Here is a 72089-nt window from a genome sequence, read left to right as displayed (position 1 = left end):
TTCAAGTTCCACTAAGTTGTCTTCATCTTCAGCATCTCTGTTGGATCTAGATTCATAGTTATGGCCGATATCTCTACTTCTTCTCACAGATGGGTTAGAGATAGAAGCTCTAAATGCAGATTCTGATTTTTGTACACTACCATCATATCCATTTAGTTCAAAAGTAGTAAGTTTGTCAATAACAGAGTCAAGAGTTACCTTTGTCTTGTCAATGGATTTTAGCTCATGAATAGCTACAACTCAAATAGTATAGACCGGTAGCAGGGTTCTCAATACCTTACTGATTACTGTGGCATCTTCCACTTTCCCTCCTGCACTCTTTATCTCACCAACTATCTCTTTAATCCTTTGACCATACTGTTGGATATTCTCACCTTCAGACATCCTCATGTCATCAAACTTTCCTCTTAAACTCTCCTCTTTGGAAATCTTAACATGTTCATCACTGCTATAAATCTCTTCTAATTTCTTCCATACTTCATATGCAATTTCAAGACCATGAACATCTACATATTCAACATCATACAGGGAATTGATAATAGCTTCTAATGCATGGTACTGATTTTCTTGTTGTTCTTTCTTCTGATCATCAGTCAGGGGTCTAGTAGGTGTAGTATATTTATTTTCTATATGATCCCAATACTAACTACCAAGACTCTTAATGTAAATCTTCATTCTGTCACTCCATATTCTATAGTTATCTTTGTTGAACTTCAGACCTTCTTTCTTCATCATGATCTACAAGATCTTTTCCTCAAGCTGTTAGGCTTTTAGATCAAGAGGACCTGAGTCTCTCTGATACCAATTGATGTTATGATGAAAGAATAAGTATTCGGTAGAATACTGAGATGGGGGGGGGTGAATTAGTATATTGAAAAACTGATACAAAGTTCCCAAGCTCAAACTTAGTGAAACAAAGTAAACATATCTCAGTCAAGATCAATATTCATAAGAATGCTTGACATCAACCCGTTTAATTGTTATGACAACTTTAATAGTAAACAACTTCAATCTTGTGAACATCAACAATTCTTAATCATAACTTAACATATTAATCTCTCAATGCTTCTACACAACATGCCTTATCATAAATCAACCACATCAGCAAACAAGATCACAACCACAAAAGCATTCACCACTTGACACAAATGTTTATATGTGGAAAACCCAAATAGGTAAAAACCACGATGAGATGAGACTCACAAGGATAGCTATCTGAACTCTTTTGAAGTTCGCCCTGTTAGAAGCCAAGCCTATTAAAGCTTTACAATAAGTCCTGTTAAGAACTAATTCCGGCTAGGAATCAACCGGTTAAGGGATTTACAAATATGCATTGATGAAAAGCACAATACCCTGTTAGGAGTAACCTCGCTGGAGGATTTAAGAATCCAAGCTAATGGACCACCTTGTTAGAGGATTTAATGAGTAACCAAGCTTGTTAGAGCTTACCCAGTTAAGGGATTTTACTTCTATTGTAATTGTTAGAAAACAACAGGTTTTCTTGATCTGTTTGAGTAGCACTACATTTTCTTGATCAAATCCTTCTATGCTTCAATCTGCCTTCACTCAAAGTGCAGATCCATTCACTGGTTGGGCAACTGCACACTCAATGGGTTTTCAACCAATCTTTCCAATAACCTTCACAACAACTTCATCGACCTTAAATAGAAGTCAATTAGGTCGGTAACATAACAAAAAACCTAATTCTCATCATCGAGATTACAAACAAGTCGATACAATCTTGATTGTTAGAAATCTAGACAATCTCTTCACATTTTTCAAGAAAATTCCAACCACTCCATGAACACCGCTTCGTAGGACTTTGTAACTTATCACACACTGTATATTAGATGCAATCCACTTTGCTCCTTCCCTAGACAAGAACAAAGATGCCAAAACAATTTAAACATATCCTCATTCAATGATCACACATGTCTCCATCATTACCTCTTATCAAATAATAAACCATCAAACTTGATCGGTTAGGGTTTAACAGCTGATAGGGTTTACCGGTCACATTACATATAAAGGTTTAAGCCTTTACACCTTTACACTGGTTTAGCTCACAAACTTTACATACATGTTTACTACATCTTAACTGTTAGAAATCATGACAATCTCTTCACATTCTTCGAGAAAATTCCAACCGCTCCATGATCACTGCTTCATAGGACTTTGTAACTCATCACACAACATGTATTAGATTCATTCCACTATGTTCTAGGCTGTTGGCCTTCCTGCATGTCCAAGCCCCTTATTGTAATATTTATTCATCTGATCAGTGGATAGATATTGTGGGTCTCCAATCCTACCATAGTTTTTCCTCTTTGAGATTTTCCACGTATAAATCTATGGTGTTATGGTGTTCATCTTTGTGGTTGCATTATTGCTTATTGTTATATGATTTTATGTTTACCGATTGTTGAGTTGTTGTATTAATAAGGTTAAATTTCTCCATTTTGGTAGAACACTTATTCACCCCCCCTCTTAGTATTCTTGGATTCCAACAAAATTGTGCTCAATTGCACCAAAATAGATCACCACAATTGTAATACACCAAAAACCAATCTCCAATTCAATCTTATATATCTGGTCATATAAAAAATAATCTCCTCCAAGTCGACTTCAATCTCTAACAAGACATAGCACTGGATCAAAACAATTTTCCAAAATGCTTCATTAATGTCGGCCTCATCATTTTAACCTTGAACTTAGTCACCGCAATCACCAAAAATCTTTCTGGACCAAAACAACACTAGAATAACTCTAATTTATCGGTTGACTGGCTACCGGTTAACTCCTACTTTTGGATAAGAGGAATTATGACCACCAGATCAAGTCTCCAAGAAGAGTTGCCATCAATGACAACCCTAACCCATAAATCAAGCATCAAAAATCACCATATGAGTGTCAATTGCCAACAATCTCCCCCTTGGGCATTGATGGCAACACTTGTGAAAAATGACCAAGTGTTGAAACCTGTGAAACTTGTACACTAGATTAGGAATGAAAGAATTTTAAGGCTCCCCCTTAGATTAAAAACCCAAAAACTTGTAGAAATATGTACACTCCATACACAATAAAAAATATATACATTTTTCACCTTATCTCTTCCCCTTTGACAAGAATGCCAAAGATAGGGTGTGAAGCAAAATTCCCCGTACACGTATACACATTAGATGACTAGATCTATACATAATTGAGTACATCTACATATGTAGACTTAAGAAATCCAAAATAGGTATTCCAACCTGCCCGCAATTTTTCCAAAATAGAAACAAAACCGTTCTAAAAATAAGCATGGAATTCTATTGCATGCAACTTAGTTGGTGTCTCCTGAGTCATATTCTAAAGACATTCCATCTTATGGCATACCAAGGTGTCTAATTGGGGACCAACTAGGTTCCAGAATTCACTTGCCCTTCTCTGCATCTTGTCCTTTTCCCTCTCCAGATCACCAATTTGTCCCATAAGAGTCAAAATTTGACCTTCAACATTTTCGGTCAAGTTTACTGTGGGATCATTTGCCTGAGAAATTTGGGCTAACCGACCTCTATAATTATCTATCTTCTTGTCTATTTTAGTAGTGAAATTTGTCAAAATTAGACAAGACTTATAAATCTTACCACCTTCTTGTAAGGCCTCATCAATTAATTTCAGTTCTTTGTCTAGCTGGACCTTATCACTATCAATCATTTACAAAAATGTTTGTATTCTTGCATCTCTGAATTTCTCCAAAGCCCACCTAGCTGATGCCTTGGTCAAAGAACCAAATTGAGTAGATATACAATCTACCAAGTGTTGTAGCTTACCAGATGCGGAAATCTTCGATCAGAGTTTTGGGTATCAACTGAAATTCGATTCCTGCCATCTGTAATCCATCGACTACAGATCTCATCAAGGGGTTATGCAAGATTTACATGAATTTGCCTCCCCCTAAGGCCAAAAGCCCTAGTTACCAGATGAGGGTTTTGCACTGGATACAGGTACGGATCCACCATTTGCTTTAGATTCATCTTTTCTCACCCACATCTTCTCATGCTTGTCTCTGATCTCTTCCACTTTAGCTTTTCCCTTTGCGTTTGATTTTTTCTTATCCACCAAAGCACTGTTCTTATTTATGCAGTACTTTGCAATGTGACTGGTTTCGTTGCATGCTTGACAAACAACATTATTATGCATAGGTTTGAAGTTCATCTGATTTGGTCTTGTCTTGCACTAATTAGAGATATATCCAAACATTCCATAGGCATACCATATTTTGTTCTGAAAGTTATTCATTACTGCTCTACACACATTTGACTTAGGACCAAAATTATTGCATATGAAACACTGACCAGTAAAGGTAGGAGCATTATTCATGTCATTCATCCCATTATTTATCCCACTTCTGCATTGATTTGCCATATGACCAAATTTATTGCACGTAAAGCATCTACCATTGAATTTATGAGTATTAGGTTGTCTTACCAGTGGATTCTTGCTCTTCTTCAGATAAGGTTTTGCATTGCCTTGTCCAAATCCGGAGGATTCACCCTTTTCAAATCCAAATCCTCACATGTCCTTTCCATGTCTCTGACTTTCTAGAATCTCATCAAGTCTTTCTAAAATAGCTTTAAATTTGTCTTTGTATTCATTGGCAGTAGCAAGTTCATCCTTTAAAGTAGCAATTTGTCTTTCAAGTTCTTGACTGTTATTCCTTGACTGTGTCAACTCAAGCTTCAACTGATCATTCTCATAGGTAATCCTGAACATTCATCAACTCTTTCCTTCAATGATTATGCCATATTTTCTTCATTATTCTTCCGGTCCTCAATCTCCTTAGTCAGCCTCATCACAATGGATTGCATCTCATTCTTCAAAGCAACATTCTCTCTCTCAAGCTTGTTAACTATATCAGCTTTATCCTGGAATTCCATGATTTGATCTTCTTTCTCCTTTAGCTTGTCCATCAATTCCTTCCTCTTTTCTCTAGAGATGTTAGCTTGATCCTTCAAGTCATTAATGAAAAAATCAACAACATTCAGGTTCTTCTTCAAGGTACAGATCTCATTTCTAGCTGCATCAAGATCCTCAAGTGCCACATTGAGTTGTCTCTGAAAACCGAAATCCATTGAATCAATCTCCCAGACCTTCCTCAAGTGGTTAAGTTTCCTTAGAGGAACTAGGATCTGATACCAATTGTTAGAGTCAAGGAACATTGAGTTACATAAATGGGGAATGCACTTGCATTCAGGCTCACTGCCTTGAGCTCACTACTCAATTACAATGACCGAGAAGGCTACAACCTTTAGGGAAGTCTCATTGACTTAAAATTCAATTACAATGAGGAAATACAGTTAAAGAACTCTGAAATAACATCTGACAATGCAAGAATGAGTTCCAGTTAAGCACAAGATCTCTGACTATACTCGCTCTACAATATGCTTTGTTTCTGTCTCAATCAGCTACCAAATCATCTGGGAATCAAATGCACACGTGAAAATGCGCTCAATCACACCAAAACAGATCACCACAACTATAATACACTGAAAACCAAACGCCAATTCAATCTTATATCCGGTCATATAAAAAATAATCTCCTCCAAGTTGGCTATCAAAAGTGTAACGTGTAGCTTCAAGTTGGCTTTAATCTCTAACGAGACATAGCACTGGATCAAAACAATTTTCCAAAATGCTTCATTAATGTCGGCCTCATCATTTTCACCTCGAACTTAGTCACCAGAATCACTGCAATCATCATAAATCTTTCCAGACCAAAACTGCACTGGAATAACCCCGATTTACTGGTTGACTGGCTACCGGTTAACTCTTGCTTCTCGACAAGAGGAATTACAGCCACCGGATCAAGTCTCCAAGAAGAGTTTCCATCAATGACAACCCTAAACCATAAATAAAGCATCGGAAATCATTGGATGAGTGTCAATTTTGAACACATTTAACTTATCCTCTAACCTCCTCCTGTCCATAGCTCTCATTGTACATGTAGTTTGAAAGGTTATCTTCCAACTATTAACATTATACTCACATATTTCAATGGAAAACCTAACTTTCAGCATCCATTTATTAATCTATCGTAGCATGAAAATGGCATTTCTACAATCTTCATCTTGTAATAGATTGATATTGAGTATGAAGTTATAGTTATTATGTATCTTACTAACTGAGTTGTTCATAAGGATATCAACTTGAATGGGAAGATAATTTGAGAGGGTGCAAGGGAACACTTTTACATAGGTACCATCAGCATATTTATTAAAATTGAAATCATCCTTGTTTGCATAGATATACCTAGTTTGCAGTATATTCTACTCTTGTCTTGTTGAGAGTTGCACCAAGTAAGCCATATAGATTTATGTTCCTCCTTACCATCAAGAGCATCAAACAAGTTCAATTTAGATTTTAGCTTGGGCCAATAATACTTCTCATTACCTTTACAGTTCAATTTGATTCTGCCAACTTTATCCTCTTGGTTCTCAACTATGTTAAACTCCCCCCTTTTATCCCCATTTATCCATTTATCCCTATTTTTAATCCAATCCATTATTTCTCTTTCATTGAGACCTTGTATCTTCCTAGTTTGGATCCCTCTTAAAGATTTTTTTTGCATAACCAGTTGTTCATTTAGCTCTAAGTTAGAAGGTGATGCTCTGCAAAAAGGATTAGAAAATCTGTTTGATGGCAACACACACAAGAGCACAAGAAACAAACGTTAGTGTTAGCAACAAAAGATTATCCTAAACAGGCATATCAAGAGAGATATTAAGCATGAAATAGAAAGCATATAAACATAGAATAAAATAGCTAATCAAGATGCTCATAGTTGCTCCTCCCTTGTTCCTCTCCTCTCCAAGTCCCAAATGAGTGTAGCTCTCAGCTTTTAGCACTAGCCATGGATGCCATATGGAGATTCAAGATAGTTGAATATGATAAGCAAATGCTATGCAAGTGTAGATAGTGATGCTATGAGAAAGCTCTATGCTAATACCAGTATAACAACAATACTCTAATGCTTCTCTCTTTTGCTTGAGGAGAAGGGTTCTATTTATAGAAGAAATGGGGAAATGAAGGGTTAAGATTGAATGGTTTAATCAAGGGCCAAGTTTGAAAGTTGGGGATCCATGTGCACAATTGGCACCAATAAAATGGTGACAAGTGTCAACATAGGATTGGGTTGAGAGAAGAGGTTGGAGGCATTAAAGGCCTGAGAAGACCTCATGGTTATCTAGAGGCTAAGGGTCAAGTCCAAATTAAGATTACCCACTGGATTAAGAGTTAATCCAAGGATAAACCTTTGTGCAAATGTTTAAGAGATAATCATGGTCAAAGCATTAATGGCCTGATGAGACCTTTGGGCTGGGTAGAGGTTGAGTCAAAACAAATGTTTTAACCATGTGGGAGGGTTTGAGGTAACCATTAATGGTTATTGGAGACTTTGGGGATTAAGTGGTTGAAGGTTGAAAGCCTTCAATGGTTATCAAAGACTTTGAGCCATTTAGTGGTTGAAGGTTGAAAGCCTTTAATGGTTATCAAAGACTTTGAGGGTTTGAGAAGTGACTTCCCTTTTGCTTAGGAATGTGACAAAGTTTAGAGAAGGGGTTAGGTTATTTAGAAGTGATTAGAAAATTCTAGAAGGGGTTTAGGCATGCAAGTGGATTTTGTAGGAAAATGCAAGTGGGAGAAATTTTGGTATTTTCAATTAAAATAAAATCATTTATTTCAATTAAATGGTGTAATTTGCATTTGGATAAATATTCAAATAAATATTAATTTATTTAAATGAGAAAAATGAAGATAAAGCATTAAAATGCTTGAAGACTTTGAGGGAAACCATTAAAGGCTTGAAGACTTTAAGGAAAACCATTAAAGTCTTAAGAAGACTATAGAAGGAAGCCATCAAGTTTGAAGACTTTAAAGCCATCAAGTTTGAATACTTTAAGGGAAACCATTAAAGGTTTCAAGTGGGTGAGGATAAATAGGATTTTAAATAAATAATTTATTTAAAATAGTTGTGCAACTTGCTTTTGTAGGAAAATACAAGTGGGTGGAGGATAAAGGTGATTTTAAATAAATTATTTATTTAAAATAATTATGCAACTTGCATTTGTAGGAAAATACAAGTGGGTAGAGGATAAAGGTGATTTAAATAAATGTTAATTTATTTAAATGTGAGAGGTGGGATTTTGGGGGATTTAAATAAATATTAATTTATTTAAATGTGAGAGAAGATTTAATTAAACAAATATGATTTATTTATTTAATTAATGGTCTGAATTTGGTTAAGTGAATTAAATCAAATAAATTGAATAATTTATTTAATTAATAGGAGAAGAGGGTTAAGATGAATTAATTAAATATTAATTTAATTAATTATTAATTGATGGTTAAATAATCAAATAAATACTAAGTATTCATTTAATTAAGTGGACAGATTTATGTGACTACATTTGCCCCTCTTTGAGACGGTGCAGTTTATCGCATCGTTTCAAAGAAAGAAAAATAGGTGTGAAGAAATGCCCCATAAAATGTAAATTTAATGGGTGGTATGCCCCCTCGAGAGATGGGCCGAATTTTTTGTTGAAAAATCGGGCGATCGCTCGAAAAAGAATGAAAAGTGGAGGGGAGGTAGAATAGAAGAAATTAGAACTAATGATGAAAGAATGGGAGAAAATGGAGTGAATATGAAGAAACAACAAGCCAGCGAGTACGCTGAGGTCATGCAAGAGATACATAGCAAATGTAGTGTGGGGTTTGGATTGATGCTATACAATTGATCAAAATTGGTTGGACAATCTGGTGCAATCGGTTTAATTGCCCCGGTCAAGTCAAAGCGTGACAGTTGATGTCAGTTGGTCGCTTGGACATGATAAAGTCTGAGTAAGTGAATCAAAGTGACCTGATGTGACTTAGACAATTGATGTAATTGCCCGATGAAGTCAAGGTATATGAAGCAAAATACTCGTTGAGACGTAGACAATTGATGTAATTGTCCAATGTGATTGTGTTTGATTGGTTGATCAATTGATAGTGTGTGCGTGTGATGGATGGTTGTGGGGAATTATGGCAACCCCATTGAGACTGGGTCATTATGATAAATGCCTGATGTAGTCTAGGATTACCATAATCGATTACCTATTGAGACTCGAAGATACTTGATCAGAGTATTTGTTGATAGTCTAGGTGTGTGTGAGTTGATGTACCTATGCAGATAGAGTAACTTTCTTGACTTATTGGATGACTTAGGATAGGAAACACAATCCCTCCTATTTAGAGATGGATGGTGATGAACGTGGCTTGATTAGGTTGATTGGGACACGATGTAGGGTATGTGATGCTGATTATCGAGATGGGGAGGCTGGGGGCGGGGTTCAATGTTAGATAGAAGATATGGAGGACTAGGACCGAGTCCTATGGAAGAAGAGGAGTAAAATAGAGTATGCATTATTATGACTATGTATGCATGATATGCAGCTATTATGAATGTATGGATGGGTGGAATGCAACAAAATGTAATATATATAGATGAGATGAGATGATGATCCATAGTGCTTTATTTTTCATCATTGAGCTTTAAAATGTTGTAAGAAAATACAAGCAACTTGACATAAAGATTCAAGATGACAAGAGTATTTCTTACATGGATTTTGATATAGCAAGTTAATACAAGCAACTTGATATAATGGATCAAGTTGACCTGAGTATTGCTTGCGGAACAGACAAGGATTATCTCCTTTCATGCATGACTTGGATCGTCCTCCTTGATCTTAGGCTGATCATATCCTGAGACAAGTGCATACCGTAATAAGAGATAAAACCTTTATCCAGTTTGGATGAGGTAGGAGGAACCAAAGAAAAAGCATTGTACCTGCAAACAAACAGTATATACATAAAGAATAAAGAATAAGGATCCTTGGTAATGGTTCATGCTCATATGGTCGAGGTATACGTTGTAGTCAGCAAGCCGTAGTGATCTATGATTGTATTTTTGCCTATGATCACATAGCTTAGTGAACTTCCCATGTAGACACCATTAGTACATGCCCCAGAACTTCATCGGAAATAATGCGAAAACGATACAAAATAATGCTAAAAGATCCCGATACAAATAAACGAATGATTGTACTCACAAATCAACCAAGTATTTGATAGCTTAACATAATTTTCTTGTCAAAGAAAACGTCACTTTTGTCTTTGTTTTGGTAAGGAAGGATGCATCCTTGTTGAAGACAGTTTGATTGTTGATGTTGATTGTGTGGTTGATTGGTAAATGGTCATTGTGTGAGTAGTTTGTCAATGTTTATTTTGGTATCTGCATGGATGGGTATGTACAAGGTGTTGCCATGTTTTTGTGTGATTTTTCAATGGTTTTGTCGATGTTTTTGGATTTTGAATTGTTTTGAATGTTTTTGGTATTTTTGCGAGATATTTTTGAATGTTTTTGAATTTTTGATGATTGTTTGAATGAAGAACTTAATGAATCATCAGACAATGTAGAATCCACTTCCATCAATAGGTTAAAGGCATTGCCCCCAGTTTTAGACATGACTATGAAAAAGCGGGATGCAAGATGTATGGAGTACTATCATAATTGCAGAGGAATAACAAGCCATGGTTGATGGATGGATGGATGTATGTATGAAGTAGATGTGATCGCAACAAGTCTGAAAGACAATGGAGCCATAGCCTTTACAAGTGGCACTTGTTTGCCAGGTTTTCACCACCGTACTTACCCAAGGTGCCACCGGAGTGGTTGTTCACCATTTGGATGCATGATTTTTCTTTACTTTTTTTGAATGTTTTTGTATTTTCTTCAAGACATTTTTCTGAATGTTTTTGGTATTTTCTGGTATGTAGGGGAGCCTGATGCTCTGTACACCTTAGGTATAAAACCGTTTGAGGTGCATGCTGTTGATTGGATCTGCGAGCGGTTCTCCTTCTGAAGTAGCCAACTGATATGCCCTGGATCCGAATACAGCAGTGACAACATATGGGCCCAGCCAGTTTGATTCAAACTTGCCCTGATGTTCTTTGTTTGGTTGGTTGCGAGGATTCTCTCGAAGAACAAGATCACCTACCTCAAATGTACGAGGTCTAACTCGGTGATTGTAGCTTCTGCTCATGCGCTACTGATAGGCTTTGAGATGGTTGTATGCAGCTTGTCGCTTCTCATCAAGTAACTCTAAGTCCTGAAGACGTGAGACTCTGTAAGCTTCATCATCAATGAGATTGTGCAAGGAAACCTGTAGTGACGGTATCTCGACCTCAATAGGCAAGATAGCTTCTGCACCATAGACCAATGAATAAGGAGTTGCACCTGTAGGGGTTCGAATGCTAGTTCGATATGCCCATAGTGCTGGATTTAGTTGAACATGCCAATCACGGTCGGCATCATTGACTGTCTTTTTGAGGATTCTTAATATGTTTTTATTGGATGCTTCGGCCTAACCATTGCCTTGTGGGTAATAGGGGGTGGAAAAGCGGTGTTGGATATGAAATTTCTCACAAAGTTCACGGACATCCTGATTTTTGAAAGGGAGACCGTTATCTGTGATGATGGACATGGGAACACCATACCGGCAGATGATGTAGTTGAGGATGAATGAGGCGATCTGCTTGCTGGTGACTTGGGTAAGTGGAATAGCTTCGATCCACTTTGTGAAATATTCGGTGGCGGTAATAATGAATTTATGGCCATTGGATGAAGATGGATGGATTTTACCCACAAGGTCAAGGCCCCATTGATAGAAAGGCCATGGTGTTGTGATTGGTTGCAATTCTTGGGCTGGTGCATGTATCAGGTCGCCATGAACTTAATATTTATTGCATTTTCTGACAAAGTAGTAGGAATCCTTTTCCATAGATGGCCAATAATATCCAGCTCGCATGAGTTTCTTGGCTAGTGACGGACCACTTGAATGAGTCCCGCAAATTCCTTCATCTACCTCTTCCAAAGCCTTTGTTATCTCACCTTGTTCCAGACATCGAAGGAGAGTACCATCAAGACCGCGTCAGTATAGGGTTTCGGCAATAATGGTATATCGAGCAGTTTGGCGAATGAAGGTTTTTCGTTGGTTATTCGATTGGTTGGGAGGAAGGGTATGATCGTGAAGATAGGTGTAGAACTCACCATACCATGGGGATTCAGAATCGACAAGGTGACATATCATCTCAGATTCAGGGATATCATAAGCGGGGAGCCAAAGCTGTTCTACCAAGAACTCGTAGCGTGTTGAATTCTGTGGAAGATCTAGTAGAGATGCGATGGTAGCCATGGCATCAGCAGCTCGATTCTGATCTCTTGGTATCTGCTCAAAAGTGATAGTAGTAAATGATGTCTTTAGAGTGTCCACCATTTTCTTATATGGCATGAGTTTATCATCTTTGGTCTGATATTCATCTGTTGCTTGTCGAATGACTAGTTGGGAATCGCCATATACTTGCAGTTCTTGTAATTTCCATTGGATGGCTAACCTGAGTCCTGTGATCAAGGCCTCATACTCGGCTATATTGTTTGTGCATGGAAATGTGAGCCTGTAAGACTTCGGGATGCTATCACCTTGAGGTGTGATAAACAGAATGCCTGCCCCCGAGCCATGCCTAGTGTACGAGCCATCAAAGTAGAGTTTCCATGGTTGTGTTGTTGTGATCATGAATATCTCTTCGTCTGGAAATTGGAAATAAGAGGATGATCGCCTATGAGAGGTGCATCGGCCAACTGATCTGCAATAACTTGACCTTTGATAGCTTTACGGTCCACGTACTCGATGTCAAATTCACTTAGAATCATCACCCATTTGGCCAAGCGACCTGTTAATGCTGCTTTGCTGAGTAAATACTTGAGTGGATCAATCTTTGCAATGAGTTGTATCTTGTGTGTCAACAGATAGTGCCTCAATTTTGTGGCTGCTAAGATCACTGCTAGGCAAGCTCGCTCAATAGGTGTGTAATTGAGTTCATAGCCAACTAGTGTGTGAGAGATGTAGTATACAGCACACTCTTTGCCTTTTGCATTATGTTGTGCCAGTAATACACCTAATGCTATACTTGTTGCCGAGATAAAGAGTAACAATGGTCTACTTGGATCTGGTGGCATCAACAATGGTGGATTCATGAGATAGTCTTTAAGCGTCTGAAATGCTTGCTGGCATCGGGTATCCCACTGAAAGCGGATGTTCTTGTGTAGCAGATGTGTAAATGGGTGACACTTATCAGCGAATTGTGTAATGAATCTTCGGATGGATTGAAGTCGTCCTTGTAGGGTCCTTAGCTGACTGATATTCTTTGGAGATGGCATGTCCATGATTGCCTTAACCTTTGCTGGATCGACCTCAATACCTTTGCTTGAGACAATGTATCCTAGAAGTTTCCCGGAGGTTACTCCAAAGACACATTTCTTTGGGTTGAGTCGAACATGGTATTGTTCCAGTCTATCAAAGAGTTTATCTAAGATGTGGAGATGCCCTTCTCTGGTGAGTGATTTTGCTAGTAAGTCATCCACATAATCTTCCATCATGGTATGCATCATGTCATGGAAGATGGTGGTCATTGCTCTCTGATAGGTTGCTCCTACATTTTTGAGACCGAAGGGAATTACATTCCAGCAATATGTGCCCCATGGACATGTGAAGGCTGTCTTATGTTGATCTTCTGGTGCGATCTTTATCTAATTGTATCCTGAAAAGCCATCCATGAGTGAAAGCATGGTATGTCCCGCTGTTAGATCCACTATGATGTCGATATTTGGTAGGGGGAAGTCATCCTTAGGACAGGCCTTATTTAGATCTCTGAAGTCAGTACAAATGCGGATGCCCCCTTTTGGTTTGCCAACTGGCACAATATTGGAGAGCCATTCTGCATAATCAATTGGTCTAATGAAACCAACATCTAGGAGTTTCTTGAGTTCTGTTTTTACTAGCACTGCAATCTGGGGATGCATCTTACGAAGCTTCTGCTTGACAGGTTTGGCTCCTTCTGCGACGGTGAGGTGATGCATGACTAAATCAGGATCAAGCCCAGGCATGTCTGCATATGACCATGCGAAGTTGATCTGATGCTTCTGGAAGAACTCTATAAATTTAGGCTATTCCTCTGGAGTGAGAAGAGATGTCAGATGTATGATATGAGGATTTTCAGGAGTCCCCACATTGTACTCTTTGGTTTCCTCGATGAGAATTGTTGATCGTTCCTGTTGTGTATTATCACGGAGAATGTCAAACCCTTCATCCTCAGGCGCCTCAGAGAGGTTTTCACCATTGGATACGCTCTTTCTTTTTACTTTTGTCGGATCAAATAGTTCCACAGTGTGGTTTTCACTGGAAGATCCATGTTTTAGTGTTATATTTTTGCAGCTGAAAGGTTTGGCATCCGCCCCGAAGTATGCTGCGCTATTAAGTTCAATGGCGAATCCAGCTTTGTGATCCCCGCTTGGTAGGTTATCCCTTAATTCCAAAAAGTCAATGATAGCCTCATCGTTTTGGAAGAAGTCAAGACATGGGGGATTTGGTTGGTTCCATTCGATGAGTTCAGGGTGGATAATGGGCATTACTTCATCAATTAGGTTAAGTGTGTTAGATGTATCAGTGAGGGTTAAGACATTATGGTGAAGGTCGTTAATGGTACTCTCCCTGTCAGAATCAGGCGTAGGATGAAACGTAGGGTCTGTGGAAGACGTTTCTAGCTCAGGAACCCAAGTGGTCTTTATCTGTGCTTCTCCGTAAACAGGGATATCTTTGCGTGGTGGAGGTGGTGATGTGTCTTCCTCATCTAAAGTGTTAAGCTGTACAGAATCAGATTCCCACTCATGTGAGTCAGTCTCTGAATCACTTTCCAGCATCCGATTACTATACCATACTGGGATGTCCTTTGAGTTAAATACTGCAGGTGTGATTGGTTGATGTACCTTTGTAATGATCGGTGCTGCAGGGCGATTGAGGGGGATCAAGGAATCTGTTATAGGGAGTATTGGTAATATTGATTCCGTTGCTTCTGCTGGGACTGCTGGTGTTATAGATGCTGCTGCGGGTGCTAATACAGTTATTGCTGCTAATGGTGCGACTGATGAGATGACGAGTTTGTTTGATGGGATGAGTGGCATTGGTGATAGTTGTGTTGGGGTTTTGAGCCTCAGTGGGGTTGTTGGGATGGTGCTTGAGGGTGCTTTGATTATGAAAGGTGCCCGCTTTGCAGTAGGTGGACAAAATGGTTTGCTGGGTTTTCCTTTGAACTTGAGTTTAGGAAAGATCTCTTTTTCAAAGCCGAGGCCTGTATTACCTTTGGGCTTGAATTCCGGCAGTAGGGGTTCATGTCGTCCTTGTTTGCAATATCCCAAAGCACTTTGACCATCATACCCCATTCTTTGCATAATGAGGAGACCTTTGCCATACTGTTCTATAGGAAGTGTAACTCGTGGTTTATCAGTGGTGATGGGATCTTTATAGATCCATTCCGCCAGGTCCTCATCTTGTGTTTCTTCCTCTTGACTCTTTCCAAGAACGAAATATGTCAAAGCACATGCTGGTATGTTTAGTGCTTGCTGGAGTACCTGCTGTGGTTTACCATGAGTTCTAGGAGAAGTGGGCATTTGTCCCACACAAAAGAGTTGACTCAAGGTGTATTCCCCAGGACCTTCCTCTGCTATCTTCATCTTAAGCTTTTCTTGCTTGGGTATAATGGTGTTTGAACGGGCAAGAGAGGCGGGACTTATATATGATGTGGAGGAAATGGGTTCTCTATTATTAGGAACGGTAATCTCTGGTTGATGGTTGATATTATGGCAATATGCAAAGGGATTTGCGTCACCTAGAATTGTGATCTCTACACCGTTATGTGGGAACTTGATACATTGATGGTAGGTAGATGGAACGGCTTGCATGGCATGTATCCAAGGTCTTCCTAACAATAGATTGTATGGCAGAGGAAGATCCAGAACCTGACAAATGATGTGCTTTACCACGGGGCCCACTCGGATTGGTAGTACCACAGCTCCTTTGGATGAACGCTCCGCATCGTCATAAGCTTTGATTGTGATCTTCTGACGAGGATCCACTGATTCGACTGCATATCCCAATGTTGTGACCAACTGCAGTGTGCAAATATTCAGGCCTGCTCCATTATCGATCAAGACTCACTTGATCCTATGCTGGTTAATAAATCCTTAGATGTGGAGTGAGGCATTATGTGGTTGTTGGAAGGAAGAGTTGTCACTTTCAGAAAAAGTGAGACAAGGTGATGACTTTAGACTTCCAACCATGGCTTGAAATTGGTCCGTATTTAGATTTGCGGGGACTGACGCTTCTTGGATTGCTTGATCCAAGATAGTTTTATGAGACGGCGATAGACGCAAAAGCTCTAAAATGGATATAAGCGCAGGGGTTTTGTCTAATTGTTCCACAAGATTGTACTGCTTTGGGATGGAGGTGGTGCCTTGTGGAGCTACCTTTATGGTAACTTTGCCGCGGCGTGTAACAACATTGCAATTTGAGTTGGGATTTTTGAAGGTTATAGTTGCAACTTGTTCATTGGCATCATACAGATGATTTACAGTGTAATTATACGCAGCCTGTGTATAATCAGTGGTATCAGTGCCTCGCCTAGAAGTGGAAGGACCCCTTTGATCTTGTGATGGAAGTGGATTTTTGAACATCAGATGATCATTATTGGTTGTTTTTGGGTTATGTCCTTCAATTTCAATTTCTCCTCGATCAATAAGATCCTAAATAAGATCTTTTAATCGGTGACAATTACTTGTCTTGTGCCCTCTTCCTTGATGGAATTCACAGTGTTCAGTATCTCTCCACCATGTTGGTTTGACTTGAGGCTCATAGTTTGATAGCTTAGGCAGAGTGACCAAATTTTGAGAAATGAGTTGTCGCAATACTGTTTCAATGGGTTCCCCAAAGGGAGTGTATGTGCGTTTCTGTTTTTGCTGACGAGGTCTAGGTTCATCATGAGATGTGATGAGACCTTGATTAGAAGGAACATTTGTGTTGTTTTGAGGTGGAGGATTTTGTCCTGCAAACCGAACCACAGGTTGTGTGTTTTGGATAGTCCTGGCATCCACAACCCCATCGTTGACGATATTCTTGTTTTTATTCCAGAAGCTTGGTTTATCACTATTGAAGCGCGGGCGAGGACCATCTTTTGGTTCATTAAAGATTTTGATGAGTCCTTTCTTGATGAGTGCCCGTTCACATTTTAAACCCTTGGTGATCATATCATTAAAAGAGTCTGTGTCTTTGACATCCAGGTGAAATTCCATTTCTTCGTTTAAGTTGGAAATGAATATTTCCACTAGTTCTCGTTCAGGTAACTGAAGAGAACGTCTGCTAGACATTTGACGCCATCGTTGCAGGAATACTGAGAATTGCTCACCTGGTTTTTGTTTGGTGTTGCATAGATCAGCCATGGTGACATCGCTTTCAATGTTATGAGAGTAATGAGCTAGGAACTTCTGGATGAGTTCCTCAAATGTCAAGTTTTCACTATATTCTTCGCTTGTCTCGTTGATAGTTGCACCAAGTAAGCCATATGGATTTGTGTTCCTCCTTACCATCAAGAGGGTCAAACAAGTTCAATTTAGATTTTGGCTTGGTCCAATAATACTTCTCATCACCTTTCCACTTCAATTTGGTTCCCCTAACTTTGTCCTCTTGGTGCTCAACTATGTTAAATACCTCCTGCCCCCCCCAAGATCCATGATATATCTTGATGGTTATAATGACATTTCCATAACTCAATTATGTCCCTATAATCATTTGGAGTTAGGCATAACATAATCCAAAGTTGAGGTCATCTTTTTCTAGGATCACCCAAACAACTCCATTATAAGGAGAGGATCCATTCTCAATAACATTTTGGGCCCATTTATTGGATAATTAGGATAATTGACCCATAGTTACCTTTCTCTTTGTTTGGTAGAGAATTGGAGGGAAAATTTACAAATACACTTAAGATTAACATCAAGGGTGAAGTTGATTTCTTTTACTTGCAAGAATACAACATCTTTGTCCTTAGTCATGTTTAAGAACCTTTCGATAACATATTTCGTATCAGGGGTTTCTATACCCCTAAGTTGCACATATGTGAAATTAAACTCCATGATCATGATCATTTAGAAGTATTCATTGATTTTATAAAGATTACAAAGAATTTAGGAAGGCTCTCATTAGTCTCCTTCCTTTTGGAGATATGAAATGAGTACTCTTTGGTCCTACTCTTTGTCTTGTGTTTTGTAACATTGAGCTTACCATATCCAATGAGGATGAGTTTGCCTTTGCTATCTTTTTTAGAGGTGGGGGAGAAGCCAACTATAGGAAATTGCTCCCATTAAAAAAATTCTAAGCTAGGTCTTCGCCTAGTGGTTACTATAGCTTCCTCACTCTATTTTCAATACTTGTTGAGAGCAGGGATTGCTTGATCCTTTGAAGAGGGAACCTACACAAAATCATCCATATTAAAAATGCTACTATTGAGCTCTAAATTTTGAACCTCTCCTATTCTATTTGAAGAAGGTTCGCTGCCAATCCCTTGTTTGAGTACAATTGTATATTTCAAGGCAAAGTAAGTAGTATAGTAAATAGGGGTTGGAGTACTAGGAGCTTGCATGAGCTTAGTGGTTTGTACAAGCTTTGAGGCAATAGTAATTCCATCGACGTCTTTGTCTCTATCATTCTTAAAGATGATGTTCATTTCCTTAGAGTGTTCATTCACATGTGAAACTAATAGATTTAAAGCTATTAGATAATTTTAATTCATCCTTAGGTAAAGTGGCAACTATCAAACTACTAGGCTTCTGCAATATCTTATTATTTTGACTCTTGATTTCAAGTTATTGAACAATGCTTATAACAGTTGATCTAGAATCAAGGTTAGAAACCATTTTACTATCTCTCAAGGTATTGAAATCTGTTGGTTTAAGAATGCTCATGTTTAAGCTATACACTTAATTTTAGTATGTTCATTAATCTCTTTCATATATTCCTTTCTTAGGGTGATATTTTCTCTAATTTTATCAACCACAAGTTGTTGGGCATTCTTCCTCCTTGTTTTTTGGTGTTTTGGGACTAGGATCAAACCATAGTTTAATTCCTTCAAGGTGTTGGTGGCAAGGACTTGGGGGTGATTGAATTAAAGATAGCATAATAGAGTAGTGTAATTTTAAGGCAATCAAAGCAAATGGAGGAAGCCATAGGAAGTAGACTTAGGGAGAGGACCTTGTTAGAAGTGGCACAAATGGTGCTAACAATAAGTAGATCTTTGTTAGAGATGGGTTGCGAACAAGGCTTAGGTTTATTCAAAACTTCAACGTTAGTTTGAAAAACATCTTTTAGAGAGTCAAGGGTGGAGGCTTATACAGACAAATTCGACTCACTATTACTTGACCACTTGGGATATGACACCATCATTCGACTTACCCATAAAACTAGATTTGGCATACATTTCAAGCCACTATATGATGGTGGCCCACTATAATTAAGAGAAGTGTTAGTTTTGTTAGGCCTACTAGTGATAATAGGCCATTTATTTAAAAATGTCCTTTTTTTGGACATAAGTAGAAAAAATTTAACCCCCTAACACTTCAATCTCACAAGAAAAGGACTCCTCTTCAAAATCAATCTCAATAGAACCAGGTATTTTGACCCTAAGAGTAAGAGAAACTAAAACCTTGACATCTAAGTGTGGTAGAGTAATCCTATCCTCATCCATCCTTATGACTTTTATTAAGGTGTAGATCAGTTGGGATACGAGCGTCCACATTATTGGCATTGCATTCTTGAAATTGTAATCTATCTAGTGCATGAAAGTGACAAGACTTCATCACTAATGACTTCAAGAGTACATTTTAATGCCCTAAATGTGCAATACCTATACTCGAATATTGTTTATTTGTAACTATTTATTGCATTCTACCATCTTTGAATTTTTTTTATTTATTTGTTTGCAAAATTCTATAGAAGGAAATTTAAATGCCAAGTCTTTTAAACCAGATATTTTTAAACCACTCAACTAGAAGCTTTCTTGTTATAATCTTATTGCTATATACCACAACAAGAAATATAGCAATGTTTTTCAATCTAATTTTTTCATCATTTGAAACCTTTAGCATATTTACATTGGATGAGACAAAAATTTTCCTAGGTTTGTAGGGATGGCACATACCTTTTCCTCCTCTTGTATCACATTTAGACAGAAAATTAGCCACAAAGAACACAAATTTTGGAACAACCATCGATTTTTCCACAACCACATCTATAATGATTTAATATCATATTTATGAACATTAGTCTCTTTAGTCTTGATAGATGGATTTCCATTCATTAACAAAGTACACCACCAAAACCCCAAAACATTAATGCATATGTGGTCCTCCATCCAAGGTTGTAAGGGAAAAGAATGAGAATGAAAAGACAAGCATCCACTTGCATACAAAGCACACAACAAATAACATGATCGAGGAAATTCCAAGGGATCATTAAGCCCACTTACTTAGTAACAATCAAACCTATGTGGACGAGGGTTAGGGTGGTCATCTCCTCCACCAACTCTGTACAAAATCCTTGAAACCCTAGCTATCGCTCTTGTCTCCCAACCACCACTTGTTTGATTCTTTCCTTCTATACCTTTTAATTTTATATAACTTGTTTCCAAGAAAATTTACCTACCCTATCACAACATGAAGTTTTTAAAGAGACACATACCAAAACCAATTTCATGTTACTCTTGCTTTATTATAGGTATTCATAATAAATGAAGAATGAATCCAATTTAATTTAGAGATCTTATTGCTCCAATTTTTTCCAATCTTTTAAATAAAATATTTGTTTTGTGGAATTTAATGAAACTATTTCAAGATTGTTTTATGTCCAGTTTATTGAATAGAAGATGATTTTCTGATGTGAGACATCTTTTGAGTGAAAAACCCTTGCAATATAGCCCATCGACTAAAAAATGTGACATTTGTATGGATTGAGGTCAAAAGAAAGGGTCTATCAGAATCCATGGTGAATGATATAATAATAAAAAATAATGGACAATAAAATGACCAAACAAGGTAAAAAATGTAGGTGAAATATAAAGAAATGCAATGAGAATAGTGATTATTTTCATATCAAAAAGTAAGGTAATTGTAGTCACAAATATCTAGATTGAAATTAATAAGGGAGGAGGATAAACTCTAATGGAAAAGCTTCGAGGGTTGGATTTGAAATATAAGAAGAAACTAGGTGTCAAACACTAGTCGAAGCACAATAAGCACAAAAATAAATCAAATATTAAGAATAACGGAAAAACTTATAATATAAAATGTTAAATAGATCAAAAATTAAATAATCTAACCTTAAATTATAGGCATTCATGATACAAGTTCTCTAAAATGAAGGAAGTTGAAGAACATCCCCTCCAACATATTTGGTGTGTTAATTTTTTGGTTAAAAATTCTAAACAAATGCCAGAGTGCGTGTTAATTTTTGGGTACATACGTTAGACGCGCCAGGTAGGGGTCGAACCTACGACCTTCTACTTAGGAAACAGACGCTCTATCCACTGAGCTACAGGCGCTGACGTCAAGTCGTAGTTTAATATTTATTTAAAAATTCTGTAAGAATTTCACGTCGTGGTTGTTGAGATCTGGGCTCGAATTCCAGCAGCCACACTGTTATATGGTGATGTCGGTTTAGAAGATTCAAATGTTACAGTTTGATTTTGACATTCATACCCATAAAAAATATTAATTGTTAAAAATATATATATATATATAAAGAAAATAAAATTGGGAAGCAATAATAAATTAGTGATATATATAAAATCTTCAACATAATTATGTTAACAATTAATATATATTTATAATAAAATTATATATATTATTATTTATATTAAATGTCAAAAAATTAAATTTTAACTATTATCACAAGTTTTAAAATTCATATAAAAATATAAATTAATTCTAAAAATTTATATTAAAATATCTTAAAAATTGGAAATAGTTATATCTTATCTTTTCAAAATATTTTAAATCAGTTTGTATTTTATACTAAATATTGTAAAATAATATATCATTATAAATTAGAATACTATATTATATTTACCTAGAACAACTTTTTACGATTTATTAATAACTTATAATGTCATATATATGGTTTTATGAAAATATAACATGTCAATCTATTTGATATAATACATTTTTAAATTGTCATATACAGTCCAAAAGTGGAAAAATGGCTATATAGACCATCAAATTCTAAGCTTGGCTTAAATGGTAGAATGCTCACTTTGCATGTAAAGGTATGTGGTTTGATACCCCACATCTCCATTTTTTATTCAATCCTCAGTTCTTATCATGTGTAATTTTGAGACTTCATTAATTTTGCACTTTGTTTCCTATCTGATGTCATCGGATGTCCATACAAGCTAAATTGTGTTTTCATGAAGGTTATTATGATAGGTTTGTTAGAATGTTTGTTTAGAAACTTAAAAGGTGTTTTGCTTTGATGTTTAAATGTCTTTTTCTTATATTTTGTATTTTTTAAGTTTTTATTATTATCAACAATAATATCATTATGAGTAACATTATTCTTGACTGTTTCTTAGGTTTTCCAAATGGTTTTAAGCATAGTGGAACCTATATGAACCACTAGAAAATTGCCAACTATTAAATCACTTAAAGGAAGCAATTTCCAAGACTAAGCTTGCTTAGGAACAAAAAGATTGATAGTGTTCCTAACAAGATCCTTCCAAAGCTCAACACCCTCCAAGGCTTTAATAATATATTTGATAGCAAGTGGCATTCCCTAGATCTTAAGATCTTTCAGGCCTAGCCCCCATCACCTCTTATCTAGACAACACCACTCCCACTTCACAAAGTGTTGTTTGCTTTTTCCTTTGCAATTAGACCATAAGAACTTCTAGATATGTTTTTTAATGTCATCGACTTTATAACAACTAAATAACCAAACTGAGGACTAATACACATCGTGTGAAGACATAATTTTTTGACACACTTGTATCATGCCAACCAATGAGAGGAATTGTTCGATTCGGTTCTCAATTTTGTGATGATTTTTTCCTTTTATGCAAAGCCACATATCTTTTAAGCAAGGGTTAAGTGCAAATGGAATGCCAAGATATCCTACGTGTTTAGTACCTTCCCATAGAAAGTCATAGTTTACAAACCATTGTTGGATTTTTTCATGCCACCCTAACATGATAGACATGACCATAAGATAGTTTAGCATCTAGAATTAGTACATAAGAGATTTAATTTCTTCATGACAAGGTCCATATTTCCTTCACCAAGTTCAAGAAACAAGGTTGTATCATAAAAAAAACTAAATATCTAAAAAATCCTCCATATTAGGTAGGGAGATGTCTTTCACTTTGAGAGAGAAAGAGGATCACCTGAAAAAATAGAATATAGCATCACACGTAATGATAAACAATGCACGGGCCAAGGGACATCCTTGCCTGATAGATCTTTCTAGATTAAAAGATTTAGATAGAGAAACATTGATATCATTTGGAGCAACTGCATCTTTCATTAGTGTTTTGACTAAGTGACAAAATCTTGTAGGTAAGAGAAAGGCTTCTAGGGCCATGATAAAAAAAGACCACTCAACCCTATGATATACTTTCTCTAAATCTAATAAAAACATAGAAACATTTTGATTAGATAGCTTGGCCCAATTCTTGACCTCCCAGCTTGTCAAAATATTCTCAAGGATATAACTTCCTTTGATGAACTTTGTTTGAGTATTTCTAATTAACTTTGGGAGAATATCTGCAAGCCCTAGGCTAATAATTTTTGCAAGAACCTTATATGATACATTCAACAATGTAATTGACCTCTAATTCTTGATGAGGGACATGTCCACATCCTTTGGTAGAATTTTAATAACACCTTTTTTAAATATTAACTCCCAAGGACCCTTTGTCCAAGGCTTCCTTATAAATGACAACATATCTTCACTAATCCATTCTATATTATTGTTATAAAACTCCACAAGCATTCCATCTGCACCCATGTATTTGTCATTATTAAGCACATTAATGGCCTTCTTCACTTCCTCCAGGGTGATGTCTTTGTATAGACTATGAATGTCTTGAGGAGTGAATTTATTAGGTATGAACATCCTATAGAAGCTTCTTGCTTCTTGACTCTTAGGGTAAATAGGCTCTTATAGAACCCATTTTAAGCACAACTTTGTCTTTAGCCCACACTTTATCAAAATTTTCCTTGTTTTCTTTGTGTTTTACGAATTTAAAGAAAAAATTTGACCATTTATCCCCATTTTTAATACAATCCATCTTTTCTCCTACTTGAGACCTTGTATCTTCCTAGTTTGGAGCCTCCTTAAAGAGTTTTTTTGCCACAACCAATTGCTCATTTAGCTCCAAGTTAGAAAGATAATCTTGTAAGCATGTTTCAACAATTAGGAGATCGTCATTTAACTTATCCTCTGACCTCCTATTGTCCATAGCTTTCGTTGTACGTATAGTTTGAAATATTATTAACATTATACTCCCATCTTTCAATGGCAGGCCTATCTTGCATCATCCATTTATTAATTTTTCGTAGCATAAAAATGACATTGTTGCAATCTTCATTTTGTAATAGATTGATATTCAACATGAAGTTATAGTTATTATGCAGCTTACCAACTATGTTGTTCATGAGGATATCAACTTGAATGGGATGATGATCTAAGAGGGTGCAAGGAAACACTTCTACATATGTACCATTATCATATTTGTTAAAACTAAAATGATCCTTGTTGCATAGAATATATCTAGTTTGCAGTATGTTATTCTCTTGTCTTGTTGAGAGTTGCACCAAGTAAACCATACGGCTTTATGTTTCTCCTTCTTACCATCAAGGGGATCCAATGGGTTCAAATTAGATTTTTTTCTAGCCCAATAATACTTCTCGTTACCTTTCCACTTCAATTTGGTTCTCCCAAATTTATCTCTTGGTGCTCAACCATGTTAAAATCCCCCCTAAGATCCATGAAATATCTTGAAGGTTATAAAGACATTTCCTTAACTCAATTATGTCAATATAGCCATTTGTATCAAGGCATAATATAATCCAAATTTGAGGTCATCTTTTTCTAGGATCACCCAAATAGCTTTGTTTTAAGGAGAGGATCCATTCCCAATAACATTTTGGGCCCATTTATTGGATATTAGGATAACTGAATCCCTCTTACCTTTCTCATGTGTGGTAGATAATTGGAAGGCATATTTTCAAATGCACTTAAGATTAACATCAAGGGTGAAGTGGATAGTGTTTACTTCTTACAATAATACAACATCTTTGTTCTTAGTCATGCTTAATAACCTTCTGACAACATACTTCCTATCACGGATTTCCAGACCCCTAATATTCCAATATGTGCAATTAAAATCCATGATCATAATCATTCATAAGAATCCATTGATTTCCTAAATCTTACAAAGAATTTAGGAAGCCTATCATCAGACTCCTTCCTTTTGGAGATAGGAGATGAGTACAATTTGGTAATATTCTTTTGTGTTTTACAAAATCGATCTTACCATACCCAATGAGGATTGCTTTGTCTTTGCTCTATTTTTTAGAGGCAGAGAGAAGACAACTCTAGGCAGTTGCTTCCTTTCAAAAATTTATAAGCTACGTCCTCTCTTAGTGGTTACTACAACCTCCTCACTCTACTTTTCATACTTATTGAGAGCATGGATAGTTTGGTCCTTTAAAGAGGAAACCTCCACAAAATTATGCATATTAACAAAGTTTCTACTGAGATTTAACTTTTGAATCCCTCCAATTCTATTTGAAAAAGTTTCATTGTCAATCCCCTATTTCGGTACAATTGTATATTCTAAGGCAAAGTCAGTAACATAGTCAAAATCAAGGTCAGAAACAAGTTTAGTAGTTCTCAAGGTATTGAAATTTTTTGGTTTGAGAATTCTCATGTTTAAGCTATACACTTCAGTTTCAATAGGTTCATTAATATCTTTCATAGATTCCTTTCTTAGGGCGATATTTTCTCTAATTTTTTCAACCACAAATTGTTGGGAATTCTTCTTCCCTATTTTTTGGTGTTATGAGACTAGGGTCAAACCATATTTTAAGTCCTTTGAGGTATTGGTGGCAAGGAATTTTTTGATTGATGCAAAGATAATAGAATAGAGTAGTGGTGTAGTTTTAAGGCAATCAAGGCTCAGGGAGGTAACCATAGGAAGCAAACTCAGGGAGAGGACCTCATTAGAAGTGGTAGAGATGGTGCTAACAATATGCAACTCTTTAGTAGAGATGGTTTGTGAACAAGGTTTAGGTTTAGTCAAAACATCAACATTAGTCTGAAAAACATCTTTCAGGGAGTCAAGGGTGGAGGATACTGCAGACAAAGATGACTCACTATTGTGTTTGGAGGGGATGCATTTTCAAGACTTGACCATTTGGGATAGGACACTATCATTCAACTTAGCCATAGAATTGGGTTTGGCATACTTGTTCAAGCCATTGTCTGATGGTGGCCACTAGAAATAAAAGAATTGTTGGTTTTCCATGTCTATTAGTGATAATAGAGCAATTTATTTGAATATTTCCTTATTTATGATATAAGTAGCAGACATTTAACCCCCTAGCAGTTCAATCTTATAAGAAAAGGACTCTTCTTTAATATTAATCTCACTAAAACCTTGGCATCTAAGTGTGGCAGAGTAACCCTAACCTCATCCATCCTTATGAATTTTTCTAAGGAGGGGATCTATTAGGCTATGGGTGTCCATATTATAGGCAATAAGTTCTTAATAGTAATCTATCTAGGGCACGAAAGTGCTAGGACTTCATCAATAATGACTTCAGGGGTCCATTCTAACTCCCTAATTGTGCAGTTACCTATATTTCAATACTATTTATTTGTAATTGTTTCTTGCATTATGCCATCTTTAAGAAAATTATAAACAAACATATTTGCACCATTCTAGAGAAGGAAATTTAAATGCCAAGTTTTTTAAACCAAATATTTTCAAACCACTCACCTAGAAGCTTTCTTGCAGAATCTTATTGCTACCTACCACAACAAGAAATATAGAAATGTTTTTCAATCTTTTGTTTTCATCATTTAAAACCTTTAGCATATTTGCATTGGGTGAGACAAAAAGTTTCCTAAGGTTTGAAGGAGGGGTCTTACCTTTTCCTCATCTTGTACTGTCATTCTCTTCTATTTCACATAGAAAATTAGCCACAAAGAACACAAAATTTAGAATAACCACTGATTGTGCCACAACCACATCTCTGAATGATTTAATATCATGTTTATGAACATTAGCCTCTTCTGGCTCAACCGATGGATTGCTATCCATTGATTAAAAAGTACACCAAGACTTGAAAACATTTATGCATATGTGTACCTCCAGCCAAGGCCATTAGGAAAAATAATGTGAAGAAAAAGACAAGCATCCACTTGCATACAAAGCACACAACAAATAATGTAACCAAGGAAAGCCTAAGGGAGAAATAAGCTCTCTTACTTACTAACAATCAAGCCTATGTGGAGGAGCATCAGGGTGGTCACCTCCTCCACCAACTTTGTATGAAATGCTCAAAACCATTGCTCTCGCTCCCATCTCCACACCACCTCTTGTTTTATTATTTCCTTCTATAACTTTTAATTTTAGAAAACTTGTTTCCAAGAAAATTTGCAAACCCTATCACAACAGAATGTTTTTAAACAAAGACACACCAAATTGGTATTCATAATAAATGAAAGATGGATTTGATTTGATTCAGAGATTTTATAGCCAAACTTTCTAGTCTTTTAAATAAAAATGAGCTTGTTGTTATGAATTCAATGGAGTTATTTTAAGATTTTTTTCTAACTAATTTATTGAGTAGAAGATGGATTTTTGATGTGAGACATATTTTGTGGGAAAACGCCATGCAATATAGCCTATCAACTAGAAAAATTGACATGTGCATGGATACAGGTCAAAGGAAGGGTCTATGGGAATCCACGGTGAATGATCTAACAATAAAAATAGTGGAGAATAAAATGACCAAACTAGGTAAAAAATGTAGGTGAAATAAAAAGCAAAGCAATGAGAATAGTGGTTAATTTCATATAAAAAAAGGTAAATACAGACACAAATATTTAGTTTGAAATCAATAAGAGAGGATGATAAACCCTTAAGGAAAATCCTCGATGGTAGGATTTGAAAGATAACAAACAACTAGGGGTCAAACCCTAGTTTAATCACAATGAGCACAAAAAGAAATCAAATGTTAAGAATACAAATAAAAAATTATAATATATATTATGTTAAATAGATCAAAATTAGATGATCTAACCTTAAATTCTAGGCATTCATGTTATGAGTTTTCTAAAATGAAGTAAGTTGAAGAACATCCCCTTCAAAACATCTAGTGTTAATAAAAATTTTATTCAAAATTCTAGACAAATGGAGTTGAGTCTAGAAATGTACATGAATTTGATAGATCAAGAACTAAAACATAGATAAATGAACTGGAACAAGAGATAATCTTGATATTAGATAGGATATTGATTCGACTACAATAGAAGATTTACAACTTAAATTTGAGATTGGATCTAGGATGACTAAGTTGTGAAAAATATGCTTTACAAAATTAAAACCATATCAAATTGTAGATCAATGCTACAAGGTCAACCTTGGTCCTCTTGAGTTTGAACTTAATATTTTTGGGTGCCTTTGTCTTTATTGGGTGGTCATACCAATTATTTGAGAGGGTCTACAAGTTAATCCTTTGACAATAGTAACTCATTTTCCATAAAAAAAGAGTTGATCCTTGTATATATTTATCTCAATAGGATTAAATGGCTAGCTTGTACCTCTTCCATAAATAAATGCATCTTTTTCTTGGTTTAATTTCTTTAAAGTAAGTAACCTATTTCAACCCAATTCTCGCCTTTTTTGCCTTACCCTCAACAATTGCATTAAGAGCTTGTTTGGCCTGATATGTGACGTCTGCAAGGCATGTTGTGAAAATGGTGGTATTATTTCCTACACCTTTTGCCAAATGCCATTTAAAGCGACAAATTTTTTTGTCGACCATGTTACCTACAAGTGTTAGATACAAAAAGTGTTGAGTTACTAACAAAAATTTTAGTCATTTTTTAAAATAGCAATAAAGCACACAAGGTTAACAAAATATTTAAGCTATTGAACCAAGCCATTATAGGATGATCTTAGAATCTTGGTCACATATGGAAACATGGCAAAAGATAATCAATAAAGATGGATACATATATTAGATAGCCAAGTGAAGTCATAACATAATGAAATTCTAATTAGAGTGTCTCGATTAAATTATCACCATAATGGTATTAAAACACTAAAAGGAGTAAAAAATGACAACATAAGAGTTAGTATTAATAGGGAGTTTTGTGAATTTCTAAATAGGATTTATAGAAATCACACACTTAGTTATTGCTAACTAGGTTAGAAATACAATTGAACTCTCCACCAAGCAGTGATCTTAGTCTACCAAATACACCAGTTGGACCCTTGAGGAACTCAATCATTCACAACTTCATATGTAAACATCTGAGAAGATTTATGAATTTATTTTTCTAGCCAATAGGAATCCCACACATGTGTCACCAAGTGTTCCTTGCTTAAAATTTAAAATATTGCACTAAAAAATGAGTGCCGCATATGAAATAAGAATAAATACGTTTATCCTCTCCATTTTCTATTTATACAAGGAAAGAAACATGTCACCTATTTCAACATGGTTGAAAATATAAAATACTCATTCACCATTGTGTTGAGTAGATTGAATGGACTCACAATTAAAAATATGCACCTATACATAAGCTACCCTAATTTGGCCACTTAATAGTGAATTTAGCTTTCAACATATGCATATAGTGTATCAAAATTTTGTTTGAACAAGATTTTAAGCACACATATTAGAATTAAAAATAAAATTGACAAAAAATGATAGCTAGGATTATGTGACAACAAACTATTAGTTCATAGAAGTTGGACTCACATTAATTGTTCACACATCCACTTGCTAATCAATCAATTCATACCTCAAATGAGAAACAAAAGTAATGAATTCCTAGTTTGATAATTCTATTGATCCCATGCAATACCATAAAATGGCCTAGCGTAAAAGTTGGTTATTGTTGGCCAATGATAAGACATACTAGGAAAACTTGCACCAATTAGTTGGCTACTTTACCAATGCATTTGCATGGCCACTTCTTATCTTATTTACAACTACAAAAAAACTATCACTATATCAAAATTTTATTTGAATATGATTGTGAAAATACTTATTAGAATAAAAGAAAGATATCCCCACAAAATGTGATAGCTAGGACCATGTAGCACCTAACTATGGTTCATAAAATTTGGACTCACATTAGTTGTTCACACGTCCCCATTTATCCATTTATCCCCATTTTTAATCCAATCCATTTTTTCTCTTACTTTGAGACCTTGTATCTTCCTAGTTTGGATCCCTCTTAAAGATTTTTTTGCCACAACTAGTTGTTCATTTAGCTCCAAGTTAGAAGGACCATATTGTAAGCATGTTTCAACAATCAGGAGATCATCATTTAACTTATCCTCTAACCTCCCGCTATCCATATCTCTTGTTGTACATGTAGATTGAAAGGTTATCTTCCAACTATTAACATTTGCTTGCCATCTTTCAATGGAAAACCTATCTTGCACATCATCCATTTATTAGTCTACCGTAGCATGAAAATGTTATTGTTACTGTAGTCACATAAATCTGTCCAGCTTAAATAAATGAATATTTCGTATTTATTTGATTAAAAATCCACTAACCATCAATTAATTAAATTAATATTTAATTAATTCATCCCCAAACATTCTTCTATTAATTAAATAAATTATTCAATTTATTTTAATTAATTCATTAAGCCAAATACAAATCAATTAAATAAATAAAATCTATTTATTTAATTAAATCCCCCTATTCCTCTTCTAAATAAATTAAATAAAACATTTATTTAAATCATTATCCGCCCCCACTTGCATTTTCCTACAAATGCAACTTGCACACATTTTGAAATAAATGAATTTTTATTTTAAATAAAATCCTATTTTCCCTCACCCACCAAATCCACTTGCAAAATCTAATCCCCTTCTAGATTCTTCTAACCCCTTCCTAATTAGCCTAATCCATCCTCTAAACTTTGTCACATCCCTAAGCAAAGGGAAGTCACTTCTCAAAACCTCAAAGTCTTTGATAACCATTAAAGGCTTCAAGTCTTCAACCACTAAATGGCTCAAAGTCTTTGATAACCTTTGAAAGCTTCCAACCTTCAACCACTTAATCCACAAAGTCTTCAAAAACCATTAATGGTTAACCCAAACCCTCCCACATGGTTAAAACATTTGTTTTGACTCAACCTCTACCCAACCCAAGGGTCTCATCAAGCCTTTAATGCTTTGACCATGATTATCTCTTAATCATTTGCACAAAGGTTTATCCTTGCATTAACTCCTAATCCAGTGGGTAATCCTAATTTAGACTTGACCCTTAGCCTTTAGATAACCATGAGATCTTCTCAGGCCTTTAATGCCTCCAACCTCTTCTCTCAACCCAATCCTGTGTTGACACTTGTCACTATTTTATTGGTGCAAATTGTGCACATGGATCCCCAACTTTCAAGCTTGGCCCTTGATTAAACCCTTCAATCCTGGCCATCCATTGCTCCATTTTTCCTATAAATAGAGCCCATTTCTTCATAATCCAGATCCTGAAAACTTGTATGCATTTAGGCTATAGACATTTTTAGAGAGCATTTAGCATAAGCAATCTAACATCTTATCATTTTGGTTTAAATACATCATTTTAGCATTAGTATTAGCTTTTTATTTCACATTTAGAGCTATACTACAATCTCAATCCTCCATAAGCATCCATAGTGCAAAAAGCTGCTGAGAGCTACACTATTTTGGAACTTGGAGAGGAGAGGAACAAGGGAGAAGAAGCTAAAGCCATGCTAAGAGGCAGTTGGAGATGCCTCATAATCTGTGTTTTGTTTATTAGATAAATTAGCATGTCTTTTGTGTCTCTTTTGGTATGCCTTCATAGTTTAGTTTTAGATTGATTAACACTAATGTTTTGTGTTCTTTGATCATAGACTAACCTTGTGCCATTTAGGAGGGCATCATTTGATGAACCCGACGTGAATCGAACACGCAACCTTCTGATATTTTTTTGTTAACTAACATGTTTGATTGTTGAAAGTGCCACACAGGTCGCGCTTCAGCGCTATTGAACACGTTTCAGCGCTACCGACAATTTTTCTTTTAGCGCTATTGTTTTTACAATAGCGCTATTGTTTTTACAATAGCGCTATTGTAAAAGTTTCGGCGCTGTTGAAATCTTTTTAGCGCTTCTGTTGTTATTCTAGCGCTATTGGAAACATTCTAGCACTTCTGCCTTTCTGTAACTTCTGTTCTTTCAGCGCTACTGTTTAAATTAGCGCTTCTGTTCAATGCAGACTAGCGCTATTGTATAAATTAGCGCTTCTGTAAAAACACAGACTAGCGCTATTGCGACAGAGTGTTGTCCAAGTCGCCTTGCAACCGAAAAATTGAGTATCTTAGGCTTGTGGAAGCCCCCCTTGAACACCGATTTTTACTAATTTCTTTTTTGTTCATGCAGGTTAACAACTCACCATAAAAATCACAAATTTGTCATTTAGTGCTTAAAAAGAACTTGAAAAACACAAAAAAAATTCATTGTTTTCTAGTTAGGACTCATCTTTCTATTGGTGCTTAAAATCAACACACAAAGTTCTTTTCTTGCATAAAACTACAAAACAAAATTTTTTTATTGTTTTCTAGTTAGGACTCATCTTTATTTTTGGTGTTTAAAATCAACCAAACAAAGTTCTTTCCTTGCATCAAATCTAAAAATCACAAGCCACACTTCAAATTTTGGTGCAGTTAAAAACTTACAAACCACTTGTTTTGGTTTTTTTTTTGCAAAATTGATTTTTACTTCAAAGCAAACGTGTTTTCCATTAAGTTGACCAGGATTTTCGAATTCTAGATTACAAAACACATTTCTTTTGAAGTTAAAAAGAACACCATGGCTGTTGGAGCAACATCTCCAAATAGTTAGATCACATTTGCAATGATGGATTAAAAAGAACAAGTGAATTTCGTGTTTGGCACGCTTGTGCACAAAGGTCAGTCGGGTGGTCCTACTTCTAACACACACTATCCTCTCCCTTGGCTCTCGTGGTCCTAGGTGCAAGAGAAAAGTGTTAGTAACACTCAAAATTTTATCTTTTTAAGAGAGGCCTGCTAAGGGATCGATACTCTTGGGAACGACCTTGAGCGGTAAATCCTTCGAGCCGCTATAGAAATCAGGTGAGAGCGAAAGCTGTAGCCTTGGGTATAGCTGTTCCTACAGTGTAACTGGCTGAAAGGACAAATGGGCCCCACCACCAGTTACAAGGCTCTTAAGTGAGTCACTGCAGAATGAACTTATGTCCAAAAACATTGAACATGACTAAACACCTTTAAGTAGTAGCCCACCCGTTCTATTGATTGAGGATATTTGAGATATAATTTAGTGCAAGAGCATAGAAGGTTTTGCTCCCAAGATACTCACCATACATATTTCCTTGAGTAGAAACATAGCTTTTTGAAAAGTCACTTGTGGCTTGATAAAAGTGGTGACTCCCCCATCATAGGGATCATCTATTTGTTATGCTCATGCAAGACTTAGTATATCACATCCTTACCTGCCACGGCGGGATTCATAAGATATGTAGTACCAAAGTCGAAGAAATATCAAGATGTGGGCTAAATTTATCACAACTGGCCATTTGACCTTAGGGATAAAAAGTGTTTGAAGTGTGTTCGTTTTACAGACCTAGTGCAAATTGAGTCGACTTCAGGCTTTGGAAATACACCTTAAAATAAATCTAAAGGAAGGGTCAAAAACAAGTCCAAGGATTGGGTTGATCTAGACCCATACTCATTTGTGCCTTTAAGGCAACATTCTTGTGTTTGTATACTTGCTTTGTTTTCTTGTCAAAGAAAAATCAGAAAATCACTTTCAAAAACAAAGTACTCATCCAACATTTCTCAAAAACAACCAAAAACAATCAAAAACAAAGTACAAACAAACAAAGAGTCAAATTTTATGACCATTCTTCACATCTTGCGAAAGAAGAAGTGTCATCAGAATATCAACTTGAAAAGGAGACCATTAAGCTCAAAGGCTTTGATCAAGAGGAGGAAATTCTTCTATATCAATCGACAAATCTTTGTCTCCCATAGAGTCTTTCTACATCGCATGCGTCTCTACCTTCAAGGCAAAACAAACGAATTTGATTCTGAATCATTGAACCGCAGAGCTTTTATGCAATATAGAGCTCTGAGTTATCACAAAAATCAAGGAGGAAAGATTAATCCCAACTTTTTCCCCAACATCTGCATCACCTACAACACAGCTCGAGAAATACCTACAACACCTGAAAGGGAAGAGGTAGAGTTTGTCCCATTTATAACACAAAGTTTTTATTGAAGTTGAAAATATTTTCATCCATCATCTCACTCATACATCATAACTTCATCATCAATCCATTCCCAACTCTCAAAACATTAAGAGGTTCTTGTCCCAAGATTCCTTTTTAGATATTGCTTAAAATCAAACACATCATATCACTTTTTAGATTGTTTCTACATCTAGGATAAGCTCATCCTAAGAGACACATCTATGCAGGTTAAAACTAGTTCATGAGTGAATCCTCTCATTACTAGGTAGTTAAATCTGTAACACGTCTCAGATTTCTCTACACCTTATCACATCAAGAACTTATCAAACAAGCAAGCAATTCGAAGAAGGAATTTTGGTTACATCTACCTTAAAAGTGCTAGAGATCTACATACCACATAATTCACCAACCATCAATCTCTCATTTCAAACTCATCATCATTTTCATGCAATTTCAACAAAGACTCATAAACAAAATGGCCCAAACCCGATCACAGTCACGGCAATGAGAAATAGAAATAGAAGAAGAAGAAGAGGAAAATCTCAATGAATTTCAAGAAGCACTTGGAGGAAATGCAGATGACGAAAACCCAAGTACTACCACTCCTGCAACAATAGAAAGGGCCCAGCATAACCCTCTCTTTAACAGACTGTTTGACAAAACACTCAGGAGCAATGCGGATGCTCACTTCTTAAGACTCGCTCAAGAAGGAGCAAAACTCCCCTCTGACTTTGATCTTGCCCAATTAAGACAAGCATCAGAAAGACAAAGTCGCCATGAGGAGGAAAGAGGTAGAGATCACATCAGATATAACATTCCTCGAGGTAACCCACCACCTCCTCCTCCAAATGAAATGGAGATGTTGTGGCAACAAGTCGAGAATCTCGCCCAACAACTCCATAGTGGTGTTAAGACCAATCAATTCTCACTTAACGACATCTGTCCCTATCCGTTTGATAGGAATCTTTATATGCCACCCTTTCCACGAGGATTCGAAACACCCAAATTTGAAAAATATAGAGGAAAGGGGGATCCCCGTGATCATGTCCGAGAATTTCATTCTGCTTGTCTCGAAGTAGCATATGAAGACACATACCTAATGCACCTTTTTCCCCAAAGCTTGGGAAGAACAACCACATCATGGTTTTCCTGACTACCAGGTGGCATTAGAACATTTGAGGAACTCATCTAGAAGTTCCTATCTCATTACTCTTATAATATTGAATGCGACATCACCATGGCTGATCTATGCAACACCAAACAAAAACTAGGTGAATTATTCTCAGTATTCCTGCAACGATGGCGCCAAATGTCTAGCAGACGTTCTCTTCAGTTACCTGAACGAGAACTAGTGGAAATTTTCATTTCCAACTTAAACGAAGAAATGGAATTTCACCTGGATGTCAAAGACACAGATTCTTTTAACGATATGATCACCAAAGGTATAAAATGTGAAAGGGCACTCATCAAGAAAGGACTCATCAAAATCTTTAATGAACCAAAAGATGGTCCTCGCCCGTGCTTGAATAGTGATAAACCGAACTTCTGGAACAAGAATAAGAATATCGTCAACGATGGGGTTGTGGATGCTCGAACTATCCAAAATGCACAACCTGTGGTTCGGTTTGCAGGACAAAACCCTCCACCTCAGAATAACACAAATGTTCCTTCAAATCAAGGTCGCATCACGTCTCATGATGAACCAAGACCTCGTTAGCAAAAACAAAAATGCACATACACTCCCTTAGGGGAACCCATTGAAACAGTGTTGCGACAACTCATTTCCCAAAATTTGGTCACTCTACCTAAGCTATCAAACTATGAGCCTCAGGTCAAACCGGCATGGTGGAGAGATACTGAACACTGTGAATTCCATCAAGGAAGAGGACACAAGACAAGTAATTGTCACCGATTGAAAGATCTCATTCAGGATCTTATTGATCGAGGAGAAATTGAAATTGAAGGACATGACCCAAAAACAACCAATAATGATCATCTAATGTTCAAGAATCCACTTCCATCACAAGATCAAAGGGGTCCTTCTACTTCTAGGCGAGGCACTGATACCACTGATTATACACAGGCTGCATATAATTACACTGTAAATCACTTGTATGATGCCAGTGAACAAATTGCAACTATAACCTTCAAAAATCCCACCTCAAATTGCAATGTTGTTACACGTCGTGGCAAGGTCACCATCAAGGCAGCTCCACAGGGCACCACCTCCGTCCCAAAGCAGTACAATCTTGTGGAACACTTAGATAAAACACCTGCGCTTATATCCATTTTAGAGCTATTGCGCCTATCACCATCTCATAAAACTATCTTGGATCAAGCACTCCAAGAGGCGTCAGTCCCTGCAAACCTGAATACGAACCAGTTTCAAGCCATGGTTGGAAATCTAAAGTCATCCCCTTGTCTCACTTTTTCCGAAAGTGACAACTCTTTCTTCCAACAACCTCATAATGCTTCGCTACACATTGAAGGCTTTATCAACCAACACAGGATCAAGCGAGTCTTGATCGATAATGGAGCAGGCCTAAACATTTGTACACTACAGTTGGTCACAGCATTGGGATATGCAATAGAATCAGTGGATCCTCGCAAGAAGATCACCATCAAGGCCTATGATGATGCAGAGCGTTCATCCAAAGGAGCTGTGGTACTACCAATCTGAGTGGGCCCTATGGTAAAGCACATCATCTGTCAGGTTCTGGACCTTCCTCTGCCATATAATCTATTATTAGGGAGACCTTGGATACATGCCATGCAAGCTGTTCCATCTACCTACCATCAATGTATCAAGTTCCCACATAATGGTGTAGAGATCACAATCCTGGGCGATGCAAATCCCTTTGCATTTTGCCATAATATCAGCCATCAACTAGAAATTATTGTTCCTAATAATAGGGAAGCCATTTCCTCCACATCATATGTAAGTCCCGCCTCTCTTGCCAGTTCTAACACCCCTATACCCAAGCAAGAAAAAGCTAAAGATGAAAGTAGCAGAGGAAGGTCCTGGAGAATATAACTTGAGTCAGCTCTTTTTTGTGGGACAAATGCCCACTTCTCTTAGAACACATGGTAAACCACAACAGTTACTCCAACAACCACTAATCACGCCTACATGTGCTTTGACACCTTTTGTCCTTGGAAAGAGTCAAGAGGAAGAGACACAAGATGAGGACCTAGCGAAATGGATCTATAAAGATCCCATCACCACTGATGAACCGCAAGTTACACTTCCTACGGAACAGTATGGCAAAGGCCTTCTCATTATGCAAAGAATGGGATATGATGGTCAGAGTGCTTTGGGATACTGCAAACAAGGACGACATGAACCTCTGCTACCAGAATTCAAGCCCAAAGGTAATACAGGCCTAGGTTTTGAAAAAGAGATCCTTCCTAAACTCAGATTCAAAGGAAAACCTAGCAAACCATTTTGCCCGCCTACTGCAAAGAGGACACCTTTCATAATCAAAGCACCATCAAACACTATCCCCACTGCCCCATCGAGGCTCACAAACCCAACACAGCCATCACCAATGCCACTCATCCCACCAAACGAACCAGTAATCCCATCAGCAACACCATTAGCAGCAACAACTATATCAGAACCTGCAGCAGCATCTATGGCACCAGTAGTTGTAGCAGAAGCCACTGAGTCAACATTACCAATACTCCCTATACCAGATCCTTTAATCCCCATCGACCTTCCTGCAGCACCAATCATTACAAAGGTACATCAACCAATCACACCTGTAGTATTTAACTCAAAGGACATCCCAGTATGGTATAGTAATCGGATGCTGGAAAGTGATTCAGAGACCGACTCACATGAATGGGAATTTGATTCGGTATAGCTTAACACTTCAGATGAGGAAGATGCACCACTACCTCCACCACGCAAAGACATCCCTGTTTATGGAGAAGCACAGATAAAGACCACTTGGGTTCCTGAACTGGAAACATGTTCCACAGACCCTACGTCTCATCCTACGTCTGATTCTGACAGCGAGAGTACCATCAATGACCTTACCATAATGTCTTAACCCTCACTGATACATCTAACGCACTTAACCTAATCGATGAAGTAATGCCCATTATCCACCCTAAACTCATCGAATGGAACCAACCAAATCCCCCATGTCTTGACCTCTTCCAAAACGATGAGGCCATCATTGACTTTTTGGAATTAAGGGATAACCTACCAAGCGGGGATCACAAAGCTGGATTCGCCATTGAACTTAATAGCGCAGCATACTTCGGGGCGGATGCCAAACCTTTCAGCTGCAAAAATATAACAATAAAACATGGGTCTTCTAGTGAAAACCACACAGTGGCACTGTTTGATCCGACAAAAGTAAAAAGAAAGAGTGTATCCAACGGTGAAAACCTCTCTGAGGCGCCTGAGGATGAAGGGTTTGACATTCTCCCTGATAGTACACAACAGGAACGATCAACGATTCTCATCGAGGAAACCAAAGAATACAATGTGGGGACTTCTGAAAATCCTCATCTCATACATCTGGCATCTCTTCTCACTCTAGAGGAACAACCTAAATTTATAGAGTTCTTCCAGAAGCGTCAGATCAACTTTGCATGGTCATATGAAGACATGCCTGGGCTTGATCCTGATTTAGTCATGCATCACCTCACAGTAGCAGAAGGAGCCAAACCTGTCAAGCAGAAGCTTCGTAAGATGCATCCTCAGATTGCAGTGCTAGTCAAAGCAGAACTCAAGAAACTCCTAGATGTTGGCTTCATTAGGCCAATTGATTATGCAGAATGGATCTCCAATATTGTGCCTGTCGGCAAACCAAAAGGGGGCATCCGCATTTGTACCGACTTCAGAGATCTGAATAAAGCCTGTCCTAAGGATGACTTCCCCCTTCCAAATATCGACATCATAGTGGATCTAACAGCAGGACATGCCATGATTTCACTCATGGATGGTTTTTCAGGATACAATCAGATAAAGATCACACCAGAAGATCAACATAAGACCGCCTTCACATGTCCATGGGGCACATATTGCTGGAATGTAATGCCCTTCGGTCTCAAAAATGCAGGAGAAACCTATCAAAGAGCAATGACCACCATCTTCCATGACATGATGCATACTATGATGGAAGATTATGTGGATGACTTACTAGCAAAATCACTCACCAGAGAAGGGCATCTCCACATCTTAGATAAAATCTTTGATAGACTGGAACAATACCATGTTTGACTCAACCCAAAGAAATGTGTCTTTGGAGTAACCTCCGGGAAACTTCTAGGATACATTGTCTCAAGCAAAGGTATTGAGGTCGATCCAGCAAAGGTTAAGGCAATCATGGATATGCCACCACCAAAGAATATTAGCCAGCTAAGGACATTACAAGGCCGACTTCAATCCATCCAAAGATTCATTGCACAATTGGCTGATAAGTGTCACCCATTTACACATCTGCTACACAAGAACATCCGCTTTCAATGGGATGCCCGATGCCAGCAAGCATTTCAGACGCTTAAAGACTATCTCATGAATCCACCATTGTTGATGCCACCAGATCCAAGTAGACCATTGTTACTCTATATCTCGGCAACAAGTACAGCATTAGGTGTATTACTGGCACAACATAATGCAGAAGGCAAAGAGTGTGTTGTATACTACATCTCTCGCACACTGGTTGGCTATGAACTCAATTACACACCTATTGAGCGAGCTTGCCTAGCAGTGATCTTAGCAGCCACAAAATTGAGGCACTATCTGTTGACACACAAGGTACAACTCATTGCAAAGATTGATCCACTCAAGTATTTACTCAGCAAAGCAGCATTAACAGGTCACTTGGCCAAATGGGTGATGATTCTAAGTGAATTTGACATCGAGTACGTGGACCGTAAAGCTATCAAAGGTCAAGTTATTGCAGATCAGTTGGCCGATGCACCTCTCATAGGCGATCATCCTCTTATTTCCAATTTTCCAGACGAAGAGATATTCATGATCACAACAACACAACCATGGAAACTCTACTTTGATGGCTCGTACACTAGGCATGGCTCAGGGGTAGGCATTCTGTTTATCACACCTCAGGGTGATAGCATCCCGAAGTCTTACAGGCTCACATTTCCATGCACAAACAACATAGCAGAGTATGAGGCCTTGATCACAGGACTCAGGTTAGCCGTACAATGGAAATTACAAGAATTGCAAGTATATGGCGATTCCCAACTGGTCATTCGACAAGCAACAGATGAATATCAGACAAAGGATGATAAAATCATGCCATATAAGCAAATGGTGGACACTCTAAAGACATCATTTACTACTATCACTTTTGAGCAGATACCAAGAGATCAGAATCGAGCTGCTGATGCCATGGCTACCATTGCATCTCTCCTAGATCTTCCACAAAATTCAACACGCTACGAATTCTTGGTCGAACAGCTTTGGATCCCCGCTTATGATACCCCTAAATCCGAGATGATATGTCGCCTTGTTGGTTCTAAATCCCCATGGTACGGTGCATTCTACACTTATCTCCGCGATCACACCCTTCCTCCCAACCAATCAAATAACCAACGTAAAACCTTCATTCGCCAAACTGCTCAATATACCATTATTGCCGAAACCCTATACCGACGCGGTCTTGATGGTACTCTCCTTCGATGTCTGGAACAAGATGAGATAACAAAGGCCTTAGAAGAGGTACATGAAGGAATTTGCGGGACTCACTCAAGTGGTCCATCACTAGCCAAGAAGATCATGCGAGCTGGATACTATTGGCCATCTATGGAAAAGGATTCCTACTACTTTGTCAGGAAATGCAAGAAATGTCAAGTTCATGGCGACCTAATACATGCACCAGCTCAAGAACTGCAACCAATCACAACACCATGGCCTTTCTGTCAATGGGGCCTTGACCTTGTGGGTAAAATTCATCCATCTTCATCCAACGGTCATAAATTCATTATTATCACCACCGAATATTTCACCAAGTGGATCGAAGTTGTTCCACTTACCCAAGTCACCGGCAAGCAGATCGCCTCATTCATCCTCAACTACATCATCTGCCGGTATGGTGTACCCATGTCCATCATCACAGATAACGGTCTTCCTTTCAAAAATCAGGATGTCCGTGAACTTTGTGAGAAATTTCATATCCAACACCGCTTTTCCACTCCCTATTACCCACAAGGCAATGGTCAGGCTGAAGCATCCAATAAAAACATATTGAGGATCCTAAAGAAGACAGTCAATGATGCCGGTCGTGATTGGCATGTTCAACTGAATCCAGCATTATGGGCATATCGAACTAGCATTCGGACCCCTACAGGTGCAACTCCTTATTCATTGGTCTATGGTGCTGAAGCTATCTTACCTATTGAGGTTGAGATACCATCATTACGGGTTTCCTTGCATAATCTCATCGATGATGAAGCATATAGAGTATCCCGTCTTCAGGACTTAGAGTTACTTGATGAGAAGCGACAAGCTGCATACAATCACCTCAAAGCCTATCAGCAGCGCATGAGCAGAAGTTACAATCACCGAGTTAGATCTCGTACATTTGAGGTAGGTGATCTTGTTCTATGAGAGAATCCTCGCAACCAACCAAACAAAGAACATCAAGGCAAGTTTGAATCAAACTGGTTGGGCCCATATGTTGTCACTGCTATATTCAGGTCCGGGGCATATCAGCTGGCTACATCAGAAGGAGAACCACTTGCAGATCCAATCAATAGCATGCACCTCAAACGGTTTTACACATAAAGCTGTACAAAGCATCAGGCTCCCCTGCATATCAGAAAATACCAAAAACATTCAGAAAAATGTCCTGAAGAAAATACAAAAACATTAAAAAAAGTAAAGAAAAATCATGCATCCAAACGGTGAACAACCACTCCGGTGGCACCTTGGGTAAGTACGGTGGTGACAACCTGGCAAACAGGCGCCACTCGTAAAGGCTATGGCTCCATTGTCTTTCAGACTTGTTGCGATCACATCTACTTCATACATACATCCATCCATCCGAAAACCATGGCTTGTTATTTCTCTGCAATTATGATAAATACTTCATGCATCTAAGCATCCCGCTTTTTCATAGTCATGTCTAAAACTGGGGGCAATGCCCTTAACCTATTGATGGAAGTGGATTCTACATTGTATTATGATTCATTAAAGTTCTTCATTTAAAACTATCTCACAAAATCCAAAAAACATTCAAAACACTTCAAAAAACCAAAAAATTCAAAAACAATACAAAATCCAAAAAACATCGAAAAAAACCATCGAAAATCACCCAAAAACATGGCAACACATTGTACATACTCATCCACATAGATACCAAACAAACATTGTGATATACTCCACAAAATGACCACTTATCAATCGACCACAGAATCAACATCAACACTCAAAACTATCTTCAACAAGGATGCATCCTTCCTTATAAAAAACAAAGACAAGATGACGTTTTCTTTGACAAGAAAATTATGTTAAGCTATCAAATACTTGGTTGATTTATGAGTACAATCATTTGTTTATCTGTATTGGGATCTTTCAGCATTGTTTTGTATCGTTTGCGCATTACTTCCGATGAAGTATTGGGGCATGTACTAATGGTGTCTACGTGGGAAGTTCACCAAGCTACGTGATCTTATGCAAAATGTAGTCATAGATCACTACGGCTTGCTGACTACAGCGTATACCTCGACCATATGAGCATGAACCATTACCAAGGATCCTTATTCTTTATTCTTTATGTATATATACTGTTTGGTTACAGGTACAATGCTTTTTCTTTGGTTCCTCCTACCTCATCCAAACTGGATAAAGGTTTTATTTCTTAGTACGGTATGCACTTGTCTCAGGATCTGATCAGCCTAAGATCAAGGAGGACGATCCAAGTCATGCACGAAAGGAGATAATCCTTGTCTGTTCCGCAAGCAATACTTTGGTCGACTTGACCCTTATATCAAGTCGTTTGTATTAACTTGCTATATTAAAATCCATGAAAGAAATACTCAGGTCATCTTGAATCCTTATGTCAAGATGCTTGTATTCTCTTCCAACATTTTAAAGCTCAATGATGAAAATAGAGCACTATGGATCGTCATCTCATCTCATCTGTATATATTGCATTTCGTTGCATTCCACCCATCAATACATTCATAATAGCTACATATCATGCATACATAGTCATAATAATGCATACTCTATTTTCCTCTTCTTCCATAGGAATGAGTCATAGGTTTTCCATTTCTTCTATCTAACATTGAACCCCCCCCTCACCCTCCCCATCTCGATAATCAACATCACATACCCTACATCGTTTCTCAATCAACCCAATCAAGCCACGTTCATCACCATCCATCTCTAAATAGGAGGGATTGTGTTTCCTATCCTAAGTCATCCAATAAGCCAAGCAAGTTACTCTGTCTGCACAGGTACATCAACTCACACACACCTAGACTATCAACAGATACTCTGATCAAGTATCTTCGGGTCTCAACAGGTAATCGATTATGACAAACCTAGACTACAACAGGCATTTATCATAATGACCTAGTCTCAACGGGGTTGCCATGATTCCCCACAACCATCCATCACACGCACATACTATCAATTGATCAACCAATCAAACACAATCCCATGGACAATTACATCAATTGTCTACGTCTCAATGAGTATTTTGCTTCATATACCTTGACTTCATCGGGCAATTACATCAATTGTCTAAGTCACATCAGGTCACTTTGATTCACTTACTCAGACTTTATCATGTCCAAGCAACCAACTGACATCAACTGTCACGCTTTGACTTGACCGGGGCAATTAAACCGATTGCACCAGATTGTCCAACCAATTTTGATCAATTGTATAGCATCAATCCAAACCCCACACTACATCTGCTATGTATCTCTTGCATGACCTCAGGGTACTCGTTGGCTTGTTGTTTCTCCGTATTCACTCTATTTTTCTTCCATTCTTTCACTGTTGTTGCTAATTTCTTCTATTCTACCTCCCCTCCACTTCTCATTCTTTTTCGAGAGATCGCCCAATTTTTTTGAAATTTTTCGGCCCATCTCTCGAGGGGGCATACCACCCATTAAATTCACATTTTATGGGGCATTTCTTCACACCTATTTTTCTTTCTTTGAAACGATGCGATAAACTGCACCGTCTCAAAGAGGGGCAAATGTAGTCACATAAATCTGTCCAGCTTAATTAAATGAATATTTTGTATTTATTTGATTAAAAATCCACTAACCATCAATTAATTAAATTAATATTTAATTAATTCATCCCCAAACATTCTTCTATTAATTAAATAAATTATTCAATTTATTTTAATTAATTCATTAAGCCAAATACAAATCAATTAAATAAATAAAATCTATTTATTTAATTAAATCCCCCTATTCCTCTTCTAAATAAATTAAATAAAACATTTATTTAAATCATTATCCCCCCCCACTTGCATTTTCCTACAAATGCAACTTGCACACATTTTGAAATAAATGAATTTTTATTTTAAATAAAATCCTATTTTCCCTCACCCACCAAATCCACTTGCAAAATCTAATCCCCTTCTAGATTCTTCTAACCCCTTCCTAATTAGCCTAATCCATCCTCTAAACTTTGTCACATCCCTAAGCAAAGGGAAGTCACTTCTCAAAACCTCAAAGTCTTTGATAACCATTAAAGGCTTCAAGTCTTCAACCACTAAATGGCTCAAAGTCTTTGATAACCTTTGAAAGCTTCCAACCTTCAACCACTTAATCCACAAAGTCTTCAAAAACCATTAATGGTTAACCCAAACCCTCCCACATGGTTAAAACATTTGTTTTGACTCAACCTCTACCCAACCCAAGGGTCTCATCAAGCCTTTAATGCTTTGACCATGATTATCTCTTAATCATTTGCACAAAGGTTTATCCTTGCATTAACTCCTAATCCAATGGGTAATCCTAATTTAGACTTGACCCTTAGCCTTTAGATAACCATGAGGTCTTCTCAGGCCTTTAATGCCTCCAACCTCTTCTCTCAACCCAATCCTGTGTTGACACTTGTCACTATTTTATTGGTGCAAATTGTGCACATGGATCCCCAACTTTCAAGCTTGACCCTTGATTAAACCCTTCAATCCTGGCCATCCATTGCTCCATTTTTCCTATAAATAGAGCCCATTTCTTCATAATCCAGATCCTGAAAACTTGTATGCATTTAGGCTATAGACATTTTTAGAGAGCATTTAGCATAAGCAATCTAACATCTTATCATTTTGGTTTAAATACAACATTTTAGCATTAGTATTAGCTTTTTATTTCACATTTAGAGCTATACTACAATCTCAATCCTCCATAAGCATCCATAGTGCAAAAAGTTGCTGAGAGCTACACTATTTTGGAACTTGGAGAGGAGAGGAACAAGGGAGAAGAAGCTAAAGCCATGCTAAGAGGCAGTTGGAGATGCCTCATAATCTGTGTTTTGTTTATTAGATAAATTAGCATGTCTTTTGTGTCTCTTTTGGTATGCCTTCATAGTTTAGTTTTAGATTGATTAACACTAATGTTTTGTGTGTTTTGTGTTCTTTGATCATAGACTAACCTTGTGCCATTTAGGAGGGCATCAGTTACAATCTTCATCTTGTAATAGATTGATATTGAGCATGGAGTTATAGTTATTATGTAACTTACTAACTTCGTTGTTCATAAGGATATCAACTTGAATGGGATGATAATTTGAGAGGGTGTAAGGGAACACTTTTACACAAGTACCATCATCATATTTGTTAAAACTAAAATGATCCTTATTTGCATAAAATATATCTAGTTTGCAGTATATTATTCTCTTGTCCCATTAAGAGTTGCACCAAATAAGCCATATGGATTTATGTTCCTCCTTACCGTCAAGAGGGTCAAACAAGTTGTAGAATTTGGATTGGACCAACAATACTTCTCATTATGGTTCCACTTCGATTTGGTTCCCCCAACTTTATCCTCTTGGTGCTCAACTATGTTAAACTCCCCATTTGTTATCCCCATTTATCCATTTATCCCCATTTTTTCTCTTACTTTGAGACCTTGTATCTTTCTAGTTTGGAGCCCTCTTAAAGATTTTTTTGACACAACAAATTGTTCATTTAGCTCCAAGTTAGAAGTTTCATCTTGTAAGAATATTTCAGCAATCATGAGATCATCATTTAACTTATCCTCTAACCTCCTTCTATCCATAGCTCTCATTGTGCATGTAGTTTGAAATGTTATCTTCTAACTATTAACATTATACTCCCACGTTTTAATGGAAAAGCTATCTCGCATCATCCATTTATTAATCTATTATAGCAAGAAAATGACAGTGTTGTAATCTTTATCTTGTAATAAATTGATATTGAACATGAAGTTATAATTATTATGTATCTTACACTGCATTGTCCATAAGGATATCAACTTGAATGGGATGATAATTTGAGAGGGTGTAAGGGAACACGTTTACATAGGTACCATCATCATATTTGTTAAAACTGAAATGATCTTTGTTTGCATAGAATATATCTAATTTGCAGTATATTCTTCTCTTTTCTTGTTGAGAGTTGCACCAAGTAAGTCATATGGATTTATTTTCCTCCTTACCATCAAGAGGGTCAAACGAGTTCAATTTATATTTTGGCCTAGACCAATAATACTTCTCATTACCTTTTCAATTCAATTTGGTTCCCCCAACTTTATCCTCTTGGCGCTCAACTATGTTAAACCCCCTGCCCCCCCAAGATCCATAAAATATATTGAAGGTTATAACGACATTTCCATAACTCAATTATGTCCCTATAGTCATTTGGAGTTAGACATATAACATAATCCAAATTTGAGGTCATCTTTTTTCTAGATTCACCCAAACAACTCCATTATAAGGAGAGGATCCATTCTCAATAACATTTTGGGCCCATTTATTGGATCTGATGTTTGGTAGAGAATAGGAGGGCAAATTTCCAAATGCACTTAAGATTAACATCAAGGTTGGAGTGGATAGCTTTTACTTCTTGTGAGAATAGAATATATTTTTTCTTAATCACATTTAATAATCTTCTGGTAACATATTTCCTATCAGGGGTTTCTAGACCCCTAACACACCCAAATGTGAAATTAAATTCCATGATCATGATCATTTAGAAGTATCCATTGATTTAATAAAGATTACAAATAATTTAGGAAGGCTCTCATTAGTCTCCTTCCTTTTGGAGATAGAAGATGAGTACTATTTGGTCCTATTCTTTATCTTGTGTTTTGCAACATTGAGCTTACCATATGCAACGAGGATGAGTTTTCCTTTGCTCTATTTTTTAGAGGTGGGGTAGAAGCTAACTGTAGGAAATTGCTTCCTTTAAAAAAATTCTAAGCTAGGTCCTCTCCTAGTGGTTACTACAACCTCCTCACTCTGTTTGCAATACTTGTTGAGAGCAGGCATAGCTTGATCATTTAAAGAGGGAACCTCCACAAAGTTACCCATATTAAAAATGTTACTATTAAGCTCTAACTTTTGAACCTCTCATATTCCATTTGAAGAAGTTTCATACAAATCCCCTGTTCAATTACAATTGTATATTTCAAGTCAGAGTAAGTAGTGTATACACCTAAAAATGGTCTGAAGATAATTAATTAAATTTAAGCAATTATTTAATTAATCCACCTTCCCAATTTAATTTAATTCATTAGAAATTTGATTAAATTCCCTATTCACCTGCTTATTAATAAATCTAAGGATTTATTTAATAGGTTCATCTCAATAGTCCCCTTTGATTAATTAATCCCCCCCATTTAATTCATTCTTCTAATCTCCTAATTAATTAAAACAAATCAATTTATGAGTTGTTGAAAGTTAATTAGCCTTTTCCTATTATTTGAATTTTTAAATTCAAATTACCCGCATGCCTCCTAACTTCTAACCACCTAACCTAACCATCCCCTAACCTAACCCATTCCACCTAATCCTGGGTTTAACTAACCCTATCCTATATTTCACATCCTAACCTCCTATGGGGTGGATATTCTCCCCTTGAGACACATGGAACTTATGCCACATGTCTCCTCCCTTGGACACTTGCCCTCTTATGAGCAACGCTCTTTGACATTTGTCACCACAGAGATAACAAGTGTCCCTCCCTCCAACCTCTTCTCCAACCTCCTCCAATTTCACCCTCGATATCTTCAGACTCAATCTTGACCATTGATTCCTGCCACCTCACCCCTACCCTTGGAAATCCTATAAAATCCCCCATTTTGTAGTACAAAGGATCCCATCTCATATCATTTTAGGCATTGTTACTATAGGCATATCCCATCTCATATCATTTTTAGGCATTGTTATTATAGGAAATTGCATCTTAGATCTAGCTTAATTTGATCATATTATAGCATAATGCATCTCTCATTTAGCTTATTCATGCATCTCATTAGCTTAATTAGCTTCTAGGATCAATCTATCATAATCATGCATTCGCCTAGCTTGCATATCATATCATTTTAAATCCTCCATCTAGGTGTAGTCAAGTCACTGGGATTGCTTATTCATATCTGAGAGAAAATACACACTTGCATCTCTTAGGAAGTGATAGGTCACTTTGTTATGGTTTATGCTTCATTTGATTTCAATTTTCTAACCATGCTTGTAATGATCTATTGAGTGTTTGTGTTGCAGCTGCAGGTATCCTACTTCACACACACGACATTTTGGCACCCACCGTGGGGTAGGAAATTTAATTTCTTAACCTCTCTCATCATCAAATCTTCTATCTCACGGGTTTCTGGCTAGGCCTGCTCCGGAATCTTGTATGAGTACCTTTGCAGTACCGTACGAGTTTCTTTGTGTACTCGTATGGGTATGTGAGAATACTCATACGAGTAGGTGAGAAAACGTACGATTTTTTGCTTCTGTGTTTTTAAAACAGTTTGCATTTAAAGGTTTTGTATGCTTCAATTTGGCTACTACTAATGCTAACCTTGGTCTATTTGTGAGTTTTCTAGCAGCCTAACTGGCTTTTGCAGGACGATTGTCGAAGATTATGCTTGCCAAAGATTCAACTCATCAAAAACAACATGATTACTAATGTATTTGTTTTGCAGGTTGCCTAGGAGAACTCAACCAAACTTTGTGTCTTCTTAAATTTTTCTAGGCACACTTAATTTGCTAATGGTTAATGAACATCTTGTTTTCTATGCTTGAGAACGACCCAAGTGAGTACAGCTAGACCTAAGCTTTCCAACTCACTCTAAAAAATAAGCCTCTCAGGATTAAAGTCTCAGAGGATGCAATTATTTGAGTTTTGTCATATCGTGCATTTAGTAGGGCCTTGCGGTCTCATTCATGCTTGCGTGAGTACTTCTTGTTTTGGTACCTTGTTGGGCTATAGGCCTCAATCGTGCTTGCACAACTACAAGGGGTAATTTCAAATGGAAACCCTTACTACAAACCCTAAGATATAAGCTACCCGATTCACCTTTGAAAGGGGGATAATCTTTGTGCAAGAGAGATAGTAACTCTCCCAAGATACTTGTTATATCGTGCCCCCATTAGCGTTTGGAGTCGGCTAATGCGGCGTTGAGAATCCATTGTGTGAGACTCAGTGGTTGTATTCTTATTAGCTATTGGGTGTGTACCTAAGTTTGCAAGAAAAGGTTTTCTCTCTCAACCAATTTCCTTAGGATTTAGCGTGTTGTGCTTGAGGTCACTTATCATATCAAGTGTTTGTTGTGTTTTCATCCCTGAAACAGAAACTTAGACATCTAAAACTAGAAAAAAGAATCAAAACATCAAACATTTTTGGTCAAAAATTTGTCAAATTAAATTTTTTGTCTCTGCTCTGTCCTCAGTCGTACGAGATTTCTAGTTTGTCGTACGAGAAAGCTAGTTTACCATCTAGTTCTATGGAAATCATCGTACGAGATTATGCCTTTGTTGTCTGGTTTTGTGGGAAGTGTCGTACGAGATTAGGCCTTTGTCGTATGGGTCTATATAAATTTTCGTCTGGGACTACGTAAATTGTCGTACGAATTTATGTCTATGTCAGTCCAGAGTTGTCTTCCAGCATGTCTTTTTTCAAATCTATCATGTTTGCTTGGTCAGTTTACAGTAAGAATAAACACCTGATATTTGTCATTTTGTGTTTAGGTTGTCTTTTTGGTTCACTTGGTCAAGTTGTCTTCTGTCAAATCAGATTCTAGAGCTAGACACCCTCAAGATTTTCAAGTATTTACCTTCAACAAGTTCAAGATCTAACATCTCAAAGTGCATCATCACCTCTTTGATAAACTGATCACTCAAAACATGTTTCTCATCAAGATCTATCATCCTCTATCACGAAACTACAACATTTGGTCAGGATAACCTTGTCCCACACCGTAGGATATATCGTTCCTATTGGACTTGGTTTTATCAAAATCATCATCATTGCACTCCAAAACCGAAGATCGAAAAACTTGCAAATCTTTCAAATACTTGAATTATCTTTTTGTGTCATATCACTTTATCATATATACATTGACAGTTGGTCACTTATTGAAACAACTCTTGGGCAATTGAACCCTTGCACAATATTCAACACAAGTGTATGCTCATTTTAACTAGAGCACGGAGACGTAAGATCGAAGAAATGGAAATAGAAACGTTCCAAATAGTTGAAGAACATAGAAACAAGGCATACCAAAGAAAAATACAAGAAGAATACATAAAAAGTCAACATATGAGAGAAATCAAACAAGTTCAAAATCAAAAGCCAACTATGTCAAAACCTCACAAGGATTCAAATACATCTCCAAAGAAAGGTGGCTCTTTTATGCAACCTCTTAAAGAGATCCCTAAGGGATCTTGCCGAGGAAGATCAAAATCGCGCACCTATGTCTAGTAATGGCTCATACCCCCACAAGAAAATTGACTCTACAAAGGCATCTATTCCTACACCTCTTGAAAACTTGCAAGAACCTTCCATAGCATCCTCACCAAACAATACACCCAAAGATGAAGTTCCCCAAGGGATATCCATGATTGCCATCAAACCTATTTCAGAGGATCATATTCAAAGCCCATCCCCTTCATATCCAAGCATTGATTCCTTGCAACATCCCCATAATGCTCACTTGCAAATTGAAGTGCTCATTCATAGAATGCTCGTTAAATGTGTCCTAATAGATGGGGGAGCTGGGTTAAACATTTGCTCATTGAGTCTTGTCCATGCTCTAGGTTATTCTGAAGATGAAGTTGCTCCCCGAAAAAATATCACTTTCAAAGCATATGATGAAGAAGAGTGTTCCTCTAAAGGGATTGTGATATTACCCATCAGAGTGGGACCTTTGCAGAAAGACACAACATGCCAAGTCCTAGACTTGGATTTATCATACAACATACTCTTGGGAAGACCGTGGATACATGACATACAAGCTATTCCGTCAACATATCATCAGTGCTTCAAATTTCCCTACAATGGGTAGGAAATCACGATCTCAGCAGATTCAAATCCATTTCAATACTGTAGTAATCTAAAACCAGCTCAAGAGGTCATTGTTCCTCATAATAGGGAGGCATCGTCTTCAAACACACAATCCAAGGAAAAATCATTTGCCTCGATTTTGTCAAGCATGGAAAAATAAATGCAACTAAGAGATCTAGGGAATGAAGAATATTCACTATCACAGATACCACTTTCTCCTCAATCTTATGAAAAACCATCTAACTCTAAACAACAACACATTGTGAAAAATCTTCTTATATTTGATGGAGCATTTATCAGTGTTGGGACATTATCAGAGGAAACAAAAGACAAAGATGTGCTACAGACAAAGAAAATAAAAGAAGGTATCTCAAACCTATACAACCTCATACTCACCAGACTATGACCCCCACAAAATGTGATAGCTAGGACCATGTAGCAAATAACTATTGGTTCATAGAATTTGGACTCACATTAGTTGTTCACAAATCAACATTTTGACGAGATTGTTCAAACTCCAAATGAGAAAAAAGTAACAAATTCTCCTTGTGATAATGCTTTCAAGGCCTTGCAATACCATAGATCAAATGACTTAGGGTAATTTTTGGTTATATTACTATCCAATGGTGAGACATACTAGAAATATATTGCACCATTGATTTGGCTATTTACCTATGCACTTACATAGCCAATTCATATCCTCTCTATAACTACAAAAGACTGTCCCTCTTTGTGCATGAAACTACTACCATTGTTTGATTTTCTAAAATCTATAAACATTATCTTTTATTTTTTATTTTTTGAAAACTTAGGTGAAGAAAATTCCATGATCAGTTATTACCGATGTTGGTACTAGAACAGTAATTAACATTAATGATCTGCATTCAAGTTCAATATAACTAACAGTAATTTTGTTCTCTAGCTATTAAAAGTCACCAATAAAAGAGGAATACAGTGTTGAATTTCTATTTTAATTCCTTTATCTTATCAGTATCAAAACTTTGACCAAGCAAGGAAATATCCCTCACATAGTGATATCTATCTCCTTTAGTTGTTAATATTATTTAGATGCACATCTAATATGCACTTGTGTATGTCAATAAGAGGACTATGAAGCAATCAATATAGCATATTTGACACATTTCCTTGTATGTAGAAGATATTTTTGAGCCATCTAATGTGCAAGGTTGCTATAGTAGCTTATTTTGATATAATTATAAATTTTTAGATGATCTCACATTGAGTCATTTCAAATGAAATGGTAGTTGTGGTGTTTTTAAAATTTGTTTCATTGGAGAAGTTTTATCAACCCTTGATTGATATTAAGGATCAAGGAGCCCAAGTTGAGAGCTTCCTAATAGCGTTAAAAGAAAACATTCATCTATCTCTATTATAAAAAATTATTTAGGATGTTCAACAAATAATTATATGTTTGGTAGAGCTTACTACTTTTATCTTTGTAGAAAGATTATACATTGACATTTCAATATGGGTACAATGCATATTCAACAAACTGTCGTAAGTTGGGAAAACTCCCTTGACTCTAAAAAAGCATTTTTTAACGTAATAAATGATATCCCCATATTGTCAATTTTTTGATAGAAGGTAAAGGGCAATTTTTTAAAAAACATTTGAGAGTAAAATATCTTTTGATTATAAGAAGGTTGTATTGAGGACAAGATAATGGTTTAAGTCATGGGAGGATGTTGGTAGACAGTGAACTAGAAATAAAATAAAGTGAGAGCAATAATGAAGATAGAAAAGAAGTGTGAAAAATGTATGAATGTAATATATATGAGTACCAGCACAACATATGTGATGGATATATACACGCTTATGATATAAAAGGGTAAATTTTAAAAGGAACATATGGTATGAATATATGAATAGACTCGTCTTACGGTATATATGAATTTCCAAAATCATTCCCAATATTTCTCTTGTCTATATGTTCATCTACCACGACTATTTTGATTTCCTTCTTATTGCCTCACCTTGAGGTTAACTTTCTCATATTATGGCCTTCATTCCATCGTCAACACTTCTCATTTGATAAATCATCAAGCAACAAAGCATCATCAACCTTAGTTGTAATATTAGCACCACATGAATCATAATCAACAAAAGTGAAGGACAAAACACTAAGCGCATCATGAAAACCATGAACTAGGCTATCATCATGCATAAGGGAGTAAAATTAACATTGATAGATTCGTCATGATTTGCTTGAAAAATATCATCATCATTAATAAAATCAATATATCATGTGGGGAGAAAATAGGAAATACACGTCACATGAGCACACATAATATGCCTCATCATTAGGTGTATCGCGGAGTAAGGGAAAAGGTGGTCAACTTGGCCAAATGCCACCACTTATCATGAAAAGAGTGCAATCGTCAATAGGGTCACGAAAATCACTATTGATAATATTAAGAGAAGCATGTTTAAGGTGAAATTCATAAGCAATTGATGAGTGCACCTAAGTGGGAAAGGAAGGCAACAATAAGCTCCAAGAAGGATTCAGAATACACAATTTAAAGTAATGCCTCCATAGAACATACACCACCATCTACATTGTAGGACATAATGTCATCGAGGATAAACACGTTGGATGTAACAAAATATAGGAACATATCAAAACCCTTGACATGTACATAGATAGAGGTCAAAGACAAGGGTAGGCCAATATCCATGGTGAATGATATAACAATCAACAATGGATGAGAAAAAGGCCAATTTAGGTCAAAACTATAGGCGAAATAAAAAAGAGAAAGCAATGAGGATAGTGATTATTTTTATATCAAAAAACAAGGTAAGTACAATAATACATATCTAGTTTGAAAGAAATCCTCAAGGACAAGATTTGAAAGATGAGAAGTAGTTAGGGGTCAAACCTTAGTTGAAGCACAATAAGCACAAAGATGAAACAAATATTAAGAATAAAGACAAAAATCGTAACAAAAATGTTAAATAGATAAAAATTAGACTCTATCTAACCAAAAATGCTAGGAATGCATGTTATGAGTTCTTTGAAATTAAGGAAGTAGAAAGGCACTCCCTTCAAAATGTATAGTGCTAATATATGTTTTGATTCGAAACCCTTAGTGAAAGAAGTCTAGTATGAAAGTGCACGTGAATCAAATAGATCAAGAACTAAACTATGGAATAAATGGATTGAAATAAGTGGTTAACTTGAAGTTAGAGAGGATAATGATTTGATTACAATAGGAGACATATACCTTATATTTGAGACTGGATCTAGGATGAACAAGTTGTGCCAAATGTGTCGTGCAAAATAAAAAATCACACCAAATTGTAGATCAATGTGACGAGGTTGGTCTTGATCCTCTTGAGTGTGGCCCTAATATTTTTGGGTGACCTTCCCTTTGAAAATTCTGAAACCTCAGCACATGTAGAAGGTACACACTTATAATTTTGGAGGACTTGCTATGGTGATGGGGAACCCTTGAGACTTCCTTTATCACACTTAAATCCGATTGATTAATTCAACAATTTATGATAAGTTGGAGGATACGCTAAGCCACGTATGCAATAAGATGCATAGAAGTTTAGAATAATATGGTTTGTTTATTTTAGTGCATAGTAATACTTATCATTGATTTGAGTGAAATTTGAACATTTTTTGACATGTACACTAATGACTCTGCAAGAGTGTTGTAAGAAGCCAAAGGGGAGGAGAATGTACCTCTTAGTTTGGATGGGGCTTAGACTCATTCCAATCGGACGTGTGAAAAATGCAATACCACTAGAGAAAAGACAACAGATGCCGAATGAATCCGTATACGGAAGACGCGCCAGGTAGGGGTCGAACCTACGACTTTCTGCTTAGGAAACAGACGCTCTATCCACTGAGCTACAGGCGCAGGTGTTGCCTTTAAATGATAATATTTAATATATACTAATTAATAAAATAAATAGTGAAATATGGTTAGTTACAGAGAAATAGAATGTTAAGTTCTGTTCAAGTGAACGTGCCGGAGTGGTTATCGGGCATGACTAGAAATCATGTGGGCTCTGCCCGCGCAGGTTCGAATCCTGCCGTCCACGTTGTGAGATTTAAAAATTTTAATTGGTTCAGCTTTTTTGGTTCAAATAGGCAGCTTGCTTAGAGGGAGGGAGGGAAATGAAAAACAACAATTTGAATCGTATTCTGTGTAATCTAAAATCTATTTTCTTAAATTATCACATATGTAGTATCGGTCGCTGTAGTTTAGTGGTGAGAATTCCACGTTGTGGCCGTGGAGACCTGGTCTCGAATCCCAGCAGCTACACTGATACATGATCAAGTCGACTAAGTAACCAAACCTTTACATTTGTAACACTCTGATTGTGGAGAATTGAATTTGCCTATTATCAATTTTTGATATGTAGGGGATGTAGCTCAAACGGTAGAGCGCTCGCTTTGCATGCGAGAGGTACGGGGTTCGATACCCTGCATCTCCATTTCAATATCATTTTCAGTTCATACCGTGTAGTTGCAGCTACACAGGTTCGTCTGTATTATTTTTTCACAACGTATGCCAATCTAATTTGGTTAAATAAAGAAATGTTTATGCAAGACCTCATCTTATTATGAGCACATCAGGAATATAGTCAGAATTTCTTCTTCCATGTAGTTGTTCACCTACCTGAAAAATGGTAATAGTGGTGCAACATGTAGTTTATCCTTACAAAACTGAAAGTATTGGAATTTTCACTTTCTAACCTCTCTATATGTTGGACATGAACTAATAGAAAAGTTCTTTAATTTTTATATTCATCACAAGACTCTAACTATTTATTCTAAATTTGGTGCTAAACTATTGGTGCTAAACTATGGTGTTGATTCAAAGCAAGAGTTAGTGTTTCGTAGCATTGCAGTGCTGTTAGTTTTGGTGCTTAACACATATACAGAGTTATTTTTTGAAATTTTCCATCCAATGATATATTTAATAGTGTTCTCACTCAAAAAACATCACAGATGAAGCAACTTAATAAGATGTTTTTTTCCTAGAAAAACAAAGCTTGTGTGGTTATATTTAATTGTCCATAAAGTTTCTACATAGGAGAATGTAGAAATGGTATAAACAAGTGAGTCGATAAATTTACAAAGTAATTCAAGGATAAATGATATATTAAAACCAATTTTTTTATCTAAAATATATTGAACTATTTTTTTTAATGGAGGATTTTTCATCCACAAAATCGTTTTAGAGCCGAGGAGTGAGGGGTATCCATTTTACCAAATTTGCCCGGGACACGATCCCGACCTCATCCCTTATGGTGTCAGAGCCTTGCACTCAGCAAGACTTGATCCTTGTTGGGCTCATTAAGAACCATTCAACTTCACTAGCAAACCAAGGGCCCACTGACAATTATATTGAATTTGAAATTTACAAGTGAAGCTATTTTTAATGCATTCTTCAACCAAGATTGACACTAGAGTTTCACACAATTGTCTGACATATAAATAAACATACTTGGGATATTTCAAATCAATTCACGCTCTTCAAAAGAGTGATCCCAGAAGGATTTCCATCTGGTTTAAATATAACATTCCTTTAAACTTCTCTCTTTACTTGAAGCATGGTGAAGATCAAATAACTAATATGTTTGTCAAAGCCAATTGGATCCTTGCCATCAAAATTTCTCATATCCAACTTGGGTATGAATTGGATAGTCGTAAGGTTATTAAAGACTTGATCATTATTAGTGTTGTTTTTTTAGTAAAATAACTTGCACAAGAGTAGAATATATTTTGAAATATGCTTAAAATACTCAATAATAGCTAAGAATAACAAACAAATTCAAGGAGAAAAAATTCCAAATATCTCCAATGAGAACTCCATTCACAATATGATGAACAAATAGGAGTCATTACTTCCTATAACACCCTACTTATGCCTACGATATCACCCAAGACAACTTAGATAACCACATATAAGCTTTAGGTCGACCTAAATAACACTATAGTAATGATAATATATGACTTAATTAAGAGTGAAGGTAGCCACAAGTTGACTACTCATAACACTATGCATACTCTAAGATTAAGGGTGTAATGTGTCCCCTCTTTAGAGAAAAATTGTCCTCAATGCTAATCAAGTGTTTTTTTCTTTTGAATGAACTCTTCATCCTCCCATTTGACATCTTCAACTGGTGAATTCTTCCATTATATGAGATAATGAGTGTTCTAGTCCTTATCTTATTTGTGCATGTCTAAAGAATGAAATTTGGTTCCATAACACTATGCATACTCTAAGATTAAGGGTGTAATGTGTCCCCTCTTTAGAGAAAAATTGTCCTCAATGCTAATCAAGTGTTTTTTTCTTTTGAATGAACTCTTCATCCTCCCATTTGACATCTTCAACTGATGAATTCTTCCATTATATGAGATAATGAGTGTTCTAGTCCTTATCTTATTTGTGCATGTCTAAAGAATGAAATTTGGTTCCAATATAATTATTCCTTCTTTATCAAGCTCTAGTAACATTATCCGAGTAGGGATATTATGCACAATTACCTTATTCAAAAATAAAACATGATAATTGCATGTATCTTCTTCCTCACTCACACATTCAAATTAGAATAATTTCTCTTCACCACATTTATGCCCTTGAATATATTTTCTATCACAATTGAAACCTAACTTTTTTACTCCATTCTCCTTATTTTTGTGTGCAACCAATCTAGTAGGTTGAGGAAATGATTTGTAGAAGAGATCCTTGCTCTAATATTTATGATCCCTTATCGTGTTTTGACCAAGTACTTCTCGTCAACTTATCTTGCCATAATTATCACTTGTGACAAGGATTGTGGTTAGAAGAATAAAATTTGGTTTCAATATAATTATTCCTTCTTTATCGAGCTCTAGTAACATTATCCGAGTAGGAATATAATTATGCACAATTACCTTATTAAAAAACAAAACATGATAATTACATATATCTTCTTCCTCACTTGTACATTCAAATTAGAATAATTTCTCTTCACCACATTTATGTCCTTGAATATATTTTCTATCACAATTGAACCTAACTTTTTAACTCTATTGTCCTCATTTTCGTGTGCAACCAATCTAGTAGGTTGAGGAAATGATTTGTAGGAGAGATCCTTTCTCTAATATTTATGATCCCTTATCGTGTTTTGACCAAGTACTTCTCGTCAACTGATCTTGCCATAATTATCACTTGTGACAATGATTGTGGTTGGAAGAAAGGTAGCTCATATTTTATGTGGTCCTTTAAATCTCCTAGAAATATTTCCTTCAATTTTTTTTCTATAACATTCTCCACTCTTGGACTTACCTTATGAAATTGATGAGTATAGTCCTTAATTGTACATGTTTTCTTTAATTTAATGAGTTGGTAGAAGTTGCTATCCATCAAATTATCTACATAATGGGTAACAAGTTCATCTTTAAAAATTGATCATATGACCACACAAACCTCCTTTCTCTTCTCATCACATAACCAACAACACCAAATAAATTGGTCTAGTTCAAAGTATAATGATGTCATAGACACCTATTTTTCTAGTTGGAACACAATGAAGATCAAACAACTAATCTATTTTGCAAAGCCAATTGTTTGGATCCTTGCCATCAAACTTTCTCATATCCTACTTGGTTATGAACTAGCTATCCATAAGGTTATTCAAGAGTTGAACATTATTAGTGGCATTATTGTAATAAAATAGCTTGCACAAGAGAAGAATATATTATGAAATATGCAGAAAATACTTGATAATAGCTAAGAATAACAAGAAAATTCAAGGATAAAAACTTCCAAATATGCTCTAGTAATGTTATCTAAGTAGGGATATCATGCCCAATTACTTTCTTCAAATGAGAAACATGACAATTGCATGTACCTTCTTCCTCACTCAAACATTCAATATAGAATAATTTCTCTTCATCGTATTTATGTCCTTGACTATATTTTCTATCACAATTGAAACATAACTCTTTTAATCTCTTCTCCTCTTTCTTTTGTGCATATGATCTAGTATGTTGAGGAAATGATTTGTAGTGAGATCCTTTCTCTTAAATTTATGACCACTTATCGTGTTTTGACCAAATACTTCTCCTCAACTTATCTTGCTATAATTATCTCTTGTGACAAGGATTGTGGTTGGAACAAAGGTAACTCATATTTTATGCGGTTCTTTAAATCGCCTATAAATAATTCCTTCAAATATTCTTCTGTAACATTATCCACTCTTGAAAATAGGGTATGAAATTGATGAGTATGGTCTTTAATTGTACATTTTTTTCTTATATTTAGTGATTTGGTAGAAGTAGCTATCCATAAAAGTGTCTACAGGATGGGTAACAAGTTCATCTTGAAAAATCGATTGTATAACCACACAACCCTTCTTTATGTTCTCATCACATAACCAACAACACTAAATAAATTGGTCTAGTTCCACTTATAATGATATCATAGCCACCTTTTGTTTACTTATAACATGGTGAAGCTCAAATAACTAATTGTTTGGATCCTTGCCACCAAACTTTCTCATATCCAACCTAGGTTATTAGTGGTGTTATTGTAATAAAATAACTTTCACAAGAGAATAATATATTATGAAATATGTTGAAAATACTTGATAATAACTAAGAGAACAACCAAATTCAAGGAGAAAAAATTCCAAATATCTACAATGAGAACTCTATTCACAATTTGGTGAACAAATAAGAGTCATTACCTGCTATATAACCCTACTTATCCCTCAGATTTCACCCAAGACAACTTAGATAACCACATAGAAGCTTTAGTCCAACCTAAATAACTAAATAACAATATAATAAGGATAATTATATGACTTCATTAAGAGTTAAGGTAGCCACAAGCTGACTACTCATAACACTATGCATACTCTAAGATTACGGGAGTAGTATGCCACCTCTTTAGAGAACAATTATCCTCAATACCAATAAAATGTTTTACTTTTGAAAGAACTCTTCATCCTCCCACGTGACATCTCAAATAACTGAATTCTTCTATTAGATGAGATACTCAATGAGTGTTCTAGTCTTTATCTTATTTATACATGTCTAAAGAATAGAAATTGGTTTCAATATGATTCTTCTTTCTTCATCGAGCTCTAGTAATATTGTTTGAGTAGGGATATTATGCCCAATTGCCTTCTTCACACAAGAAACATGACAATTGTGTGCATCTTCTCCTCACTCAAACCTTCCATATAGACTAATTTCTCTACATGAAATTTATAGCATTAACTATATTTTCTATCACAATTGAAAAATAACTCTTTTAGTCTCTTCTCCTCATTTTTATGTGTAGCCAATCTAGTAAGTTGCGGAAATGATTTATAAGAGATATCTTTTCTCTTTTATTTATGATCCCTTGTCATCTAGTGGCCAAAAACCTCTTCTTAGCTTATCTTGCCATAAATATCACTTGTTCAAGGACTGTGGTTTGAACAAAGGTAACTCAAATTTTGTATGGTACTTTAAATCTCCTAGAAATAATTCCTTCAAATTTTCTTTTGTGACATTCTCCACTTTTAGAAATAATGTTTGTAATTGATGAGTATAGTCCTCAATCATACATGTTTTCTTTAATTTGGTGATTTAGTAGAATTAGTTATCCATAAAATTGTCTTCATAATGGGTAGTAAGTTCAACTTGAAAAATTGACCCAATGACCACACAAACATTCTTTCTCTTCTCATGTCATAACCAACAACACCAAATAAATTGGTCTGGTTCCTTGAGTATGATGATGCCATAGCTACCTTTTTTTTGACTTGGAACTTGCTCAAGATAAAAAAGCTAATCCATTCGGTGAAGCCAATTGTTTGGATGCTTGCCATCAAAATCTCTCATATCCAACTTGGTATGTACTCGCTAGGTATAAGGTTATTAAAGAGGTTCTATATTAGTGATGTTATTGCAATAAAATAACTTACATAAGAGAATAATAAATTATGAAATATACTAAAATTACTTGATAATAACTAAGAATAACAAGCAAATTCAAGGAGAAAAACTTCCAAATATCTCCAATGAGAACACCATTCACAACTTGTTGAACAAATAAGTCATTAGTTGATCCTTCTTGAGATTTGAATGAAGATCAATAAATTCATGTCCACTAAAATAATTATCTTCCACCTTATTTGGTGAATCTTCTCCCTTATACTCCATCCCTTAAATAGGTATTTCCAACTTCCTAGAAAAGTCATCTATCACCTTTGACATCTCCATTCTCACCTCAATCATCTCCTTCTCTACCAATGAAATTCCTTTAGTCATCTCCTTCTTCATTGATGAAATTTCACCCATTTCATTCTTAATTTCCTCATTATGGGTTATAACATCAATTTATACATCATCCTTATCTAGGTATTTCCTAGTTATGGTAGTATTCTTTTTGCCTCTTATTGCAAGATTTGTTGTCATGATAGAAAATATAGACACCTAAAAATGTTCTCATGTAATTAAATAAATATTTATTATTTATTTAATTATTCTAATCCCACCTTTTTCAACTATTAATTATATAGATATATTTAATTAATTAATTATCCTCTTCTATCTATTCCTAGCCCTCCAACATGTTCACATGGATCATAATCTAAATTGATAGACATGTGGCAAGTGTCTCCCCTTCACATGTCTAGCTTAGGTCTTATCACACATTCATTGAATCTAGATACCTTTTTGTAAATAAAAAAGTCAACCCAACTCTTAATCTCATCCCTTCGTTCAAAATAACCTCTTAATCTCATTAAATCTCCATCCACCTCTTTTAATCCTATTCATTCTCCTTTCACCTCTTAATTGTGGCCATTCATCCTTAACCTCTTTATCGAAGCCTTTGAATCTTTTGGAGATTTATGTAAAATATGTTTTTTCTCCCATTTTCTACTTACCTAGTATCCACATTGCATGCATATAGAGTACTTGTTTAGGGCTTCATAACATCAATTTAGCTATCATTTATTTCTTTATCGTACTGGCATCATGCTTACATTATCAATCAATGACACTCCATTCTTTTATGTCATCTTGTGCTAGTGCTTAATGTTGAGAGTAGATACTATTATCCACAAGGTTTTAAAGGATTTGAGGATAATGGATTCATTCTTATCATGTGTGTGAATATATAATTTATTATTTATTTATTTACATACACTTGATTTAGAGCTCTATTGTCATTATTGATTTTACTGTAGATTCTAGGCTACTAGTGGTTAGGTTGTTTATGAGTTTACAATAGGGTTACATTTTAATATACATAGAAAAATAATAATTTTGAAATAAATATAAAAATAGTCAAAATACTTTGAAATTTCTATTGTGACTTATCAGATCCTAGCCCACACTTTAAAAAAAAAACTCCTAAAGAATAGTTGATTTGCAACATTAAGATTGAATTTGTTCAAAACCTTAATTATGTAATTAATCACTTAATTCTACTCCAATTACTCTACAATTTGGACTAAATGTACCTTAATGAATTATTTAAAAACCCATTGAAAATTAGGAAAACATTCACCAACATTTGGGAGATATGCACTCTCCAAATAATTTGGTAAAAAACCTAACTTTACAATAAATTGCTCGCTTCTATTCCAATTATTTTGAAATATAGATTGTAGATGCGTCAATAGGTTCTTACAAAATTCTTTAACAATTACAAAAAGTTGCCAAAATATGAGAGATATGAAATTCCCAAAATGACTAGCAAATTTGAGACAATGAACTTACTTACCCTCATGTTGTCAAGATCATGCTCCAACACCACTTGTACTGGAATAGCTTGCACAAGAGAAGAATATAATATTAAATTTGTTGAAAATACTTGATAAAATCTAAGAATAACAAGTGACTTCAAGGGGGTTATGTGGGTATACAACCATGCTCAAGTGGTTACTTAGGTATTAACTTACTTATGTAGAAGGACATGCATAGATTTGACAATAGAGGTCCTTTTGGTTTATTTTCCCTTGAAGGAAACTCTATTTTATGAGGAAATTGTATTACGATAATGTATTGTATTGGATTGCAATTTATGTGTATGATAGATTTCGAGTTGCCTTTGTATCTCTACTCGGTGATACTCTTGATAAAGCTTTCTTTGCAAGTATATTATAATCTTCTTAATTTTTAATAATATAGTGTAGATTTTGGAGTGTGTATTTTTCTCTTCAAATGTTCTTCTCCATATTAATCATTTTTTTTGTGCGAATAATCTTTATGTTTATTTCTATTTAGTTTTTGTTATTGTTGTAAAGACATGAAAAGATTTTGAATAACCCTTTTCTCAAGATCAATGTAGAAAATTGTTCTGCCACTTTAGCTTTCTTACAAAATCTATTTTCACCAAATCCAAATCCTTCATGATGCAGGAGCATCCAAGTGCACTGACAATCCTGCACATCTAAAAAAACATTATTTTCCTTTTTATTTTAATTGTGTCCTCCCCTGGTTTTGGTCTTGCAGGTGGATTTTTATTCATCATATTTTGTCCTCTCTCTATATTTAAAGATTAAAAAAAATGGGAGTATGTTTTGCAAAGTTGAAACTAGTTTTAATGTTGCATTTTAAAAGTTATTGTTAAAATTTGAATGGGAACCAAATCCCATGCCCAAGCTTGATTGAGGAATTTATTGCATATTTTAGAGTGCGTTTACACTTAGCATGCCCCTGTCGTGCATCCCAAAGTGTCAGAATGTCGAGAGTTATACCATACCGGTGTGATCTCTCAAGTGCCTTGAGTCCAAAATATTGTCAAAATTTGACGGATTGTTTCTTGAAATCCATGACACATATGGTCGATCCGTTTGAACTAGTGGGGTCGCGCGAGGATCCTCTACAATGGCCTATCTTTTTGACGAATAGGAGCCATTTTCAATTGGTAGCATTTTTTCGCCTGCTGCAAAAACCGTCAGTTGCATGCAATCCAAAGTTGCAAGATTGGCTAGAATTTATTCGGTTCATCATGTGCACAAACCGACGTCATGAGAGCGTCCGAGTGGGTAGGTTTACGTTAGGCATGCCCCTGTCGTGCATCCCAAAATGTCGGAATGTCGAGAGTCATACCGTACCGGGGCGATCTCTCAAGTGCCATGAGTCCAAAAAAATGTCAAAATTTGACGGACTATTTCTTCAAATCCAGTACACATATGGTCAATCCATTTGAACCCGTGGGGTCGCGTGAGTCTCCTCTACAATGGCCTATCTCGGTTTTTGACGACTCGAAGCCATTTTCAATTGGTAGCATTTTTTCGCCTGCTGCAAAAACCGTCAGTTGCATGCAATGCAAAGTTGCAAGATTGGCTAGAACTAATTCGGTTCGTCGTGTGCACAAACCGACATCACGAGTGCATCTGGGTGGGCAATTTTACATTAGGCATGCCCCTCTCATGCATCCCAAAGCGCCGAAACGTCGAGAGTCTAACCCGTATTGTGTCAAGTATTGCCTCGTGGTCAGATTCACAAACTTTCTATTAAATCTTGTTATGAGGTCTACCACGATACTTCATCAAATGAATATTTGTTGCAAAAACAAGGTTAGAGAAATGAAGAATATGTCTATGTGTTTCAAAGTCCTTGAACAACCAAACATCAGAATTCTTGATAGGGTATCTCTGAAGCCATATTCCTATCATGACAATAGACCCTATTGGGTACTCAATACCCTCTATGTCAATGATTGTGGTTGTCAATTTTCTTTTTGGCTCAACACAATGACACAAATAGTAATCTGTTCCTTCTTCATTGTTCTCTTCTGCAACAATTGCATACACATGACCTGCATTTTGCAAAGTGTTAATTAATACCAAAAATAAAGTATGATGTACAACAAAATGAACCAAAAATAATATTTGCAAAAAAATTAACTCAAAAAATCACCTAAATCCACTAGGTCGGATACATGGTCAAAATCCACTGATGTCTCCATCTGGCTCAATTGTAGTGCTTTGGGAATTTGATATGAATCAATGGGAACCAACGGTCTACAAGACCATTTGTCAACCCACTCTTGTGATTCACATTCTTCCCACAAACAATAAATGCATGAAGAGCAAAAACATACCACCTGTCTCATATAAATTACCAGTGAACTTGAATTTGAACTCATAAATGAGTGCATGTCACTCGATCCTACAACTATACAACAATCTAGATAGTTTTCAATGTTCAATTCAGTGATCAACCAAAGATATCTACGAACCATTGACGTACCTGGATTACTTGGACCCATCATAGACTTACACCATCGCACAATTGTTTCTGCATCTATCAACTCAGCACCACCTTCGTACTTGAATTCTTCTCTAGCTAGGGCTCTTTTCACACATGCTCCTGCACCATCGTGCTCTCCCTTACCATGTCCAGCCTCAGTGAAATTCCAAAAATGTTGTGCACCGCTTGTCATATGCATCCTTGTCAACCAATAAAACATCCTTGCATTCTTGAATTGTGTGGTGCAATTATCTGACCATATTAAGTGTTGGTTGTATCGTATGTTCCTTTCCCTTAAACTATCATAGAAAACTTTAAAGCATTCTTGTACAAACTCCGATGAATGAGTACGATCATCACTTATGTAGAAGTGATACTCTCTTACAACCTTTCTATCCTCCTCCATGCTATCTACATGCACGAATGCTATGTGTGCAAAAATAGAAACTTGTGTAGAATGATAATACATAGATTGCACTTCATTTTGAGATTGTATTGTATAATTTTCACCGAAATCAACAATAGAGACAATGGTACCAAGAGGAAATGTGTCCTTACATAACTTGAATTTCTCATCTAAACATCGAGCTCTATGTGTATGCATTATGTACTCATAAACTAGTTTCTCTTGAAACATTCTCATAAATTCAGCTACACATATATCATTTTTCACTAGCTCACATCTCTTCAAATCTTTTCCATCTTTAACTCCATATGTGATTGTCTTGTATTTTCTGAAAGAAACTAGTTTCGTACAAATTTCATGTGTGCTCTCCAAATGTACGCATCTTGGTAAACGTTGCAAACCACCACATATAGCACAAGAACCTTCCAAACAAGGCATCTTATTGATGAATACTAAGACGGGGGGTGAATTAGTATGCCAAAAATTACTGTACTTAAACACTTTACTAGTCTAGCAGTAAACCGGTAAAACAGTTTAGCAAACAAACCGATTAGCACACATGCAAACGAAATAGCAAATAATGCATTCACCCACAGAAGCACAATCACCATAAGATGAGATTTTGATGTGGAAACCCAAATGGGAAAAACCACGGTGAGATGGAACTCACAAGTAACTATCTGCAAAATAGGAACCAGACCGGTTAAGGTCGAACTGGTTAAGATCATATAATGTTCTTTATCAGAACAAATCCTATTAGGAATCTCAATCTCTGTTAGGAGATAAGTCCGATTAAAGACTACCTTGCTAGAGGGTTTTAGATCCACAGATGTGAACCACCTTGTTAGAGGATTTACAAAAGGCTTTTTGGGCCTACCCGGTTAAGGGCTTCAGACTTGTCAAAGATGTGAGTAATCAACAAGTGAGTGATCTAGCAAATAGCACAAATTGCTTGGTTAGATCCTTGATAGCTCATTCCTAATGCATTCCAGCATTACTTCAGTCTTCAACACATTCACACTCTTCTTTCTCTCACAGACTTGAACTTCTCTTCTATGTTCGCACTTACAAAAATTCATCAACCATCTTGAACCCTAGCAACAACCTAAAACCCTAAACATGATGTCCTATTTAAAGGAATTTGATTTCATGTCGGTCCAATAGGATTACAATACAGTTTCCTAGGTTCAATGCATCTAGACATATTTGGTAACACGACACAAAAAGCATCGTCAAAGTGTCGACACCGCAAAACAATCGATGGATGGTAACTCATCACAAAATGTCGGTTGGTAACTCATCACAGAGTATTACCGGTTCAAACAAAATACCGGTCTAAGCAAAATACCACTTGTCGGTTTGACAAAAATGAAGATCGGGAAATATGAGTTGTGCCGCTTCGTTCCTTCGTACCACTTGAGATCCTCGAACCGCTTGGGATCTTCATACCCCTTGAGATCGGTAAACACTTTCTGCAAAACACCGATAGTCTAAAGACTATAATACATCATACCGGTTTGAACAAATACCGGTTGAGCTTTAACTCATACATACAAAAAGTGATCTCATAGCAAGTGTGTGTCCATCAATGACAATCACAACATAATCATCAAAATGCCAACAATCTCCCCCTTTGGCATTGATGGCAACACTTAGGAAAATTTTGACATCTAAGTGTTTTACAACAAAAATATGCCATAATCAAAATTACTCCCCCTAAGCATATACACTATCCCTTTTGCAGAAAATACAATGTATACTACTCCTTAACAAAAATAACATGAAAGTATACATCAAAATTTATATACTTCATCAAAATTTATATACTTCTCCCCCTTTGCCAACAATGACAAAAATATTGTAGACCAACCTCTGTTTCATTAGCATTAAAATAATAAGTGTTTATGACAGTAAAGAGTAAAGCTTGTCAAAAACTGTTTTAAAGTTCTACAAAAATTGCTTCATGGATAAGGACCATGAGTCAAGTAGGGATGTAGCCACCTCTTTCTCTGTCTGCATCTGGGAGACCTGTTCTTCCATGGCATCTATTGTGCTCATCTCTTGAGTGACCGTTAGGGCATCAAGATTTAGATAGCATTTCTGGAGAATTTGCAGTCTTGGCAGTAGGACCAGTTGAAGTTCTTGCAAATTTCATGCTGGGTTGCTGATCTCTTCCTCTAGTCTTGCAGACTGCAGTTGAAACCGGTGAGCAGTTTGTCCATATGTGGAGAAGGAGTCATAGGGCATCTTGAAGGTGCTAATAAATGATTGCATATCAGTTTGCAGTTTTTCCTTCTGAGTGAGCACACCATCACAGAACAACAGAGGTTGGCAAATCTTGCTGAGTAGTAGATTTCCCTCATCCATTGCATCTCTAATGTCCTTATGTGCCTTCTGAAGATCAGACCAGAGCTCTGTTAATTTTCTCACCAAGTCAGTGTCCAGAGCCTTTTGATGTTCCTTCTTGGCATTTGATTCTGCAACCTCTTCCAGGCTTTATACTTGGTCTTCGACAACTGTGCATAGGAGCTTCAATTGTGCAAGTGAGGAATCGATACTGGGAAGGTTCATACCAGGTATCAAACCGGTAAGAGTGTCCACCGCAGCTTGGATCACATCTTGCTCCTTTTTCCTCCTTATCACTTCCAGCCGTTCTTGAGCAACCTTAATGCTCTGCAACAACTCTGACTCATTTGTGGACTGGAGGTCAATGGGACTAGTAATGTCAACCGGTTTAGCCTGACTACCGGTTGCCATTGGGGTCTCCACCTGTGTGGTCTTTACTGCTGCTTCCTTGTCCTTGTCTTTTTGCTTATCTTCTTGAGCCTTCCTCTGCTCCTCTTCTTCTTTCTTTCTTTTCTCTTCTTCTTGCCTCTTCTCTTCATCTTTTCGCTTCGTCTTTTCTTCATCCTTCTTCTTCTCCTCTTCCTTCTTCCTCTTCTCCTCTTCTTGTTTCTTCTCTTCCTCTTTCCACTTCTACTCTTCTTTCTTTTCCTCTTCCTTCTTCTTCTTCTTCTCTTCCTCTTATTTCTTATTTTCTTCTTCTCTTCTCTTCTTCTCCTCTTCTTTTCTCTTATCCTCTTCCTCTTTTTTCTTTTCCTCCTCTTTTCTCTTATCCTCTTCATCTTTCCTTTTTTCCTCTTTTCTCTTATCCTCTTCCTCTTTCTTCTTTTTCTCTTCTTTTCTCTTATCCTCTTCATCTGCCTATTTCTTCTTTTCTGCTTCCTATTGCTTCTTTTCTTCTTCTGCCTGCTTCTCCTATACTGTTCCTTCTGATGGTGCACCTTGAGTAACATTTTCACCATCTAAGGCGTCAACATCAATGGGGTCCATTTGTTCTGTGACCGGTTCTCCTTCACTGTTATACACCTCATCCGGTTTGCTAGTTTTTGGTTCTTGCTCAGCTTTCCTGTTGGCTTCAGCCAGTTGATGCATCTTTAGAGCTTCTTGAGCATGAGTATGTGTATCTTTTATCACTTCATGAACCTTTCCTTCCAATAACAGGAGTCTTCTTCTTCTCAAGAAGAAGAGGCCTTTGTATTTATTCATAACTTTGAAAAGTTCTGAATTTGATACATCGGGAAAATGTTGAGCAAATATTTCCTCCCTCATTTCCTGTTCCTTTTCTATGGCAATGCCCCATTAATTATCTAAGGAATTATATAAAGAATCCGATGTCTCAAATCTAATTTCTGAAGGCGATCGGTCATTAATACATATATACTTAATGATTTCCTGTTCAACTTCTTCCTTTTCATCATCATTGAAGTCATCAAAACAATTAATTAAATCATTCAACAATTTTCTCCTAATATTCTTTATAGTTCTTTGACAATGTGTCAAAGGTTTGTAAGAGGAATTATCAATATTTACCGGTGCAGATGATGCCGGTTCATTCTTTGTCTCTTTCTTCGTTTGCTTGATCTTCTTAGGCGGTTCTTCTGACACAGTTTCTTCTGAGTCCGGTGTATTTCTTTTCATCTTCCGCTTCCTCTCAAAGACTTTGGCAGGTGCAGCTTCCGGTTTCTTCTTAGTTGGTGACCGCTTGGTCACTTTAGGACTGGCTGCAGTAACTGGTGCCGATGCTGAAGGCACTGCCTTTCCTTTCTTTTCTGAGGGTTCTGCAACCGGTGTAACCCTTTCCAAATAGGTACCGGTTCTCTTTGCCTTAGGATCAAGGGGCGAGGTGATTAGGGTAGAGGCATACCCATCTAACATGTCATTCATTACCTCATAGCCCATAGGCTCCACTTCTTCCTGTCTGGGCTCAATGGCCTCCATTATGCATTCATCCACTTTGATGGTGAAGTAGATGTCTTCCTCATACTTTTTGACTATATCACCGGATATCCTTATCATTTGGCTCATCTTGCATCTGAACTCATCAAAGTATTTGTTCAGTGCTTCCGGATAGCTGGTTCCAACCACTTGTAGACTTTCCTTGATTTGTTTTGTCACCAGTTGGTCGACAGACCACTGAATGTCACCTACTCCTGGAAAGTAGCCTTGGAAGTAAAAGAACAAACCAACCAGTAGTTGTCCAAACTTAAATCTCAGTGCATTGTCCTATTTGATCGAATTAAGATTCAACATAAGTTGTCTTTGCATACAAGTGCACAGATCAAACGATGCATCTTCCTTGATCATCCTGTAAGCCGCATTTACTGCTGCAGCAGAGACAAAATTAATTCTGCTAGCAGAGAACATCTGGTAACCTATCACCATGCAGGCATACTTGACCAGATCGTCCTTGATTGAGTTGACAATCATTCCACGTGAGTTGCTCACTGAACCAATGAGCTTGGACATTACAGTCTTGCTGACCTTCCTTAGGGCTGGCACTTCCCCTATGTTACAGAAACAGGTGACGACATGAATCGCTTCTGGTGTGATATCGTGCATCCGTTCTAAGTACATCTTATCACCGTGTACCCTGCTTAGAATAATGCGAATGTGATCATCCGAAAATTCTTCAAGAAAGTAAACTGCATTATGAAGTTTCTTCTTTTCCAGAATGCTAAATTCTGGTTTAATCTTCTTATCCTTTCCACGGAACAAGCTCAACTGGGAATGGATCACAAGAGACCCTAGGTCTTTGATTTTGCAGTCTATGTAATCGGAAATGTCTTCTTCTACTATAACACTCGTAGGTACTTCAGACAGTGCATTGTATTTCGACTTTCGTTGAATGAAGTCCATAGAATCAATAGTTGCACTAGAGCTATCATGTGATGCGGAAGCCATGATAAATGGAGAATTATGAAAAATACCTTCGTAGATCAAAATTTAGGGCTTCAAAATTTGAACTTCGCCACACACTCCTTTGGTTGCAGAGATACCGCTTTGTGCTCTACACTTCTCCAACAGATGATTGCCTCAGATTCTTCTTCTGGATTTTGATAAATTCTTTGAATTGTAGTGTAAATCACTTTTCTTCACTCTGCACTTGAAAAACTTCTTTGCTC

General features: G+C 36.5%; 4 non-coding genes across 4 annotated transcripts; 2 read left to right on the top strand and 2 right to left on the bottom strand.

Moving 5' to 3' along the window:
- Positions 1–21482: 21482 nt before the first annotated feature.
- Positions 21483–21555, bottom strand: TRNAR-CCU (transfer RNA arginine (anticodon CCU)). The gene has a single exon. It is a non-coding gene; the product is annotated as a tRNA-Arg (tRNA).
- A 34253-nt stretch (positions 21556–55808) lies between these two features.
- On the bottom strand, positions 55809–55881 carry TRNAR-CCU (transfer RNA arginine (anticodon CCU)). The gene has a single exon. It is a non-coding gene; the product is annotated as a tRNA-Arg (tRNA).
- Positions 55882–55983: 102 nt separating this feature from the next.
- On the top strand, positions 55984–56065 carry TRNAS-AGA (transfer RNA serine (anticodon AGA)). The gene has a single exon. It is a non-coding gene; the product is annotated as a tRNA-Ser (tRNA).
- A 323-nt stretch (positions 56066–56388) lies between these two features.
- Positions 56389–56461, top strand: TRNAA-UGC (transfer RNA alanine (anticodon UGC)). Its single transcript has one exon. It is a non-coding gene; the product is annotated as a tRNA-Ala (tRNA).
- The last annotated feature ends 15628 nt before the right edge of the window (positions 56462–72089 follow it).

This window comes from Cryptomeria japonica, chromosome 1 (genome assembly GCF_030272615.1).
Source record: "Cryptomeria japonica chromosome 1, Sugi_1.0, whole genome shotgun sequence".
Lineage (NCBI taxonomy): Eukaryota > Viridiplantae > Streptophyta > Pinopsida > Cupressales > Cupressaceae > Cryptomeria > Cryptomeria japonica.
The sequence above is the reverse complement of the archived record's forward strand: the minus strand, read 5'-3'. Positions and strand labels throughout refer to the sequence as shown.